The sequence below is a fragment of the Thermobia domestica genome, chromosome 8 (genome assembly GCF_964235325.1).
Source record: "Thermobia domestica chromosome 8, izTheDome1.hap1.1, whole genome shotgun sequence".
Lineage (NCBI taxonomy): Eukaryota > Metazoa > Arthropoda > Insecta > Zygentoma > Lepismatidae > Thermobia > Thermobia domestica.
The window spans coordinates 15,451,976-15,524,064 of NC_137461.1; the positions used below are offsets into that span (position 1 = coordinate 15,451,976).

Below are 72,089 nucleotides of genomic sequence, written 5' to 3' on the forward strand. Positions count from 1 at the left end.
GAATGGTACAGAGGAAATTAATATGATAGCAAGGCGTTATGAAAGATGCTGTACAGAAACTGAGACAAAATTCAAAAAGATTTTAAAACAATATAATTATCATTAAAATGCAACTGGAACATATATATATATATTGACAGTAAATGCACAAAGCAGTAGAATTCTTTTTTAGATTAGAATTATTGTAGAGATAGTGCTATTTGTTATACTGAATAATAAAATAGGATTGTAGTTGATTTTTGTTTTTATTTTACAAAAAAAATTAACATGCATTCAATATCACATATACAAACATAAATAAAACATGAATAAATTATTTTATTAACTTAATTTTTTATACAGGTTTCTTACAAGAATGGCCACATCCATTTCCACAACACTTCTGTCTGCCTTCACAATCGAAATCTGAAAAGCATAATTCCATACAAGAGTCCAAAAAATCTGGTCCTAAAACGTCTGGAGGAATTGGTGGACATCGGCCAGGTTTCTCTAAAAATAAAAACACAAATACAGACGTTTTTATTAGTAAATTACTAGCATTCTCTACATTAAAAATTGCTTCCAAAACGAATCAATGTTGTTGAATACTACGCACAAATGTAACTTAACAATCTGAAGCTTACAGTATACAAGCTTAATTATGCATTACAAATCAAGAGTACTGCATACGGAATATGGCATAAAATTGCTTCAAGATAATATCAGATCGCAGGACCGCTTTTCTGGTTGAGCACGTTAGGCACGTGCCTCGGGCGCCAAAGATTTAGGGGCGCAAAATTGGAGGGCGAAAAAAGAAAACAATTAAAATATGCTGGTGCAGAAAACGTCGTTTCCGTTCCTGGTTGAGCTTCCTGATTACAAACAAACTGGACCTTGGCGGCTAATGTAAATGCGATACGTATAATTTTGTTTTGTTAATTGAAAATATATTAATATCACTTGATAAATAAGAATACTTAAGGACTGTTGTCTGAAGATAACTGGGAGGTGAAAACAAACTATTAACTGTACTAATATTCGGAAAACTACGTGTTTTGTATTCTGCTATTAGCAGACAAAAGCCGAGAATGTGGATATGATTCCTTGTGCACTTTTTAATCATAACAATTTACGAGAAACCTATAAGTGCAATCTTCGTCCATTTGAAACTACTAGCTTGTCACTCAATATGATAAACTAAACATCAACATGATAAATGAATAAAAAAAGAAAGAAAATAACAATTATAAAATACTTTTGATGAGTTCATGTATTATTTAAAGCGCGCTCAATAAATTTCAATCTCCTGTATATGCATGGGAATATCTTGTCATGTGATTACCCTGCCAAGACTGGCAAGCTAATAACTGAAGGAGGAGGGTGCTCTAGAAATAGTAGAGGGGCGTAACAATTTGATGTGCCTAGGGCACCGGGGAGATTAAAATCGGTCCTGTCAGATCGCATATACTACACATGACAACGTATAAAATTGCAAAACTTGGAAAGACGATATGTTGCAGGTAACTGGTGAAAATTTGGAGTGATTTTGGACAATGCATGGATATACTGTATTTGTGGAAATATAATAATCGCGGGTTTATGGTTGTTACTGCCATAGACTCTAACAACAAACTTACGCTGCACAGAGTGAACGAAAATACTAAAATCAATGCAGTTACAGTCCGGAAGAACATTTTGGAGTCATTACACCACCATGATATTCCATTCCTATATAGGGTTGCCATATTTCAAAGTTGAAAATCTGGGACGCTACTAAATTACGAAAAATCTTTGAAATGCTTAAAATGAAAGGAAGTGTTACCTACTAACTAACTTTCTTCCATTAGATAGTGTTGCTCAAGTATTAAAGTAATCACATTTTAAGTCAATTTTAGTCATTTTTAGTAGACCTTCTCCCCCCTAGTTAAGCAAACGTAAGCAGATGATTTACCACCACCCCCCCTGGTAAGCAAATATTTCTCAGGATCTCTTATGTTTCGTGGCTTTCAGAATCTGTTTTAACTCATTCAATTTATGATGTTTCCTTTCACACGTTTTGTGTGTTAGTGTTGTATCATCTTTTTAGAACGGTTAATTCATTGGCAATGTGTTTTGGCAGGGTTTGTTATCTTCAAAGAACTTCTCTCATTTAATCTTTATTCCTGTTATTTTTAACAAACTAGCAACTCAATAACTCGCATTATGCTTACGTCATCATGACCTCTTTTTCAACTTTTGGATTGCCATACTCAGTAGTTGAAGGGAATAATTATATACCTAATCCTGTGAAAAACTCAAACTATATAATATTACCTTCCTTTCTTCTTGGCTGAAATCCGGGACATCTAAGAGACCCGAGAAATATTTTCGGGACGTCGGGACGCAGATCTCGATTCCGTGACTGTCCCGGATTTTCCGGGACGAATGGCAACCCTATTTCTATATGGCAGCAACACATCTCGCGTTGTCTTTCACCAGGACAAGGTGTTCAGCCACACGGAAAATTTAACAACAGAAATGGAACACACGCCGTTACGTTGTGCTACAACACAGACTTCCGCAGTGGAAACTGATGTAGGGTTTGCTCATCGAGCATAACTAATGATATTACGGGATTTATTATGCTAGTAAAAGTGTCAAATTCATAACCATAAATCTGAAACGACCTTCTATACAAAGGGTTGAGAGTCAAAGTTAACTATCCCCACCTAGAACTAAAAATATAATTATATTCTCTTAATACTTGCAAAGAAATGCAATCGTAAAAGTAAACATACACTATGTGATCAAAAGCATCCGGACACCTGGCTGAAAATGACTTACAAGTTCGAGGCGCCCTCCATTAATACTGGTGGAATTCAATATGGTGTTGGCCCACCCTTAGCCTTGATGACAGCTTCCACTCTCACAGCCATACTTTCAATCAGGCGCTGGAAGGTTTCTTGGGGACTGGCAGCCCATTCTTCACGGAGTGCTGAACTGAGGAGAGGTATCGATGTAGGTCGGTGAGGCCTGGCACGAAGTCGGAGTTCCAAAAAATCCCAAAGGTGTTCTATAGGATTCAAGTCAGGACTCTGTGCAGGCCAATCCATTATAGGGATGTTATGGTCGTGTAGCTACTCCGCCGCAGGTCGTGCAGTATGAACAGGTACTCGATCGTGTTGAAAGATGCAATCGCCATCCCCAAATTGCTCTTCAACAGTGGGAAGCAAGAAGATGCTTAAAACATTAATGTAGGCCTGCGCTGTGAGAGTGCCACGCAAAACATGAAGGGGTGCAATCTCCCTCCAAGAAAAACACGACCACACCATAACACCACCACCTCCGAATTTTACTGTTGGCACTACACACGCTGACAGATGACGTTCACCGGGCATTCGCCATACCCACACCCTGCCATCGGATCGCCACATTGTGTACCGTAATTTGTCACTCCACACAACGTTTTTCCACTGTTCAATCGTCCCATGTTTACGCTCCTTACACCAAGCGAGGCGTCGTTTGGCATTTACCTGCGTGATGTGTGGCTTATGAGCAGACGCTCGACCATGAAATCCAAGTTTTCTCACCTCACGCCTAACTGTCATAGTACTTGGAGTGGATCCTGAACCAGTTTGAATTCCTGTGTGATGGTGTGGATGGATGGATGCCTAAAACACTTTACGACCCTCTTCAACTGTCGGCGGTCTCTGTCAGTCAACAGACGAGAATGACCTGCACGCTTTTGTGCTGTACGTGTCCTTTCACTTTTCCACTTCACTACCACATCAGACACAGTGGACCTAGGGATGTTTAGGAGTGTGGAAATCTCGCGTACAGACTTCTGACACAAGTGACACCCAATCACCTGACCACGTTTGAAGTCCATGAATTCCGCCGAACGCCCCATTCTGCTTTCTCACGATGTCTAATGACTACTGAGGTCACTGATAATGAGTACCTGGCAGTAGGTGGCAGCACAATGCACCTAATATGAAAATCGTATGTTTTTGGGAGTGTTCGGATACTTTTGATTACATAGTGTATTTAATTTGATTTCCAATTTAGCACCCCTTTCAGCAGGAAGGCTATATGAGACGTGAATCTACGAAACCTACGAAAAACTGAGAAATTTCGATACGTTGATTTGGGTCTGGACCACACAGTTTTGTTTCTACTGGTGTAACCATATCGTATTGCGTTCCCATAAAGAATGCAACGTTTGAATGTCCGCCGTTTGTGTTCTAGTAAGTTGGCACCCCTGAACGTTACACGATTTTGATTGGTTGTCTTTGTAGTTAGTAGTCACGGAACGCCGAACAGCCCATGATGTTCACCTGTTTTCTGTACAGGTAGGAATGAAGCGTTTTACGACGGAACGGCGTGTTTTTCACAGTGAAAACTTAATACAAATGTGGTGAATGTTTTGCAGAGACTGTTCGCAAACTTCGTGGAATTTCTGGTGAATGTAACGCACGGAATGAATCGACTGTGATGACATTGATTGGTAAATGAGATTCCCCCTTAGGTTGTGAAAGGTTGCAGTGATATATATTTAAATACCCACTTCGTGATATATTTAATATTTCTATTAGAACAAACACTTTCCCAGATAAGTGGAAAGAAAGTTTAGTCTGTCCATTACCAAAATCTGGAAACAAGAGAGAAATAGAAATTTTCAGGCCAATTGCTATTCTGTCGCCTTTTGCAAAAATTCTTGAAAGTATATTATATGCGCGAATTTTAAGTCGTGTAAAACCTGTTCTTTCAAATTATCGACACGGCTTATTACGTAATAGGTCTACTTCGACAAACTTATCAATTTTAACAAATTTTATAGTAACAGAATTAGATAAAGGCGGTCAAGTAAATGTCGTTTATACTGATTTTAGCAAGGCATTTGACGTCGTTGATTATGATGTCTTGCTACTAAAAGTAGCATCTCTGAATTTTTCGAAACAAGCAATGGAGTATCTTTTATCATACTTGCATAACCGAAAACAATATGTTTCACATAAAGGATTTGTTACTGAAAAATTTAGTACTTTATCAGGAGTCCCTCAAGGATCTAATCTACGTCCTCTGTTGTTTCTTCTTGTTATTAATGATATTCCTCTGTGTATTAAAACTTCTCAAGTTCTTCTTTTTGCCGACGATCTCAAATTGTACTCCAAAGTAAGTTCAATTGATGACTGCGTGAAATTTCAACAGGATCTAGAGAGAGTTCAAATATGGTGTGATAAGAATAAGTTAGTCCTGAATGTGTCCAAATGTAAATCTGTACCTTTCACGAGGAAATAAAATCCAATTAACTTTACCTATACAGTAAATGGCACTTCCTTGTCTACCCCGAATACTATCAAAGATCTAGGAGTTATATTCGATAGCAAATTAACCTTTACTCAACACATTGACGCGATAACGAGTAGTGCATATAGAAACCTAGGTTTAATTTATAGGATAGGACAGGATTTCTACAAAGTATCAACATTCATTAGGTTATATTTTTCGTATTTGAGGTCAAAATTAGAATGCTGTTGTACTGTTTGGACACCAAATATCACTAAATACAGTGATGCAATAGAAAATATACAATTTAAATTCTTAAAAATGCTTGCATACAAGAAAACCGGTTTCTACCCAAAGTATGTCCCCTGTGAAGACTTACTAAAGAATTTTAATTTTCAAACATTAAAAAAAAATGTTTTTTGATTTGTTGTTCTTACATGAATTATTAAACGGTAAAGTTGATTGTTCAGAATTAGTTTCAGAAGTGTTATTACGTCGAAATATTTGCCCACGAATAGGAAAATTTTTGTCCACGAGTTTTCACGTCGAAAATGGCCTGAAACAAAGAGATGCGTTGTCGCCATTATTATTTAACTTCGTTCTGGAATACGCTATAAGGAAAATCAAAGATAGCAACCAGGGTCTAGAGTTGAACGGTATTCACCAGGTTATGGCATATGCTGATGATGTAAATTTAATAGGGGATGATAGGAGAACAATAGAAAGAAATGCAGAGATCTTATTAAACGCTTGCAGGGACATGGGTTTAGAAGTAAATGCAGAGAAAACTAAATACATGGAAGTGCGTCGGGACCGGAATACAGCAAATTATGGATGCGTTAAAATATTAAATAATACTTTTGATAAAGTGGATAGTTTCAAATATCTAGGATCAATATTAACAGATTAAAATCATATTCACGGAGAAATTAAATGTCGACTAAAAGCAGGGAATTCGTGTTACTATTCGGCTCAAAATCTCTTGTCGTCGCGAATTCTGTCGAGGAATTTGAAACTTAAACTATACAAAACGATAATCATGCCTGTTATTCTGTATGGTTGCGAAACATGGTCGCTTACTCTGAGGGAAGAACATAGACTGAAAGTATTCGAGAACATAGTCCTGAGACGAATATTCGGACCCAAGAGGAACGGGAATGGGGAATGGCGGAAACTTCAAAACGAGGAACTACATAATTTATATGGTTTATCCAACATTGTTAGGGTCGTCAAGTCTAGAAGGCTTAGGTGGGCGGGTCATGTAGCTAGAATGGAAGAAAGTAGAAACGCTTTCAAAGTCTTGACTGGAAGACCAATCGGAAAACGACCATTAGGAAGACCAAGGCGCAGATGGGAGGACAATATTAAGATGGATCTCGCAGAGATTGGAATACAAAGTAGAAACTGGATGCAGTTAGCTAAGGATAGAAGTCAGTGGAGAGCTTTTGTGAACGCGGCATTGAACCTCCGGGTTCCATAGGCCATAGAGTTAGTTAGTTAGTTAGTGTTATTACGTGTCCCAACAGGTAAGACTAGAACAGCAAATACGGGGACATTTTACTGTAGAAAAGCAAGAACTAACATATTACATAAGTCTCTTTTGTGGAGAATGTGTGCTTCATATAACGAAATGATTAGAGTTCATGTAGTAGATGTGTTAAGTATGTCAGAAAACAAGTTTAAAAGAATTGTCAGGCAATAAATTTATGTATACGTAATTAGACGACGTATATTTGTGTACGTATATAATGTATGTATAATAGTGTATGTTAATAATTAAATTATGTATACGACACTGTAACTGGGTATTAAGCCTGTTGTGTTGTCCTTATGAAATAAATAAATGAATAAATTTGAGAAAACCTGTTTGGTTTTGGATATTAAGCTCTCAGAGCATGCTTGTGTTAATCGTTCTGCGGAAAATATCGCCATCGTGAGTGATAATGTTGCTGTAAATCGGATGAAACCTGTTCGCCAACATTCACAACAATTGAATATTTTCAGACCCAGCATGCGATGAATTCTGAAAAGATAACAGTTGAAGATCGTGCAATGTTCAGTGCTGCCAACTTTCTAGAATAGAAATGGCGGGCATTTCAAAAGTTTCGTTCATTATGGGACACCCTATATTTTGAATTAAACTAGATAAATCATTTGGTACTTTACCTATTACATAAAAAGGGTACTTACTTCCAATCTCGGTCACAGTCTCGGGATATTGACATGTTCTCCCGCAACCGTTGCTGCAACATTTCTGCCTCCCAGGGCAGTCTAAGTCATCGGTACATTCATTTCTACAAGACCCGCTTCCTCCTGATATACGACGGCAGATTCCAGGCTTTGATTTTTCCACTATAAAATAAAAATAATAAAGGAAATGAAAAAACTGCTCTTAAAATATAATAAAAGCGCTAGAAAGAAGATAATAATAACACAGCGTTTGAAAGCAGAAAACAATTTGTTACTGTGATTTTTAAAAAAAGTGAAGTCCTGCCATGCCTAATACAAAATTATTTTTATGATAGTTATATGAGTTATTAATTAACATGTTCGGCTTAGCACAATTTCATAAATTATTTTCTGCTTTCAAACTCTTAGTTATTATTATTAAGAGCTTTTATTCTTTTTCTCTTTTGCCTTTTTGTACCCTATTTTGAAATCGGTTCATAATTGTTAAAAAAAGTTTTCAGTTTTTATTTGTTTTTTTATTTATAAAGTCTTTTTTTAATATACAAATTCTTTATTTTTTGCTTTTTAGTATCTGTTTTTGAAGTCAGTTATTTTCCATCTATTTTTTTTATTTTTACATTACCCAGTAGTTTACTTAGATACCTAAACTAAAAGTAAGACAAACTCCTTATAAAATAGGTCTTTCTACGAAACATACTTGATATCAAATTCCTATATTTCTTAATTATAGGCAACAGCCTTCCTTGAAAATAGCTAATTAAATTAGTGAAAGCCACAACAAAATATCACGTATAGTCTAAAATGTAGTTATCCTTTTGCTCATGAGATAGGGTTAGTGTCTCAAATAGCAAGGTTTATCAGTCGCAGCGGGTATGGCCTAACATCATTTAACAACTAATACGGTAGTTGAGGCTAGTGGATGTGCAAAATGTTGGAATTTTTAAAATCAGACTAAGATGTTGCGTCGCGAAGATGAGTGAATTTACCACAAAACTGCGCTACATTTTACAATTTTATTTCGGTAAAGATGTAAATTGTTTAAAGGAGCTATCGTCAACTCATTGTTACTATGACGTAATACAGTAGGGCACCGATAATCCGAACGTAAAAAATCTGATGCGGTCCTTAGAAGCTAGTGACAGTACACTAATTCAATTTTCTTTGTGTGAAGTCAGTGTTTTTACAAAAGCTCATTAATATGTAATTGTTTGTCATACATATTTTTATTTTTATTTACCCTTAGGCCCATACAAGTTAAGTTTTAAGTGTGAGTTACAAGAACGGTGTAATTTAGTGTACGAGCAGGTTCTTCAGAAACATTATATGTAAGTAGTCTTACGTACCGTATTATGATTACTGTATGCACTGTGTAACCACTGTATCGATAAAAGAGTATACCGTACAATATATTTGAGCCTAAATGACATTTTCGTGGTTATTTTCGAAACTCCGAATAATTTGAAAATACGAAATACCTATGGTCACAATTTGTTCGGATTTTCGACTTCTCACTGTATACTCCTTCTTCCTATCTGGAGATAAATAAGCCTGGATTTGTTTCATTACAAACTATTGAAATAAATTAGTGTTCTTCAGTGATTAATTTTCTTTTTGTCAGTAACTACATAGAAATGTTCATATAATTCTTGAGTACTTTTGAAGCATATGTTATTTCTTATTTTACTAATTTTTTCGTTTATGTTTAATATTGAAATGCCTAAATATCCGCAGAGTACTGACAACAAATCTATAGACAGTCACGATTGACCATTGTTAGAACGCTTATATCTGGTACTAAGAATGGGAGATTTGACCCAAGACCATATGAGTTCATAGCGGACGACATTGAGAGAGAGAGAGAGAGCAAGAGAGAGAGAGAGCAAGAGAGAGAGAGAGAGAGAGAGAGAGATTAAAAAAGGGATACATTCACATATGCAAGGTTAGAATTTAGGGCCGTCATTTCAGACTTCGCTTGGAGGGGGCAAGATCACCACCGACATATGACTTTCACATTTTGTACTAGTATATTAGTAGGCAATCTATGAAACTATATGTAATCCTCAAACTCTGGGGGGGGGGGGAAATTGCCCCCTCCTGCCCCTCTCTAAATGACGCCCCTGTTAGAATTGGAGAAACAAATGATCGACAAACATCCACATTCTAAGAAAAATTGTGATTTTGTGAAGAATCAAATTTTCTCAGTCAAATATATTGTAGAAGGTTAGGAAATGAAAATGTTTGTTTGTTTTCATTCCATAATTATTCCTTATATGCTAAAGGAGACGGATATTCAATAAAAATTAATTATTGTGAAATTTTGTAATATCCGTCTTGAATCGAACCCGGTATCACATGCACCAAAGATACACGTGTTGGCCGCAAAACTAGCAAGAAGAGCTTATAGAAGATCGAGACTAACGCAAAAATAAGATTTTCCATAGATTACTATGTTAGTTTTAGATCCTTCCAACTCCTATACCCTTTTATCAGCTTTCGTATTTTTACCAACCTAACAAGGAAAGGACACGAACCTGTCAACGCGACTTCCTAATCAAATCTAGTCCATTCGATAAACATAACAAAGATATGTTCATGCACAAAAAATTAGGTGCCATGGACAATGGAGTAAGACCCTGGGGCCCATTGACCCTGTTAGTATAAAGAAAATCTAGACTCGCAGTGAAACAGCTATTCCATCAACACTGTTTATTGGAAAGTCATGGTTTATAGTTCATTCTTTTCAGCATGAAACAAGCTTGCCAGGGGTTCTATCGGTATCGGGGTTGATAACGTACATAAACAGGGAAAATTGAGAGAATGTCGGGGAAATTCCTTCCAGAAATCCCTCCCATCAACTTTGGACACCTCTGGAACAGGCCCGTGTAGAAACACACAATCCAAATGTATCTCCAAAAATACTATAGGGAATAAGAAATGTGTGTACCAAGTTTTGTATTGCTAGACAGAATAGATATGAGCGGAAATCGTGTATTTGTATACAAGCTTTTCATTCATATATTCCGTGTATTTCGCTTTACATGTATTCCATGCACTTTTCTACCATGCACCTTTCACATTGGTTTTTCGACACGTTACAACGCCTGTTTGAGTATTTATAATAAATAAACATTTCTAATAAAAGTAAGAATATTCTGTATATTTCTAATTGTTATACTTCGTAAGATTTAGCATTTTTGAGATATGCGAGAACATGGTCTCCGCAAGCTGAGAGTTTTTTTTTTTTTAACTCCTCATTCTCCAAATATTAAAATCTTTCTCTCCCTGCGCAATCATGTGATCCTTCAAAAAGAGTTCATCTTAATTCGACAACTACCGGCGTCATGCTCATAGTTTCGACTCAGAAACTTAATCACAATTTTTCTCAGATTATGGATGTTGTCTGATCACTTATTAAGCCTGCATGTGTGAACGTAGCCCTGTTTGTCCCCATATCTGAATACAGAGTAGCCCAAAAGTACGTATACAGTCCCGTACTGATCAGCTCATTGCTTTTTATATCATATCATTTCTTGTTGTTATCCATCAGGTAGACTTAGTTTCTTTATTATTTATTCTTAATGCTTTTTTTTTTTTTTTACTTGTATCTTAAGCTCGGAACAGCCGAAGCAAATAAACCTATAAGGTAGAATGTCATACTTGATCAATGCAGGGATGTATACCTACTTTTGGGCCACCCTGTATCTCTCCCTCCTCTCTCTCTCTCTCTCTCTCTCTCTCTCTCTCAATGTCGCCCATTATGACAAACGTCCGACTCTTAAAAGAAGATGTAAGCCTGTACCAATGCTTATCATGACTTCCTATATGTTTGCTTTTAGTAGGCTGCGGATACTAAGTACTTCAAACAGGGAAAACAGACACAAAGGTCAGTAAAACAGTTGATTTCATCCTAGAAATTTCTATGTTCAAGATGTTTTCCCCAGTAGGTGATTAATCACAGAAAGAGTGGACGATATTCTGGCGAAAGTTGAACAAGACCGCCATGTAAACAGTCATGACATCGCCAGTGACCTAAACATCCATTAACAGTGTTCAATCATTCGGATCGGAGAAAGCGGGTTGAAAAGGGTTCTTACCCCCGGTTATATACAACCCACCTTACTTTTTTTGAATTCCTGGTTGCAGTGTATTTTAGGATAGTTTTTTTCTCAGGCGTTGGATTTTTTTTTTTTTAAATTAATGAATGCATTATTAGATTTTAATTTTGTTAGAATAGCTTATTCGATTAGTGAAAACCGCATGGAAATACGACCAACAATTATCGAGATAATGGCAAACATACGTACATACACGCAAACATACACACATACACATCAAACTAAGAACCTTCTTTTTTTCTGAAGTTGGTTAAAAATATGATTAATTCTGATGTGTTTATTGAATTTTATTTAATAATACAAGTACTGTTCCACTGGAGTAGTCGGCCTACTGTACACTAATTAAAAGTTGTAATAGCTTACGTTTATTATTATTATTATTATTATTATTATTATTATTATTATTATTATTATTATTATTATTATTATTATTATTATTATTATTATTATTATTATTATTGAATTTGCCTATCAACCATTCCAACTTCATATTATATTTATGGAACTATTCCAGGACTACGTTATACAGGTAACCGATAGTGTAGGCAGACATTTACTTGCACGACAATTTATTATTAGGATCTACGTGACTCATAGATTAAGACGTTAATCATTTACTATTAGGACTACATTCAAATTTGAAGACTTTTGCCCTGTGGAGGAATGAAGAATACTCTCCATTCCTTGTAACTGTTAAATGACAATGCATTAAAACTCCTCGTATCTTTCTATCATTGAAGATCCTGATTGGTCGGTAATGGATCAATCGCACGATTACAAACAAAGCAACAAAATACACATACATTCTTCCCGACCCGTATGGTACTTGCAGGAAATATACAGAAAAAAATATATATCATATTTAACCTAGATATTACCGCATTTATGGGTATTGCGAATCTTTTTCATACGATAGCAGTCACAAGTTTGATCGTATCAAGATGATACACGACATGAGCATTGGCTAGGTAGAGTACTTGGTTTCATTTCTTGGTTAGTCGTATCCGTCATTTTGATTCAAATTGCGGTCGTTTGAAAATATAAAATACCCGTAACTTCCTTAAGCTAGACGGAAAATAGAAAAGTGTTTCTTAATCTTCATAAGGATCTCTATAACTTTCCTTTCGATCGTTTCTTTATATACTCCATCTTATTTCTAAATGGCGGTCGTTTTAAAATTGAAAACAACCGCAACTTCTTTGCTTTGGATCGTTGACAAAAATGTGTTTTAAGAAAAAGTAGAAATTGTAAGAAAATAGTCGATGCGAGGCCAACGTGCACTGAGAAAAAAATGTATGTGGCGTACATAAAATCGTATGTTACATTTGAAAATCCTGTAATTTTTGGACTTTACGTACAGCAAACGTATAACTGCAAACGCATATTTTATAATACTTTCTGTATAACTGTTCCATCTGTACGTACTTTCTGTATGAAACAATATAGGCGGTCAGGATGTCACATGCAAATGGACGTATATAACATATAGCTGACGAAGGTAACATACATATATGTATGTAATACAAGGAAGACTATTAGATATCAGACATTCTGCAACAGCATGATGTAACATCTAAGGGCAGTGCCTATGTAGCGTACGGATAACGCATGCTCCGTACTGATTTCTGCAGTAAGCAAGAGGATTCTGTATATTTGTACGATATACCGCTGTCCGGAGAACGGATTTTTCTCAGTGTGGGAGACTGGAGCGAAGGCAAAGTCTGGGTACACATTGCGACTACAAACACATCATAAAATTGGAGAATGAGAAAAGTGTGAGACTAGTTAATTTCGTAACTTACCGGAAATTATGTTTAAAGTTCACTATAGACGAATTTTCACTAAAATCGACCTCACAAACTACCTCCTTTACTATAGTAATGATCAATTTACAGTATAATGCAGACCAGAACAAAATCAGAACCACAGAACCACACTTGCAAACATTATTCATATTCCTTGTCCACTTTTCTGACGCCTTTGTTAGCTGAATTTGCTTATGTTGTATGTAGAATCGTTCTTCCTCTCTCCTCTCCTGCTTATTCTTTTCTGTCTAAGTTAGTTATAGGGTCTGAGCTACGCCCTTATCTCTCAGAAAGGCCTTACTAGCCGAAAAGTTAAAGACAAAATATGCTAAGTTAAAAGTTATATTTCGATTCAGATGTATTATAATGGCTAAGTACGTACATTCTTCCTGTTACGTTTAGTGTTAAAAAGGAAAAGAAAGCCATACCTTTCATTTATTTTCTTGAAACAGATGAAACGTAGACTCGAGCCGCCATTGGGTTATCACAACTTTGCTGTATATTAAAGTTAAGAATGGCTAAAACCGGTTTTTATAAAAAAAAATACGGAAACCGGTTTGTAGAAAAGAACCGACATTTGGGTTTTCTACAATACCGGTCCGTTTTCATTGAAGCAAATATTTGAAAGAAAGTTGAAATCAATTTGATAGAAAACCAAGGTTGTTGGATAGAAAACAGCCTTTCAGAAAAAGCTTCAAATTTTTTTTAAACTTTCCTAAAATCGGTTTCAGTATTTTTCTAAAACCGAAAAAAGAAAAAGAACTGATTTGTGCTCATCACTAATTTAAAATATAGGTAGTAAGAAAATCTTTTCTATGATATAATTGTGCAATGAATATTCTATAATTGGTTATATGAGAAAGAATAATATGAACAGAAATACATACCTGTTCCTGTTTTACATACTGCGATAGGACAGCATCTTCTTGGTCTTAAGATACATAAAAATGGCTGTCTATGTATGCAGGTGGTTCCTGGAGGACATTCAGTGATTGAACACGGATTACGACAGCGCTCTGATAAAAAGAATGATAAATATATAAACTACAGTACAATGTTGCGCATTAATTAATGAAAATCATTTGCAATTAATCAATCAATTGGAAGTAATTGCTGTGGAAATAAATTGGAACTGAATTAATTAATTTTAAATTATATTTAATGACAATTCAATGATTGAATTTAATTGCAATTACTTTCCACACGAATCAATTTCAATTGACTGATTAATTGCAATTTATTCCCATTGATTAATGATCAATTGGAATTAATAATTGACCTTTATTTATGTTAATTTTTTAGTTGATACTAGCAATTAAACTTCATATTAGTTGGGTTAATTGTTAATTCGGTAAAAATTTGCCCAACACTGCACAGTCATCAACTTAGAATTTTCTATGCCACCGTTAGAACACAAACAACAATATATGCTAACTGTTAGGTAAAAGAGAGCTCCCTCATGGTTAAGCAGTTATCGTACCCACTTTTACCGTGGGAGACCCAGCTTCAATTAATGGTGGAAGCTCATGTGGTTCGGATCTCACATTGAGACGTAGATCCACGTCTCATATAGCCTCGCTGTTGAAAGGACACGCTAAACTGAAAATGAAATGTTAGTTAAATGATTACCTTTTGCATATACGAGGTGTGTTCAAAAATATTGAATCTGGCAAAACTACATTTATTGATTTGCAACTCCGAAACACTAATCCCCTTCAAAGTAGTCTCCTTGGTAATGCACACACACTTTTCTCAGCGCTCCCTCCATTGTTGGAAACATTTCTGGAACGCAGTTTTAGGAATGGTGAGCAACTGTACCGTTGCGTTCCGCATGATGTCTTCTTTTGACTCAAATCGGGTCCCCTTTAGTGGCATTTTCAGCTTCGGAAATAACCAAAAGTCACATGGATCCATGTCGGGTGAGTAGGGAGTCCGACGACACACAGAATTGATGAAAGCCTGAATCGAATTTCGCGGACACTCTCCTCATCCCCAAATTCTTGTTTAAAATTGAATGTACAGATCCGATTGACTGGTTTCCGCTTGAGTATCACCAAGACTTCGGCAAAATTTGTTGCAATATCGTCGCTCAAGTTTTTCTGTCATTTTACCAAAAAAAAAAAAACTGAAATTCGACGACCGTTCACTACACGTCTTTACTCGTTGGCCGACTGCAAGCGACTGACGCCTTTTGTGGGCGTGAAAAAGATTCAAGACTGCGCATGAGTGTCCCCTCTACATCTACACTGAAGAAAGTCTGCCGTACGTCATTGGTTTACGCGGGGAAAAAAATAAGGTTCGATATTTTTTGAACACACCTCGTACAATACATAAACAAATAAACAATATTTCTTTTTTGGCAAGATAAAAACTCAATTTGTAAAATGAATTGAAATGAAATCTTTCAATTCAACGTGTCACGTTAATGACCTCTTGGCTAAGGGGGACGATGATTGAAGCAAATGAATTGTGATGCAACCATTGGTGAAATGAAAAAAATTGGGAGCAAATGGGATTGTCCCGGGAGAACCCACAGACAAGATGCTGTGTACCACAAGCTTACTTGCCCTGGGATCGAACCAGTTGGGATGCGCACGAGACAAGATTTGTGCCTGTCTTGTCTCGAAAATGTGCTGTAAAAGTGATGTCTCGACTCGAAAAATATATATTCCTCTATTGGAAGAGCCGTGTCTCGACTCGAATTTTGTCAGGAAAATCCTGTCTCGTGCGCATCCCTACGAACCAGGAACCTCACACATGAGAAGTAAGAGTTCTACCACTAAGCCACTGAGTCCCCTAACTCCCAATTTGCTTTGGCAATGAACGACGTACGTTTTAGTGTTATAAAATGAGTTTCTTTTCTCGATTTTCTCAAAAACTACGCATCGTAATACGCATCCAGTCGTTTACATTGATGTCAGCTGTCGAGTGATATATGGATCAATTTTGGTCCTTATTTTAATTAAACAGAAATGAATTGGACAGTTTCTGCATAATTTCATGCAGCATTCGCTACTGTATGTATTAAACAGTTTTCAATACTACTCTTTCAAACCCGACGAATAATTTATAATCGCTCTGTGCATTAGATTACTTTTATTCTCTTAGTTTCAAGTGACGACATTTTCTTACTTATTTGTGTGACTTTCCTCACGAACCACTCTGATTATTTCAAACGAAAAAGACAAATTAAAAAAATCAAAATCAATATCCGAAATCGTATACTGTAAAAAATGGTTGTGTTAATTCAACTCAAATTTAACACAGGGCAGTGGTTCTGAAACAACTAGTGTTTTTATATATAAAAAAGAAAGAGTACAGATAAGGAATAATATAAAATCTTTACCGTACATCAATCATTTGTCTGCTAAACAAGTATAGTTATGTTAAGAATGCCAACAAATGTTAGTCGAGTTACGAAAGTTCAGGGGTCCGACCCAGTAGACCACATGTAGGTGCGCCCCTGGTGAGGGTATATAGTGGTGTTGTAGAGAACAGAGTTTGGTTCTGAGTGGGATGCAAAGAGAGCCAAGAAATCGTAGTTGGTAGTGCATGCTAAATATACTACTTTTCTGTGACAATGTTAGGGGTCGTCCACATATTACGTAACGCGGCAAAGAGGGAGGGGGTTCGGCCTTGCGTAACGAAGAGTGACAAGGGGAGAAGAGGGGCTTTAGGCCTTCGTTACATAACACATTTTTTTGCTGTAATTTTTACATTTATTCTCAGATTTATATGCAGTCTTTTAAACAAACAATTCTATTCAGTTATTTTCTTTTTAATAAATTAACTAGAAAACCCGTTTTTCATACGGAGAGAATATGTTTCATTTAGGATATAAAGTGCACCAAAAGTGTCACCAATCAACTTACGGCCTCCAAAAACTATGAATTCGACACAAATATCGCTCATTTTCGATCATTTTTATACATCTCCCCCTCCCAAGTTACGGGTCTAAATTTTAATTCAAACCCTGCATCCGTGGAAAAGGAGTCGATGTCAGTTCTTTAGATCCTGTACTACGTGCATCTTCCGGCAGTAATTCCTCCTTGTCATCATCGGTGACCTAAAAGGATAGGTGCGATCTCCTTGGGGAAACGACAATATGCAGTTTTGAAGAATTAGGGCTGGTTAATTAAGCAATCTTATGGGGTTAAAATATTATTAACGTCCTACTATTTTCTAATACTACAGCGATATTGTGTATCATTGCGTTAGATTGCGTTAACCCTTTCCACTCGAAGAGCGCCACTGTGGCGACATGCTGGTTTTCCTCAAAAAATCGAAAGGCGCCGGTACGGCGACACTAGAATTTCGAGGCTTTTTCCACTCGAATGTCGCTGCCAAGGCGCCTACTTCCAAAAGGCAATCCTCCTGCCATTTGTTGGGATTTCAGTGACCATGGTGCTGTTTCGATAGACGCTCTACATTTGAAAGAATGTAATCATTTGTGTATGTTTGTGTACCACAATGGAAGCTTCGGGAAGTGGTGTATCTTCACAGAAGAAGCGGAAGTCTGTTCTAGGGGGAAATTGAAACAATTCTGAATGAAGATGATTCTGAAAGTGACTTGTCTAATATATCGGATTGTGACAGTGATTTTGAAGTTCCCAATGATGATGAAAGTGATTTTTCGGATCAAAGTGTGTCGTGTGACGAAAGTGATCTTTCGGATAGTGAATGTAGTGGAAGTGGCGTCCCAGGTGAGCCTGAAAGTTGGATGAATGTAAAGGATGATGATGATGATGATGAGGTACGTAAAAATAATTTTACAATAACTGAGGGAATGAGAAACTACAACTTACAATGTTTTGCTACTCCCCTGGAATATTTTCGTTTGTTTTTTACAACTGTCGTTTTCCAGGGCATTGTAAAAGAAACAAACAAATACGCTGCAGGGCGTCTAGAAAAAATGAAACAGAATATGGGCACGTGATCAACGTGGGCTACTTGGAAGGATGAGACGTTTTGCTGTTGGGATGGAAAGATAAAAGAATTGTTTTGATGTTGTCAACATTACATTCAACAGATGAACAAGCTGTGGAATATGTAGTGAAGGGTGGGCAAAAGGTAACCACTGAGAAGCCATGTACGGTTTTGGACTACACAAAACATATGGGAGGTGATTGACAGAGGTGATCATTATTGCGCAACTTACTGTTTTTGTAGAAAGAGCTTGAAGTGGTGAAGAAAGATGTTTTTCTGGGCTTTGAAGGTGTCATTGGTAAATGCCTACTTATTGTATAAGTGCAATATGGTGAATAATGGGCTGCGTGCAATATCTCACCTGAAGTTTCGAAGACAAATCATAGAGGAACTTGGTGACTACCGCAGGCCTAGAAAACAGATTCATTCTGCTGCTATTGGAAGAACAATGGACACTGTTGAGAGACTGAATAAACAACCTCACTTTGTTGGATAATGGGAAGGTAACAAGAAAAGAGATTGTGCAGTGTGTAGCAACAGAAGTGTGAAAGGAGGTAGAAAAGAGACACATTTTCACTGCGAAACTTGTACAAATAAACCTGCATTACATCCTGTAGGGTGCATCAAATTGTACCATACACAGGAAAATTACAAGAGAAAGTAAACAGAGGAACACTATATATATTGTAAATAGGTAAGTTCAATAAATTGTGATTTTTGATGTATAATGTGCTATATTTTCTGCCATGTTTTTTTTTTTTTTTCGTGTTGTCGGTCAAAACGTTCACGAGCTGCTGGAGGGAATTTTTCCAGACCCTTTCGAGTGGAAAGGGTTAATTACTTCCATTTTTGTATTTTGATTTTGGGATAACGGTGCATAAAAGTACACAATCTGTCGTGTAGAAAAAGAAGAAAAAAATGAAATGAAATGAAATATTTAAGTTTAACGTCCTACGGTTATGCCGGTTAGGCTAAAGGAGACGGTGATATTGAGAAATGAGTGAAATGGTGGAATGAAGAAAGTGGGAGGAAACGGGAGAGCCCCGAGAAAACCCACGAGCACGGTGTTTGTCCACCACAAAGTCTACACGGCGCGAGCTGGGATCGAAAAAGGGAAAGAAGAAAAAAGAAATTATATGTTGTTGATTCTAAATAGAAAGAAATAAGATTTAATCTCAATAATTAAAAAAAAAAATGTTGGTTTTATAGATGTTGTCAACCTCATATAGTTGTTGTTAAAAACGTTACTATGACAACTGAAAAAAAGAAAATAATAATTAATGGAGTCTGGATAATAAAAAAAGGTTAAGTGCCTAATTTTATGTGATTTGACCGTGTTGATATATTTTAAGAATTACACGGACTGTGGCCTAAAATATAATAAAAAAACATTTGCTTGTTGTTATAATACGTACTTTGATTTATTGGCAAAAAATACTACAAATATATTCAGAATAAAAGTATTTTGTAATAAAAGTTCTGCCAATAAAAATAGTTTTTTTTTTAATTGTAATAACCCCCAAAATAAGCAAAATTGGTGAAAAAACAAAAATCCAAAAGGGTTACGTAACAAAGGGGGCAGGGGTTCGATCTTGCGTTACGAAGTATGATAAGAGGGAGGGAGGAGGTAAAAATTTGTCAAAAATAGCGTTACGTAATATGTGTGGACGGCTCTTTATATTATTTTTTTTAAATGTGTTTTACAAGTTTGAAATCTAAACAATGCTAACTACACATAAGCTGGGAAAAAATATACGTAGAAAAATACTTTACCTGACATAATGACTTCCTCTTGAGAATATGCGGAAACCACAAACAGAAGTAAAAACAACATGCTGCTCTTCATTGTTCCTTTAAAATAAACAAAATCAAATTTAGTATCAATTAATATTTCATATAAGAAAACATGTTATAATAGGAATAGCATGTTATAAGAGCTTGCACATTATTAAATAGCGTTCTCACTTTTAGTTTGGGAGATCTGTGCTCGATTTTTGATCGTAGTAATAGATGTAGTCTAGATCAGTGGTTCTCAAAATACTTCTTGTCACGACCCCCATTTCATCACGTCCTCTTGCCAGCGATCCCTTTATAATTTCTGGTTTGTAATAAGCATGTGTGGGGTTTTCAATATACCTATTGCGGAAATCTCACGATATTCATCTAGTTCTATAACACTAGTTAACAAATTTAAACTTTTTGTTTGTTACATGAGAAAAATCACCTGATTGCGCTGAATTCGAATATGCACTCGGTTTCTCTCCATTACGTACAGTTTTCCCGTAACAGAGGGATTTTCGGGAAATTCCCTCAAAAATTTCCCTTTTTCAGATATTTTATTCCCCTAGCTCCTGTCCCCTTACATATAGTAACATAGAAATTATACCTAAGTATACCTTGATTTATATTTAATAAACCCTAAAAGTTTCGTAAAAATCGCTTTGTTCTTTCTAGAGAAATAAATATATTTGTATGTATACTGTGTGCACTGTTTATTGCACCTGATAGTAATGCTTTCAGATCTCCTGAGTTGGGGTAAAAACGATTTGCTTTATTACTACAAACACAGACATAAAAATGAATATTTACAACAGTCAACAACACACTTGTATTGCTCTCTGTAAATTAGAAACGTGTATAAAAATAGAATGTACTTCCAACGTATATTTTTTTAAACGTACAGTATATGTATATCTTAATACATATATATATACAATTCTCCAAGTTCTTTCGTTTTGTTCATGAAATGGTTATCAATATTTGTTATCAAATGTAACAGAATGCAAAAGAAAGAAAGAATGGAATACAGACTCATTGTTGACAACAATGAACTAATGCAGTCTGAATTTTCCACTGCGGTATCGTTTCCCCCCTCCCCCCGCGCATTTCTTTCTTTCTTGTGTTCTTGACACCTGGTGAGGGAGTTTTGTACAGTTTTATATTGACGTGTGGTTTAACACTACTTCACTTTCAAAGTTGTCTTTGCTGCTAAGAGTGCTTTCATGTTTGATCTTAACGGCATTATATCCAACTAAGACCAGAAGTTTAGTTTGTGATCAGTACAATGGCGCCAAGAGGACGGCGTTCGTGTGTTAACTCACCAAATAATTTTTGTTATGTGTGTGGCCAGTTTGTAGTTAAAGAACAGTGTAGATCCATTACGCCATCGGTGAAACTAGCATATTATATATATTTCGGATGTCGTGTGGGAGATCAGGACAAAACTTGGGCACCCAACATAATTTGTGCGTCGTGCGACGTCACTTTACTTGCATGGGCCAAAGGGAAACGGAGGTTCATGAAATTTGCTGTACCAATGGTGTGGAGAGAACCCACCAACCATCTGGATGATTGTTATTTTTGTCTCACAGTAGTTAAGGGACATTCTAAAAAAAGCAAATACACAATAAGTTATCCCAACGTTAAATCGCAATTAGACCTATTCCGCACGTGGATGAACTTCCACTTCCCGAGCCCCCTACCAACTGGGAAGAGATATGGCCAAAAGACTCTGATGATGATCATGACCTTGATGAACCATCGACATCAACATGTACATCCAAGGATCCAACGTTCATCCCTGACTGTGTTCGCGAGCCACATTTCATCCGGTAATGTGAACTTAATGACCTAGTCCGTGATTTGCACCTGACAAAACAAGAGGCGGAACTTCTGGGATCAAGGCTCCAGCAGTGGAACTTATTGGATGCAGAAACGAATATATCAGTGTACAGGAAAAGGCATGTTCAATTTTCAAGCTATTTCTCAATGCAAGATAATGTGTGCGTATGTACGGATATAAATGGGTTGATGGCGGAGCTAGGAATTCCTTACGTTTCAGAAGAATGGAGGTTATTTATCGACGCGTCAAAGGTCAGCCTTAAAGCTGTCCTTTTACATAATGGAAATAAAAAACCTTCTATACCACTTGCGCACTCAGTGAAGATTAAGGAATCCTATGACACCATGTCAACTTTGCTAAATCTTATAAATTACAAGGACCATTGTTGGCAAATATGTTGTGATCTCAAGGTAGTTGGTATTTTATTAGGACTGCAGTGCGGTTACACGAAGTACCAATGTTTTTTATGTTTATGGGATAGCCGAGCTGATGACAAACATTATGAAGTCAAGGAATGGGAACCTAGAGTGAATTACGTACCTGGAGAATGCAACGTCAAATGCGCTCCTTTGGTAGACCCTAATAAGATATTACTACCGCCACTTCATATCAAGTTAGGACTTATGAAAAACTTTGTCAAAGCCATGGACACATCTGGTGAAGGTTTCAAGTATTTGCGAGATAAGTTCCCTAACCTGAGTGATGCTAAGATTTCAGCGGGAGTGTTTATTGGTCCCCAAATTAGGAAATTAATGCTTGATGATAGCTTTGACAGCAAGTTAAACAGTGCTGAGCTAGCTGCCTGGACAGCATTTAAGTGTGTTGTGCGCAACTTTCTGGGCAATAACAAAGCTGAGTGTTACACAGAAATCGTACAGGACATGATACAGAAATACAAAGAGTTGGGTTGTAGGATGTCTTTAAAAATCCACTTTTTGCACTCCCACCTCAGCTTCTTTCCTGCTAACCTAGGTGCTCTCAGCGACGAACAGGGGGAAAGATTCCACCAAAATATAATGGCAATGGAGAAAAGGTACCAGGGACGATGGGATCCTTCAATGATGGGGGACTATTGTTGGGGTTTTGTTAGAGAATGCAACATTTCTTACAAAAGAAGGAAGTAGTGTACGTTTCTGTAACCCAATGGAAGTTTCATATATTGTGATAGTTTTGATTGTCTTTTCATGACCTTTTGGTACATTTGTATTATTGTTTATTGTAAATTGTCACACTTGTAAATTATATTGTATTATATTTTATATATGTGTTTGTGGTAATAAAGCAAAACGTTTTACCTCAACTTAAGAGATCTGAAAGCATTACTATAAGGTGCAATAAACAGTACACACAGTATACATACAAACATATTTATTTCTCTAGAAAGAATAAAGCGATTATTACGAAACTTGGAGGGTTTGTTAAATATGAATCAAAGTATACTTAGGTATAATTTCTATGTTAGTATATGCAAGGGGACAAGATCTTGGGGTGTAAAATAAACGAAAAGGGAAATTTTTGAGGGATTTTCCCGAAAATCCCTCTGTTACGGGAAAATCGTACGTGATGGAGAAAAACCGAGTGCATATTCGAATTCAGCGCAAAAAGTTCCTTTAAGAACAGGTATTTCCTTTTATGTAACAAAACCTTTGTTAACTAGTGTAATAGTAGAATTTATTTCTTGTATATAGTGGATACAGTAACAGTAATATATTCCCTACGACGAAAGTGGTGGTTCAAGATGGATATTGAACTCCTTCATTGAGGAGGCCATCAAAGTAGCTGATCTAAGAACACAACTTCTTGACCAACTAATAGAATTATCGTCTGAAGAGGACAGAAGAATATCGTGGTCCGGTATCTGCTGCTTTAGAAGTAGTAATTCCATTTACTACTTCGTACCTGTACGAACGTTTTTTCTTGTATGGTAAGCATTAAAACAAAGACAAGAAATCGCTTACCAGTTGAAAATGATTTGCGTAACGTGCGTCACGGAATTGAACAGGATATTGCCGCACTAGTGAAATCAGACTATGCACAGGTAACTCATTAACTTTGAATTTTATTTGTGTTTCAATATTCAGGTTTTGTTGCATTTGTGATTTTCTGGTATTTCAATATGCAGTTCTCATTAGTTTCATATCGTACCTCTTTCATTTAAATTGGTTTTCAAACAATTTTGCATCTGTTGAAAATGTTTAGTAGACCTATTTTTTAGTTGTTCTTAACAGTATGTATAAAACTAAATGAATGCCTATCAGAACAAAATTTAAAATAAAAGTTAGAAATATTGTCCGGTATTAGATTCTAATTATGTTTATATCTTCCGCTTATCTTCGTGACTCCCATGAAGTCCCTTTCTCGACCCTCTGTGGGTCACAACAATAGGCTGAGAAACCCTGATCTAGATCTTATGCTAAGCTAGGTTCATGACTCATATATATCCTTAATCTCATAAAGAGATGTTAAACATGGTAAAGGATATAAGGAATTTCCAGTTCGACCCTTAGCCATGTGAGTATATGACAGAGAGCTTCATGTCCGACAATTCTCCGTTTCTTAATCTCTCTTCAATTCATCAGTACTACTACCACCATTCATTTGCATGTATTATCAACCTCGGCTTACTGAGCCTAGCTGTGGACATTAATGATTAATTCACACGTAGTATGCCGTTTCCATACCGTGCCGTGGTCCACAAAGTTTCTCTTCAAACTTTGACACTGGAAATTCATTAGATCGTCTTTTTAAAATCGCACATGACGTGGCTTTGCCTGTGCCCCGACAGGCTGTCTTGAAGAGCAACCAATCTGGTCGTGGCTAGTTGACCACGATCCTTCGGTTTTCTTCGGAACACGTGAAGCGATACGAAGTTGACCAGAACCAAGGGAAACGTGTAGAAAGCAGTAGCCGCATGGCACGGCACGGAATGATATATGTGAGTGGTTGCTGTCATGACATAGAAGGAACATGACAGGGGAATGGCATGAGCACAGCACACTACGTGTAAATTGACCTTGAAAGTGCTAAAAGTGTCGGAAACAACTTCAACAAAATTATTCGAAATTTAGAGTAGTCAACATTTGTATTGGTATTTACGTATAAACAGAATATATATTTGTCGTAAATTCAGAAATCTAACTTTTCTATTACATCCTGTTTTCACAAGTAGTATTGCATGTGAGTAAAAGGGATGCGTATTAACGTTAAAAAAAGATAAAGAATGACCTGCTGGTTAACACTATTTTGCTACATATATAATAAATAAATACATAATAAATTATTGAATGAAATTAAAAGCTGTAAACTATTATTGGTAACGAAGGACATCGTCAGAAAAGTTCGTCTTTTTAAATTATTCTTCTTTTCTCCGGAAAAACATATGACGATCTACAATCAATACTGTTTACTTGTTTACCTCTTAAACAGGAACACATTTTAACCCTTTCAGACCTGATTTTGTTTTATCATTAAAAGAAATATTTTCGTATTACAGAGAATCAAGAAGGAAATCATCAGATGGCAAGTTATCCAATTCATAGTACACTCTAGTATCTATGTAAGATACCAGATGTTCTCAACTAATGCATTCAACTGTAAAAATAAATAAATAAATAAATAAATAAATAAGATGAACTACATGTCTATTGAAATGGATATTGGGATTGAAAGGGTTAAAGGCCAATAAAACAAAAGGAATTGCGGATAGAAATGTGTTTATCCAAAAATATAAAGGATATTGAAAACAGTTTGTAATCGCTTTGTTTGGATTTGAAACGAAACAATTGACAATACAATTTGAAGATGATTTCTGAAGGCATAGAGCACTAGATTATTTTTTACAACACTGAGCCCGTTGTTCCAAAATTCTCGACAGCAAACGTTAAGTGGGGAAGCTCTTTGTCCAGTAAGCACAGAACTGCTGCTTTTCAAAGAAAATCGAGTGGATACATGCGATGAGCTCCAGATCAAATCATAATGACGGCTGGAAACAGCACGAGAGTGGTGACAACACCACCTAGATTACGTCATTCAATGTTTGCGACTCAGTGCGAAGGCTGTGTAATCTAAACGGTGTCACAAACATCTTGGCATTTGAAAGCGGGGCTCCAAGTTCCCTTTAAATGCTGCTAGCAAATGAGAGGCCAGCGGTATTGCCACGTTTATTTTGTACACATCTACGTCTATGCCCTGTCACCTGATCGCGCTGTAGTTTGTCTCCTTATCCATAGCCACACCCGTTTACCACTTGGCAACATCGCGGGAGAGCTTGCGTTTTATTCGTTCAGCTGAAATGCCAAGATGTTTGTCATAGGCTTTAGGTGGTGAGCGGAAGGGATGGCCAGTCCTCTCCTCCTTCCACTGACAGCGCTACAGCAGATAAAGAAGTGGAGCTTTTATTGGATATTGTTGACAATAACTGTATTGTCAATTGATGTTCTGTTCCAATACACAAGAGAACGGAGTAATTCAAATTAGAACAAAGGAATTACAAACGGTTATCAATACCATTTTATGTTCTCGAATAAACAAGTTTCTATCTCTAATACATACTATTGGTTTTATTAGCTTTTAAAATATGAGAGGTTTTTGGGCCATCCTGTACATGAACAATATTTTAAATAGAAATTAAAGTCTAATAGGCCTAGTTAACAATAAATTTTAGGGTTTTTGTTATTAACCATACTATGTGTGCTGTCATCTTGCTAGTATCATTATAAAGAGCTTAATAAAGGTATACCGTACTTCAGTGTGAGTTTCGACTCAATAAATGGTATGATTCTTATACAAGTCATTTTTTAGCTTTACAAATTCATTAGTTTCTCTTTATTTTCTCGAAAAGTATGCTTGAACTTTTATACTACGAATATAATTTTGTTCAGCTTATTGAGATTAAGATCTATGGGACCCAGGGGCGTCATTTCAGACTTCGCTTGGGCGGGGGGGGGGGGGGGCAAGACTACCACCGACATAAGACTTTTACGTTTTTGTACTAGTATATTAGTAGACAATAGATTAAAGTATATGTATTCCTCAAACTCTTGAGGGGGAGGGGGCAACTGCCCCCCTCCTGTCCTCCCTAAATGACGCCCCTGATCGGATCAGTAATGAATTGCGTTACCGAATTTGTGACCCAAGACCCGAAAGACAGGGGTGCCCACAAGGGGGGCTATGGCGCAAACTGCGTCATTGAAATATTGGGGGGGGTAAAATCTATATAAATATGTTTGAGGGGGTGTAAAAATTAATCGAAAAGATTTTTTTCATGGAAGAACACCTACGGATAGACAATTGAGGGGGTGCGTCATGGACAAGAGCGGTGGGTGGGCACCACTGCGAAAGACCTAGAGGGAGTCAGACTCATAACTCATCAGACTTGGTGACTTGCACAGAACCGTGATCCAAAAGACCAACGCAACCTTTGTATTTTCTATGTAAATACTAAGTTACATCGTTAGGTTCCGTTCGAAACAGTGTATGAAAAATCAGTTCCTATAGTTTTATTTTATTTTTAATACTAACTTCTAAAACATTCTAAAAGTGTTTAGGATTACCGTTTCTTTAATATATTGATTAAAAAACTGGAAGAATTCGCTTTACGGAAAAGAGAAAAGTGTATAGCGTAAAAGTGTCAGAAAAATGTAAAATAAGGGGCAAGTTTTGCCCAAAGATGTCACTACAGTCTTTATCTCTCTCTCATGTATTTTTTATCTTTCACGAAAATTCACGATTTCTCTTACATATTTCAACCTAGAAACTTCAAATTTTTAGAGAAGGAACTTCATAACCTAGCAAAGGCAACAATCCGTGCCAATTTTTTACTTAGAATTTTCTTCATTGTTGGAATGGCTTGATTGTTGAAATGGATATTCAAACCTTTAACAATATAACTTTTTCAACAATGAAGAAAATTCTAAACAAAAAATCGGCACGGATTGTTGTCTTCGATAGGTTATGAGGTTCCTTCTATAAAAATTTGAAGTCTCTAGGCTGAAATTTGTAAGAGAAATCGTGAATTTTCGTGAAAGGTAAAAAATACATACGAGAGATATGAAGAGTGTAGTGACATCTACCGGCAAAAGCTTGTCTCTTTACATCAACCTTAATACCTGACAACTTCCTCGCTTCACGAACAATTGAATACGTCAGACTCCTCAACTACACTACATGGGTTACCACTGAAACTTCCTGTTTTCATCCCAGATATCTCGGAAATTAGAATTAGTATTGCCATTTCTCGTCTCGTCTCAAAAATGACAGGAGAAATACTTTTTTTAAAAAATTCGAGACAAGACGACCGACATGACAATTTTCGTTTCGTTTTTGAAACGAGGTTCGAGACGAGGCGAAACGAGAAATTTCACAATATTTTAGTTTAAAGTCCTACGATTATGCCCTTTTTAAGGCTAAGGGGGGGGAGGTGATGATTAAGGCAAGTGAATGATGATGAAAGAATTGGTAGATTGAGAATGTGGGAGGAGACGGGAGTATCCCGAAAAAACCCAGGGGCACAATATTCTTGACCACAAACTTACTTGTTCGGTGTTCGAACCAGGGACCCCAAGCAAGAGGTAAGCGCTGTACCAGTGAACCACCATGTCTCCCTTCACGAGTCTCGTGTACAATACTAAAGATATAGGTCTACCACATTGACTTGACATCTAGTCTTCCGTTCCAGGCGGTGCTATTGGCTGAAGAAATTCCACTCCCTTTCGCCAAAGCTCTCTCGCTTAGCAATAGCTGAACCCTTATTGGCTCAACGCGTGGGTGTGAGCTTTTGTTCGCATTTTTGCCACGGCTCAAGACATTTTGGCAACGCTATAGTTCACCCACTCTTATATATCTCACACCTTGTTGCAGTGTTACATCATTCATAGTGTAAAAACATATAAATTGATAAAGTAATTATACGAACAAAATGAAGATTATTTGTCAATGTTTAAAGCTACCCAACTCAATAGACAATATACTCCAATAATAATAATAATAATAATAATAATAATAATAATAATAATAATAATAATAATAATAATAATAATAATAATAATTATTATTATTATTATTATTATTATTATTATTATTATTATTATTATTATTATTATTATTATTATTATTATTATTATTATTATTATTATTATTAGGTTCTCGACTATTTACTAGTGTTGACAATATAAATAAAAATTCTCTCAAAATTGATTTATTTGATCCGAATTTTTCTTTACTGAAAAAAAACAATATTTGGAAATGTTCTACTTAATAAATATATTAAATTCACCATGGTTTGGTATATTGTGTGTTGAATTCCTATTGTCTTTGTTTTATCTACATTGTTTATATCTGTTTATGTGTATTATTATATAATTTCTTTGTAATTTGTTCATTTTTTGATATTATGTTCATTATATTTAATTTCTTAATATTACATTATGCTCGATTTAATAGCTATTTAATCGAGGATATGTCGTAATTTTACTTTATAATTTAGTTTGTATCAAACTTATGTGCTAATTTTTTATTTGGTATTTGTTGAGATGATTTGATGTATTTTTAATTTATTTGTTTTGTTTTGTGATCTTTTATTGTATATTATTGTACATTATGACCATTTTGGCTTCGGCTGTGGTCTTTATTATCAATAAATTATTATTATTATTATTATTATTATTATTATTATTATTATTATTATTATTATTATTATTATAAAATATTATTTAGAAAATACAGCGAAAAAACATTATTATTTCTTCTCCCGTGGCAACATTACGAGCAAAGACAGTTTACATTTAAATCCTTAACAAGAACAACGATGGAAGAGAAATGAAATGAAAAGTTGATTAAATCTCAGTCTTAAGATGCGAGGCTGGAAAAAAATATCAGTTATCTGGATTCGAACATAGACCACTAAGGCAATAACTTTAACAACTTTTGTTCTTAACCAACCGATTCACGGAAAAATCCTCAGTTATTTAGGTCATAAGTATATATTCTACAGTATTCCCTGTTATTTTGCTTTGTTCTATGTTTCTCAATTTCCTTTTTCATGTTCCACCAAGCACACAGGAACAGTTTAAAAAAAAAAAAAGGCTTTTTCAGTAGGATTTGGAACCAGGATCGATTTAAATTCACAATCACAAGCCTAACTTCTCAAAAGGTTCGCCTAAACTATACCTGTTATAGTACTGTATATCAATAACTACATTCACATTTCCCGTTTTTTATAATAGAAGCTTCTTTTTTGTTGGAATCTGCTAATTTCGTGGCTGGTACCAAAGAGCAAAACTGGGAGAAAAGAAAGTAGATGCACACGAGAGCATCTCTATATTATTGGCAATATTCTTCGGTTTTTGAGGCGGTGACCATTGTAAGCAAGTGCACATACCTCAACACAAAACCAAAATATGGAATTATTCGATAGTTCCTTAGTTTTATTTATTGGGGAGGGGGCAGCACCGTGCTGTGGTTCGATCTCCGGCCAAGTAAGCTTGTGGTGGACAACAGCGTGTCTGTGGGTTTTCTAGGGGTACTCCCGCTTCACCCACTTTCTCATTCCACCAATTTTTCCATTATTATTCACTTGCCTTAATCACCGTCTCCCATAACCTAACGGGACATAATCGAGGGACGTTAAACTGAAAGATTTCATTTCATTTCAAAACAAATATAATACATAACATAATCTTCCTCAGTCAAAATCTGTGAACCCCAAGCCACGAAAGGTCCACCTGTACTATAAACATTGCAGGCTTTAATGTTGTGCCTCTGACAGTAGGTAAAACAGCTAACTTATTAGAAATTACAGGGTAATTATTTAAAATTCACGGATTTCATTTGGGTCTAGAATTTCTAACTGAAGTTCGATTTTCATGCGGTTTGTGGCAAATGATCAAGAAAGAATGGGAGATTTATGTGACTATGTGCACAGGTTTAAATTTATCCGGGGTAATATCGGCCACGCCTCAAGAAAAGTGATGGGCCTAAGGGTAGTGATGGGCAAATTCCCGGGAAGATATTTTTCGGGAATATTCCCAAAATGGGAGTTTTCCGGGAATTTATGTACAATCACAAAGAAAATTGCATTCATTTACTATATTATGATTTCAAAGTTAAATTCTTTTTTTTTTAAATCAGAGTATATTATTATTGTTGTCTCCAGAGGATTCTTTGAAATGTATATTCTGAACGGTATTATGTTATTTTATTAGTGTTTTATTACATTTACAGAGTACCCATAAATGTATATTTACTTACAATATGTTCTATGCAAGTAAATATGTGGGAGAAACGGTATTGTAAGTTCACACACTTTTATACCGCTAAAAAGTTTAAATTTATATGTAAGTGGATTTTCTAAACTTGACTCTACTACTGATATTATAAACATATTAAATTTTTAAATGTTATAAACAAATTAGATAGGGTAACTGCCAGAAGACACATGTCTCACCATTTTATCAACATTTGCACATACATATTTATGTTCACAATATTTGCAAGATACTGACTTCTCTTTAAAATTTTGCACGTAACATTGCCACACACGACCTTTCTTCCTACCAATTTCTCGAAATTTTATGCGTTAATTCACATGTAAGAGAAGTCTGAGCATCCATTCAGAAATTTGAGTCAGAGACAGGAGACAGACAGACGTATATTACCAACGGTGATTCGGGGTGTATTAATAGAACTTCATCTCTATTTTTACATAATTTCTACACTACTTTACAAACTGGTTCCTTTTCATCATTTGTAAATTAGTATTTTGCTACATTTTAGTGCAAATGAAAATTGAACTTTTAAAATAATATTATTAGTCATATAAAGTATAGTCAACGAATTTCAATTCTTTTAATCTCATAATTATTTAAAACCTAGAAGTAAATCATAATAAATGAAAGTGAAGTAATTAGTCATATAGTTCATATAATTTGGAAGATAAAGTAAAGAAACAGAAATAAATTCCTTCCCGGGAATTTATATGCCAGGGAAAAAACCCCGGGAATATTCCCATTTTCTATTTTCCTTCCCACCGGGAATTATTCCCACTGCCCATCACTACCTAAGAAGTCGGTAAAGCCACATTGTCACGTTAGAAGAACTTGTAGCTGTCATTTAAATAAATCTTGAAACCCTACCATATTTCACCGTGTACACATTGTCTTGAAAGGGTCATAAAACATTTTTTCCATCTTGCAAGGAGTTAAACGACGCGCAACTTTCTGGGACGTCTTGCTTGCTACCTGCTATCGCCCTCCCGCTGACATAAAAGAAAAATCAGTTTCGCCGCTTCCGAAACAACTGATTCTCTTGGACAGGGAGGGAAAGTGCGCTAGAGTACACGTTTTTAATGAGGAGGTTCACTGTTTGTCCACTAGAGTGCAGTGCTGCATGTGTGGAGAAACCTTTCTTGCCTTCAAGAAGTTGTAACATGTAAAGAGTAAATAGAAAGATCGGGTTGAAAGTTTTTTTTTTTTTTTTTTGACAGCTACAAGATTCATTTAACGTGACAATGTGGCTTAACTTATATCTTCCACAACAACCGCCTGCGGGTCCCGATGTTTCCCTCTCTCACTCAGAAGCGATTCTGTTTCTTCCAATTTATTTACTAGCGACCATATTATGTTCCTACCTGGGGCAGAACGTGAAGTAAACTTGTTTCTAAATGCCCTTTGCGTAGCAACAACAGATTCCGTTCTTCAAAAGCTTTTAACGATAAACTCACGTTGCTCCAAAGAGTACATTTTCCTCACTGTGTCCTGATCATACTCACACAGTAGCACAGAACTGTACAGCACAATTCCCAATACAACGGCCCAGTTTCCTGTTTCTTATTGACCTTGGCGAGGTTGCCATCTAACGATGAAACCTAAAATCTCCACACCGCACCGCACCTCGTTCCAACTGTAAGATACACCGACAAATATTTGCTATTTTTCTTGAGGCGTGGCCGATATTACCCCGCACAGATTTAAAGCAGTACACATAGTCCCATAAATCTTCCATACTTCCTTAATCATTTGCCACAAACCGCATGAAAATCGAACTTCAGTTAGAAATTCTTGACCCAAATGAAATCCGTGAGTTTTTAAAAAAATCATCCTGTATAATCTCTACAATTATGAAGCCAAGTTAAAAAAAAAAAAAAAAGTTGCGATCTTAAGTAGCTTTACTGTACAGCTTTAAAAAAATACAACTTCGTGGATGGAAGAATGTACTCACCAGAAACTGGAAACGAAGTGCAGATGATTTCCATGACGGCACTTGCTGTACTAAAGCATGGAATAGGTTAGTTGCCATTTAGAAATCCACCCCGATGTTCTAACGGTACCAAAAGGGAATTCCAGCAACTGTATTCCAGCAGTTTTCTCTTTCAATAAAGGAAAGACTGGCCTGTTGACCTACAAGAGGCCGTGCTTAAAGTCACGTATTTACAATCGTATTAATGGTTTATTTCATCTGAGATCAGAATTGATAGGATTGATTCGATGATTTTTACATGTCATGATAATTTAAGCGTCACTCAATGAAATTACATTTTTGTCATTATGTATAATTTACTCAATTGTTTGGATTGGAGTTCAGCGTTTCTTTCAGCAGCGAGGCTATATGCAAGGGAGGCCTACAGCTTAACGTGTAATCCCAACCACATGTGCTTTCACCGGGTATTGAACCCGTGTCCCGTGCTCAAGGCACGTACGCCAACTATGTAGCCAATACCACTCAAATATGTATGCTTGTGGAGTAGTCAAATAATTGTGGTCCCGCGCTCAGTTCTCGGCTGGAAGTAGTTACATTCACGGGATATTTTTGCAAAGGAACAAAAAACTGACATACAAGCGCAGTCACGGTTACACACACACTATGCAATGTTTGCAATCTTCCAGTTTAAAGTCACATAATTATGTCCTTTAGGGTAAGGGAGACGGATGATTAAGGGAAGTGAATGATAATCTAAGAAACGGAAATACCTGGACAAAAGCTGCGGACGCAATGTTCTCCACCAGAAACTTACTTGTACCGGGATCTAATCAGCGACCTTACGCACCAGAGGTAGGCGCTCTACTACTGAGGCACTGTGGCCCCCTAGTTCACGGAAAACAACAATTACATACGCACACTTGACTACATAATTTTATTAACTACAGTACTTAGGTTATAGTACGATAGTATATAATGTAACTAGATTAAATACTATGATTTGTGGGAAACCAAATCTAATTAATATATTTTGACATGTATTTCGAAGAACTGAACTCCTTTATAAAATCCAGAGGAGGGCAATTTCCCCCCATTCCCTACTCTGTGAACGGCCATGGTTACTATGCATGAGTTTGGAACGCTGCTGTAAATTTTGGTGGACGTCTCATAGAGCCTCGGCGCTTAACACTGATGCCAGACTTCAAAAAAGTGTTACTTAAAATTATGTGAGATTGTAAATTTGCTTCTGATAGTGGAGTTCTTGGTTCGATCGTAGCTTCCGCTATATAGGCTTTATGGTGAACAAACAATGTGTACGTGGGTTTCCTCAGGGCACTTCCGTTCAGACCCGTATCCAGGGGGGTCTAGGGGGCCGGCCCCCCTAAATATTTGCTGTCCCCTTAAAAGTTTTACAGTAGGCTTGCAAAAGAACTATAATATGGTGATGAACTATCATATGGCTGGATCGGCCCCCCTCTAACTTCAGCCGGCCCCCAAAGTTTTTGGGCTGGCTACGGGCCTGCTTCCGTTTCCTCTGAGTTTCGTCATTCCACCGTTGTTATCATTCATCTCAATATCACCGTACCCCTTGTCCTTTGTGTATAATCGTAGGACGATAGTCTAAAAGAAGAACAAATGAATTTTGTTTCATAGTGTGGAACTACGATAGACTTGCAAACTACGGGAATTCAATACTCAAAGTTGAAGTACATCTGTATATACACCTGTAAGTACTGGTTGAAATCATTAATAAGAGCAAAGACAGAACATGATCCTCGGACGCTGAATTCATATCAGAAAACCATTATTTGCTATGACTTATACAGGGTGTCCGGAATGGGACTGACGGTTTTTAAAAGTGTATAGTTTTAATATGGTCAGAGATACAGAGGAAAAAGAACATGCATTTTAAAGAAGAACTCAAAAAGTTTATTTGGTTTTACTTACAAGTCATTCTAACTCAGTGTAACTCCACGTGAGCTCCATTTGTAACTCTTACAGAATCTAGCCTGAAACTCAATCTGTCTCCACGTATTCTGTAACATCTGAGGTGTTACTGAAGCAATCGCATTCCTAATACGGTTCTTCAGTTCATCAAGGTTACGCACCTTTTCACCAGAATACACAAGGGGCTTAAGTTTAGAGTTGCCCCTCCAGTACAGAGTTGCCCTTGGACTTTGCAACATACAAAAAACAGTGCTTAAAGTATTAAAAATTGTTACATTTCACTTAACTTCAGTACTCCGTGGGCTTCACACAATTTTAAAAGGTTTTCTTCATTATTTTTGCGCATCAGTTACACCTGTTCGCCATATTTTACAATTACCATGATGCTGAAACCTTCCGCGAATGCTTCCGCATCCGGCAAATAGTACTAACTTCCATATATCTTTTCTCGTATTAAACATAACTCTCCTGCCGAATTTACATTCCTAAACATCAAATAAATACTTCAAATTATCATTTCTTACCTCATTTCTCCTGTAAATTTTCCTGATTTTTATAAAAAGCGGAGGGGTAACTCTAAACTTAACCCACACAAGGTCTTTCACATACCCCCACAGGAAGAAGTCCAAGGGTGTAGCTATTTGTTCCTGCAAACCTACACGCTTTGCGCCTTTTCGACTGCCGACGCCATTTCTGTTTATCGGCGATACTAGCGCCGTCACCGGCAATTGTTCAAGTATGAAAATTTGCTGAACAAACCTTTTTGAGTTTCCCATCAATATGAATGTTTTCTTGTTTTCTTCTGTGACAATGACCATATTAAAACTATAGACCTACATTTTTAAAAACCGCAGTCCCATTCCGGACACTTTGCTCTATGCCAATAAAAATTGAAAGAGGAAACGACAAATTTCAACCAATTCCGGTTTGAATAGGTGGTTTAAGTAGGAGATAGAACGTACTCTTTGGAAGCTGAATAGATTGCAAAAAACTGCATCTTGATATCTCTTACCGTTCTTACTATATGGAAATAAATATTGAAACCGAATTAGTTGTAAATATTTCTACAACTTCAGTTTTGGCAGAGTGTTTGACATGAGTATGGTACGTTGTTTTAGGACGTTGAATCGTTTGCAAAAAATCACTACTCGTTATGTGTTAACAGTTTTTGTTTTATAGCGATAAACGTTGAAACCGCAAATGGCTAATTTGAACTATTTAAAGTTTGAATACAGAGGATTAATAAAGAAGATAGAATCTATTGCATTCTAAAAAATACGTATTTAAATTATTTAATACCTTTATTATTCAGCTGAACCCAACTAGAACACAATTACTTATTTTCCATGTATTCAACAAATACACTAACAGAATTGTACATCATAATCCGTCTTGTCTTGTCTTGTTTTCACTATTAAAAGTGTTTTTGGGAAATAAGGGCACCGGGAGATAACCAACTTGTGCCATAAATGCTCAAATAATGTTGTTGTAAGTTAAATAATTTGTTTGTATAGTTTAATTTATTTGTACAAAATCGTGCAAATGGCGGAATCCGCCATTTGCATTGTTTGGCCGACCAACTGGTCGAAGTGCCTGTAATATGTCATAAAAGAAATATGTCGAATCTTGTAGTCCCTTCCTTTCCTTTCTTCTACCTCACACGAGTTTTTTTTTTCTTTGTTTCCTTAAAGGCACAGATCTTGCATCCTTGATTGCCTATATCCTGAAATTGAGATTATAATATTTAGTATTAAGTAGGTTGTTTAATTTTTAAGGTTGAATACTATATGACTGTTTTTTTTTTTTCATTTATCCATTTGCTCTTGACTAAATTCGCAGGGTTGTATAATAATATCTGATGAATTCCTTGATTGTTATTTTATCTTCCCTTTTTTTTTATAAGTTTAGATTGTTCTGAATCATGAATTGGATGAGATAGCTTAATATATCAACATCTTTTGAATATAATATCATACTAATGTTAACTGGCAGAGTTTGCATAGTTTTTACTAATTGTTCACAAAAAATATTTCTATTTTTATTAAATAGTTCGCACTGAAATATCAAATGATTGACCGAACCATGATCTTTTTCACACCAACATAGATTATTCTCTTTTTTTTTAATTTGATGTAGTTTTATTGGAGTTAATATTGTATGAAGAAACATTCGGATGAGTAGTATCGTTTTGTATCTGGACCATTTTTCTATGATATTGTATAACGGTTTATCGTTGATCTCCATTAATTCTCAATAGTGTTTTCCAGGACCAAGTCTAATTTTGTTTTTTCATAAGTCTATTTTCCTTTTTTGTTGTTGTTTAACTATATACTTGAAATTGTGAAATGGAAGTTTTATGTTGTATCTAATGCCAGTTGTAGTCGCTTTTCTTGATAGTTCATCCACTGATTCATTAAATTTTATGCCTACATGACCCTTGGTATAAAATAGATGGATTTGAAAATTCTTGTTTTTTAGAGCGAAATAGCTTGATTTAATTAACATGATATTCCATGATGTAAAAGCTGACCAAAAGTTGTAGTCCCATATTCTATCTATATTTGCACAGGTTTGATGCTATTTTCAACGTTCATAATAGTATGTGTTCAATTCGAAAGCGCTTTGTGCCAACTTCGTGCCACTGCCAACAGAATCTATTCTTAGATAGAGATGGCCACATTTTTTTGAAAAATACTTTTTCGAAAAATGAATTTTTCGAAAACGAAATATGAATTTTTTGAAAACGAAATATGAATTTTTCTAAAACGAAAAATTTTTCGAAAAACGAAAAACAAAAAACTTTCTGAAAAACGAAACACGAACAATTTTTCGAACGAAAATTGTTTTGAAAAAACGAAAAACGAAATATTTTCCAAAAAAAGAAAAGCGAAAAATTTTTCGAAAAACGACAAACGAAAAATTTATCGAAAAACAAAAAACATTTTTTTTTCGAAAAAGCGGAAAACGAAGAATAAAATTTCCGAAAATCGAAAAACAGATTTTTCGAAAAAGGCCATCCCTATTCTTAGAATGCTAAATCGATTTCAGAAAACGCATCTCAATATTTCCTACTTTTTTGTTCTGTGGAAATCACTATTGAAAACGGAAGGAGTATTAAATTTGAACGATTTCCGGTTTTGAAAGAGTGTTCAGGATAATCATAAAACGTTGCTTTGAGACACTGAATTGTTTGTAAAAACAGCTTCTGGTTATCTGTTATCGTTTCCATTTTTTGGTGATAAACGTTGAAACCAGAAATGTCTAATTTTTACCACTTCCGGTTTGAATAGAAAGTTGAAGAAATTGGAACATATTCTTGGGACGCTGAATCGATTGCAAGAACCAGCAGCTTGATATCTCTTATGGCTTTTCCTCTGTGGAAATAAATATTGAAACCAGAAGTAATATTAAATTTAAACCACATCCGTTTGTGACAAAGTGTTCAAGATAGACCTGGTATGTTGCCTTAACACGCTTATCGTTCGAAAAAAAAAAAAAAAACTTTTTGTTGTCTGTTATTGTTTTCCTTTTATGGTGATAATTCTGAAACTGAAAATAACTAATTCGAACCACGTCCGGTTTGAATAGAGACTTAACATAGATCTTTTATCTGATCTGTTTTATAATTTGCGTTTTTATGATCAATCAAGACGTTTTCAGGTAGTAAGGTTGCACTCAACTAAGACATGTTTCCTGAAAATGTCTTTTATTAGGGCAATTTGAACGATCGAAATAATCGTAAGTTTATTTTGAAACTATGTAAAGGGAAGGATGAATGACAATCTGTACATAACTTGCTGCCACAGATTCGTTAGATAGGCCTACTCAGAACACCTCACCTAGCACGTGGTAGCCTTTTACTGAGTCCAATTCTTCAGCGGTAGACTAACAGTGAGCAACTTAAAGAAAAATGGCAAAATGTCATACTAAATTCCAAATAAATACTGGATGTGGCAGTGAATTGGGCCACCAGAAACGTTATTAAGAGAAAATGATGAAATTTATTTCGGTGTAACAAATTGGAATACAAAGTAGCACGAAAGCATTTATTTATATGTGAATTTAAGTCACCAAACAGAAAATAGTGTTGCACAAAATAAAGCAAACAGTATTTCGCCAAAAAAGAAAGTTCACAAAGTGCTTTGTAAAGATAATACTTTCCTTGTATCTTTAAGTCACTTTTTTCTCTTCTCTGTGCCTCGAGTGGACCACGCAGTTAGGCGCTAGGTTAATAGGTGGCACCACAAGGCATCCTCTTGAGACAGTTAGTTCTACTAGTCACCACCTGGCGGTGTGACAATCATCTGCAAGATGTCATTTTTGTATTTTTTCTTATGTGCAACACTGTTTTCTCTTTGGTGAGTTAAATTCACAAATAAGTAAATTCTTTCAAGTCTAGTTCGTAGAGTCTAATCCAACTTATTACATCCACATAAATTTCATTATTTCCTCTTAGCAACGTTTCTTAAAGGGTTCGATACACTGCTACACCCTGCATGATAGCATTTCTCTTAGATATATATATAGTATTGATAAGTTAAAGTTTACTCTTAGAAATAAAAAAAAAATGATTTAAACTAAGCCACATTCCGTACTACTCTTCGCAAAAATGTGCAGAACTCAACGCAGCAAACAATTGTAACTTAAGTGCATTACCAATTACTGCAAACAAAAACACACACATTTTGCGGCGTTGACTCAAACCCGTACGGAATGAAACCATAAGTTAGTTTCGATGGAATAGCCATTAGTGTAAAAATTGGAATTATTCCAGAATCATGCTACCACGATAAAGAAGCTAGAATTCAAGCTTACATAAATGGTGGATTTAGTATCATTATTCTAGATGATACTGAAAATATATATATATATATATATATATATATATATATATATATATATATATATATATATATATATATATATATATATATATAATACCCAATGATTTTAAATATTATAATTGCAATCCATAACTACTGGAATCAACTACAAATATTTGTATATACTGTCTGTTAAACCATCTTGAATCAAAATAAATGTTCTCCAGTTGAATAGTTCTCACTTGAATTAGGTTTCATGGGGCCCTAAGGTATTGAAAGTAATGGGGCCCTTTACATATCTAGTTTTCTTTTCCAGCGACAAAATGTCACCGCTGGGGATTTGAATATATGCTATATCGTTATTTATGGACCTAATATATATCTGAATACGGTTACACATCAAATATGTATTTTATTAACTTACATGTTGATCAACTTACAACATTTACAACACATTCTTTAGAAACAAAATACAGACTCATAATGTAGCCTCTGGAAGCTTCTATAACATGAAATAATAAGAGCTTTCAATATATTACGTAAACTGCTAATAATTGTACAGGGATGAATCCAATTTCCGAAAGTTACTCTGTGAAATCTTCTTCTTCTTCTGTATCTTTCCCTTGTACCTGTTTAGGGTGCTGGGTCCTCGGTCCATCGTCTGTATTTTACTCTGTCTGCAGCTATTTTTTTTTATTTCTTTTAGTGTCTTATCCTTCTTATTTGCTATTTGCTTGATGTTATTCATCCACATGCTTCTTGGTTGTCCCCTCGTTCTTCGGCCTTCTGTTCTGGCTTCTAAGATTCTTCTGGGTATTCTATTTTCTTCCATTCTAATCAGTAGCGTAGCCAGGATGGGTGTTTGGGGGGGAGCAAGTGCTGTTATAGGTACTGTACATATAGAAAAATTACAAACAAAAAATATATAAACATAAAAATATATAAAATTACAAACATCACAGTACCAAAGTTCATTGTCGGACCTCTTTGGGGGGGGAGCCCTCTGGGGCCCCCTTCCCTACGCCACTGATTCTAATTACATGTTCCATCCACTTCAGTTGTTTCTTTTCGATATCGCTATTCAGGGGTGTTTGTTCCAATTCTTCTCCAATTTTTGTATTTCTAATTTTATTCCTCTTTGTCTTTCCCACAACCCGTCTTAAGTATTTCATTTCTGCTGCCTATATTTTTGATTTGTGTCTGTCTGTCATAGTCCAGCTTTCTGTTCCATATTCTATCATATAATTGGTTTGTAAGTTATGTTGTCTTATAAATCTGCAGTTTTGCTTTTCTTCCCATTTTCCTCTTATTGATGACAGTTGGGTATAACTGCTAGTATCCATTTGTTGCTTTATTTATTTTATTCAATATATCTTGATCTCTATTCCCTTCTTTGTGTATGATTGTTCCCAAGTACTCATAAGTTTCCAGCTATTCCAGTTCTGTACCCTCACATGTGATCATAGTCTTTGCATCTTCTGCGCCTTTGTTTATCCTTATCAGTTTACTTTTCTTGTGGTTTATCTTCATTCCAAGTCTCTGCAGTTCTTCACTCCATATAAAGGGTGGCACCTATGTCACGCATGGGTTGGAACATTTGTGTTTGTAAATGCAAGTAATTATTCTTGTCACAGGAAAGAGGTACATGTTTGGGAGATTTGAAAACACTGTATTTGGGAGATTTAAAAAATTATGACCTTCAAATGTTTGCCATTTGCAGCCTCACAAAGGTTTATTGGAAGAAAGTTTTTTTTTTTTTTTTTTTTTTTTTTTTTACATACCTGAAGCTTCCTTCACTTCTCTATATAATCATCACCTTCATTGAAACATTTGTCGTATCTGTCCAAGAGCTTCAAAATTTACATGTTATACTTTACTGCTGCTGCACTAATGTATACTCAATCAATAATAAGAAAGTTGTTCAACAAATTTTGCCTCCGGTTGGGAGATTGCCAATATGTGTTAAGTGCGTTAGGAATGACAATATGTAAACATATTTGTGGTCTCCAGTTCCTGTTCTGTGTTCTGGTAACATTGAATGTGTTTGTCGTTGTCGAAAATGGAGTGCTAGTGTAGAAGTGTGTGATGAAATAGATTTTTTTTTTTTTTTACGTTTATCAGATGTTTAAACATGATATATGCGACTGTTTCACAAAATGTAATTATAATGTATATTTATTTATTAATTTTGTAAGTATTAATTTTCAAGTACGGAAATGTAAATGATTTAATATAATAAAGAAGAAAGTATTGCATTCGCTGTGTTTCTTTTTTATGTTCGTTTATATGTCTTGTGCAGGAGTATATTAAGTATCCGTTTATATTACTAAATTATATATATGAGTTTAGATTGATGTCATTTTCAGTGAAAATCATATGTGGTATTAAAGTACGTGTCCAGTGGTACATTTTGGTTAATGATTCTTTTGCAGAATTGTTTTATAATTTATATATGGTAATGCTTATGTGTTGTTAGGTCTATTTAGTAAGCCTAACGCTATAGGGAAAGTTTCTGTTTAACTATCTACTGCAGGACATACAAGAAAATATAAATACGTGCTAACACCTCCAATCCTCTATTTTTAAAATTATTTATTATACGTGCATAATTATACACTTAAACGAAAGCTTGAGCTGATTGCTTGACAAATATGTTTCGTTTTTTCAGGTTACTACACTGATAAACAACCCAGTTGCAGAATAAGTGATGGTGTACATGGACATCTGGTTAAAGTAGTGTGTAGTAACCGAATTCCTGACTGTGGAAGGTGTGACACCTATCAACATCTGTCGTCGCATGAATGCTGTGTATTGGGAAACATGTGTGGACGTTCAACAATGAGGAGGTGAGTTCGGCCTACGTGTACATAGAACCCAACCACATTCTGTACTCATGATAAGAAACGAATTGGACGGTCAACGACCGTATCCACCAGAGAAACTGGAACAGGTTTGTCCATTAGTTCGCGGTGATTCGGTCAGTAAGCAGAGGGTGATTGGAAACATTATCGGCGTATCACTTGGAATCAGATCATACAAGACGAGTTTGGATTTAACAAATTGTGTTCAAGATGAGTTTCGCGTCAGTTTACGGTGGAAGTATGTGTGTGAGCAAAATTAGGTTCTTTTCAACACCGAAAGACAAGCTTTCGTCACGTGTCTCGGTATTGTGGACGAGTCCTGTGTGAATCACTTCGAACCCGAAACTAAACGGCAGACAGTGAAGTAGAGAAATAAATCTGATTTTTTGGTATGTGGTGCTACTGTCAAATTCTAGCGGTACGTTCAAGACACTGTGAAGTTGCATACACGTCTGCGTAGAATTCGTTCTCACAAAAATGCCACCCTTCAAGACAGCAATGTAAGGTCGCACAGAACCCGGGAGACCGCCGAAAGCACTAATTCAGAGATATTTTGTCTCACCCTCTTATAGCCCTAACCTACTTCCCTGTCACTATTGTCTGTCCCCAAATCTTAAGGAACACATGAAAGGCCAGCATTTCGCATCCGATATAGAAGTCTTCAAGACAGGGCATTCTTGGTGCCGTCAGCAACCGGACTCATTCTTCGCTGATGACATGAAAACACTAGTGCACCGTTAGCGCAGGTGTATTGACACAGGTGGGGATTATATTAAAAAGCGAAAGACTCCTCGAAAAGCAGAAGGTTTAAGCTTTCATTTGGGAGCAAAATTATTCTCATACAGTCTATCTATATATCTATCGATGTAGGTTGGGAGGCAAAAATTATTTGAAAGACCCTCGTAGTTCTTATCAATTTAATCATTTTTGGAAATATAACTTTAGTTTACACCTTACTTCGTTTCGCACTCTCTGCCACAAACGATAACAGAGATGTTATTAAACCAATAAGAAATAGATAAAACACTCCTTGTAGATGGTATAAAGATAACTTTATGAAGTCAGTAGAGGTGACCTTATTAAGTATATCATTATACGGGAGCACATATCCGACGCTTTTAAATAGATCACTAGTCCATTTTGTTTTGAGTCCAGATTCAATAGAAGATTGTACAAATTTATCGAGGACAAAAGTCAGTTTAGAATTCTTTTGTAGAACTATACCGGTGTTAAACTGGAGGAAACACTCCTTCATAGGATGAATCAAATCAATAGACACTTTTTGAAATAAGTCTATTCCAAGAACGTGACCACTGTCTAACGTGTCCATTGCAAAAGCACATTTTCTTTGAAGCAACAAGTCCTCAATGACAGACATTTGATCTATATTCTGATAACGGCCACATAAGACATGGGCAAAACTCTCTTTCCAGGAGCATATAACTTCTTTCATGTAATTCCCATTGGCTGTCCATGAGAGACCACTATTCACCATGTCCTTAATGCTAAGAATGGCTCTCGAGTATGCTGGTAGAGTAAGATGAGATACCAAGTTGCTTGTGTAGCAAGTCCAGATAAGAAGTACAAACACTTCCAACCAAATCACCAGATGTCGCAATGGTTGTGTTTTGTTGACGTATTTCGGAACATCTTGTTGCAAAAAGATACCAATGATGCAAAGACACGAATTTCCAAAAGAAGTTGGAATTTGACGAATATTATAAGTTGGAATTTGTGTCACAATGGCTTTCGATATCAAAGACATAACAAAACAGAGACACAATATTGTAATTAACAAGCAAATCCACAATAGTGGTGGAAAGGGAAGACACAAAGAAAGATATTTGGGTAAAGGTTCGGGATTCTTCGTAACCAAAGTCGAACACACAATTTCATATGGTATCGAATAATCAACATACAGGGACCGAAAAGTGTCTATATAAAACCCACCAGTCCCTATGTCAACATCACCTCCCAACACACGTTTAAGAACTCCTGTCGCAGTTAAGTTTGGAAATATTTTGCCCCAGAAATCTGGAATTATTTGGTAGTCCAAAGTAAAGTTCTTGACACTTGCTACCTCTTTCAGCATTCGTATCTCGATGCCATCAAATTTTGAATGTTCAGACGTGCCCTGTACTATCGTAAATGGAAAATAAGAAAATGTACCAATTATTATAGTTTTACCATTGAAATAATTTTCATAATCTGAAGCTTTATGGTGAACAGAATTTTCTGTAGTATTCCAATTAGCTGAACTGTCACGTTCCTTAATGATTTGGTCTATTATTGCATTAAACATTTTGATTGTTTGCTTAGCATAATAACCAAGTAGATGCCCTTTTTAAGATTGACATCACTCCTGGAAAGCAAAGTAAAAAATATTAGAAATCTTATTAAAGGCAACCTTACAGACAATTAAATTAACTAGTAATGAACTTCCATCTACGAAGAAAGCAATAAATAATTGGATAGTAGCAAGACAGACTAGACAAACTTTGAATACTACTGTATATATGAAATTACTGGTAATGACGTGAATTTTTACCTGAAATAGACCAGATGTCCAATTAATTAAAGAGACACAAAACACACTGCAGCTTGTATACTTTCCCAGATGAAATTCACATTATTATGAGTCATTTTGTATGTGTAACTCAATTTCGTAATAGGGGACGCGGTGGTAGAGCGTTCATCTCTGGTGCATGGGGTCTCTGGTTCGATTCCAGCTCGCGCCAAGTGAACTTTGTGGCGAACAAACACTGTGTGCGTGGGTTTCCTCGGGATTCTTCCGTTTCCATCCACTTTCTTCATTCCACCATTTCATTCATTTCTCATCATCACCGTCTCCTTTAGCCTAGCCGGCATAATCGTGGGACGTAAAACTTAAAGATTTCATTTCATTTTTTCAATTTCGTAATAAAAAAGTAGTTGGTCTAGCCTACTTCACTACTATTCAATTTACGTTAGTATATATTATAGTGACACACACATATCATACAATATAATTTATTGGGTTATTACAAATAATTGTCCCTACTTCATAAATTCACTGTGTATATGTAAATTCAGACATATTGTCACAAAACTTCGCAGACGTATTGAAAAACTCACATTGTTTCGTAAATAACTTCACTATTCGTGTGAAATTACTAAGATCCTCTTAACAATTTCTAATAGTCAAAAGAATGCTGAAGGAGTAAGTTGCGGCGGTCCCTACGAAATCAACAATTTCCAAAATTTTATCTTTTAAGGCCGAAAAGTTGTCAAGACTAGAACAACGATACCGAAATAAAATTTGATTTCATAAAATAGTAACTAAATAAACGGATGGAATTATTAAATCAGTGGTTCCCTCTAACTGGAAATGATAAATGGTTAATCCTCTACATACATTTTGATCAATGATATAACAGTACACTAATGAAAAACTTGAAATTACTTATATCAGTGGGGGGGGGGGTCTCCTCTCGCTCCGCCCTTCTTTTGCCAAGCAAAACTTGAATGAATACTAATTACTACACTCCGTGTCACCCGAATTGGCGTATGGTGTCAGCCAATAAGCTCACAGTTCGCTGTTAACAAACCTTTAGTGACGAATCAAATCATTCATAATTGTCCACAAATACGGACAAAATCAATAATTGTGAATGATTAGATTCATCCCTGAAGGCTTAGTAACAGCGCACTGCGAGCTGACGCTATACGCCAATTCAGGTGACGCGGTGTAGTTTAACACTTACAGTGCTAACCTTTAGGTCGCAGGCCATCCAAAGAACGCTGGCCATTTTTGCTACATTTTTAAAAAATCATATCAAAATCTAGAAATGTGTAATACATGTATCATAGACTGTTGGAAAGTATGAATCCTCCTCTTTATTCTCATTTACACTACGTTACATTACAAGGACATTCCTTCCTTGGAAGTTTCATCATAAATCAGATTTTTTTTTTTTTTTTTTTTTTTAATGACAAGATAGGTGTCATACAAAATGAAAACACCTGTCTGACCATAGAACGATTATGAGCATTTTACCACCATCTAGTGACGGAATGAGAAACTATCATTTATATTACTCAGGACTGCTAGCTCCGTAACTGTACGGAAAATGACCTTGGAAATAAATTTTGAAATAGACTCCGTATATTTACGTGATCTGCATTTTAGAGAAGATCGAGCATTCTATATATACCCGAGACTATAACTGTAAATGTTAAAACTATATTTTCCAGAACTATAACTTCAACAGGTTACTAGTTAGTGTTTCTTTCAGACATGTTTTTTTTGGGGGGCACTGCCCCATGGAGCTCTGAGGGTGCCCCCACTGAGGAGACCAAAATAATACGTCTTTAATATAATAATAAATTGAATAGTACCAGGCGTACGCCCCCCGGAATAGTAAGTATGCCCCACCCGGAACATTTTTTCTGAAAGAACGACGGTTACTAGCTTTATGCGATTGAAGAGACAGGATTATCAAAACAAGTCCTAAGTAACGAAGCACGATATTCTAACTTTGAAACTACAAAGTTGTAGGTTTGAATCCAGCCATCTTTTAAGAACGGATGTGATTTTTCAGGGATTATACTCAGTCTGAAGAATTCGAATATCAGGGTAATTACATTCAGAAATTAAAGCAGAAATATATTTATATTGCCTTGTATCCTATATCTGACATAATGGCGTATGTATTTAATTATATTTTTTATTTCTATATAATTCCTCTCTGCATTTAACTTGTGAATTTATTTCGACTAAATATAATATCTTAAATACAGAGCCCGCCAGAAAAATGTATACACTCTTTATAAAGAAAAACTATGTATCATTTTCTTAATTACATTTAATTATTGTTCAAACATGTATTACAAACCTTCAAGTAAGCATATGCTTACATTAGATGTTCAAAATGTTGGCCCTTGGCGGCTAAACACCTAACAAAACGACCAGCGGTCACTGGAGCTACAGCGGTCAATGTATCAATGGAGATCGATGCACATGTGTCGGTAGTCTTCTGGCGAAGGTTCTAGAACGTTCACGGCTTGCTTCGATAAACTTCATCTTTTACAGTTCCCCACAAGAAGTCCATGTGGATAAGATATGGGGAACGGGGAGGGAACTCAATGGACCCTTTTCGTTCAATCCAATGTCCCTGCAGATTGTCATCTAGGAAAGCTCGTACTTCCAGGTGGTAGTGGGGTGGGTCCCCATCCTGTTGGAAAAAGACCTCGTCGTCTCCATAAAACGCACGTACACTTGATAACGTAACATTTTCAGGCACGCTTCTCCAGTGACAGTACTATACTACAACATACTTAAATTTCAGAATGCCAGTATTCTGAAACAGGATGACAAAGAGTGGATACATTTTTGTGGCGGACTCCGACATTTCAATTAGCATTTGGAACACTGAAAAATATTTTTTTATATGAGCTAAACTACCTACAAAACTAGTCTCTAAAAGCCTGATGGTGTCAAATTGCTTTAAAAATGTCAACTAATGTTTTACTACGGAAATTGTAGTATTTAAAGTACCTTGTAACATACCTGCTTTCGTCGCTACATATCTTGATAATGCTGTTTCGCATGTGTCATGTTAACGGTGTATTAAGGTTAATCATGCAACCTGCTTGTTATGAGACGCACATGAACACGAAATATCAATATTAGTTAAATATTTATACTTCATCAACATAATAATCACATTCCGTATTCTTTGGCTATTGTTGTCTGTAGGTGATATTGCGTATAAGAATTATTATCTCTGTTTGTGTTACTGCAATATAAATATTCAATGGGTCACTCACTGTGTTCTATCTGATTATATTTTATTGACAGAAAAGTGTTGTTAAAGAAAAATATTGAAACGCATGACAAGCGACATTTGGAATACAGAATTTAATTTTCATATACAATTTCTACTTCCCTTGACACTACATGGTAGGCAACCTTCTCCTAGCTAATCATGCCATATAATAAATGTGGATATATGTTTAAGAATATTAAACGTAATTGTAGATAGTGGTACAGTATGAATTGCCCCGAACTTTGGATTATATATAATCCATAATGACTTCTACTGACTGAATATTACGTTAAACTATGGGTTTTTTTTGAACAATATAATAATGAAATTATACTTCAACACAATGCTTAATTTGAATTTCCTCTTTTTTTTCTTTTAGGCATAAACTTGAGTTGTATACCACCACTCTCTATCAGAAATTATCCTTTAAATAACGCAGAAGTGTCTTAAAAGCAGCAAAAAATAGCGCTTCTATATCATGTTCCATCTACCTTTATTATTTTGGTAGGAGGGAAGATAAACGGGCCCTCCGATTTTCGGTTAAAAATTGATCACAACGTCTTCCTTAGGTCCCAAATAGTGTTTCCTGAAAATTTCAGACCGCCGAAACTTCAAAAAGGTGCCCAAAATTACGACACAATTTACCATATATGGGCAGGGAAGATAAACGGGCCCTCGGATTTTCGGTTCAAAATTGATCACAACGTCTTCCTTATGTCCCAAATAGTGTTTCCTAAAAATTTCAGACCGCGGAAACTTTAAAAAGGTGCCCAAAATTACTATATAATTTACCATATATGGGCAGGGAAGATAAACGGGCCCTCCGATTTTCGGTTCAAAATTGATCACAACGTCTTCCTTAGGTCCCAAATAGTGTTTCCTGAAAATTTCAGACCGCGGAAACTTCAAAAAGGTGCCCAAAATTACGACACAATTTACCATATATGGGCAGGGAAGATAAACGGGCCCTCCGATTTTCGGTTCAAAATTGATCACAACGTCTTCCTTAGGTCCCAAATAGTGTTTCCTGAAAATTTCAGACCGCGGAAACTTCAAAAAAGTGCCCAAAATTACTATATAATTTACCATATATGGGCAGGGAAGATAAACGGGCCCTCGGATTTTCGGTTCAAAATTGATCAGAACGTCTTCCTTAGGTCCCAAATAGTGTTTCCTGAAAATTTCAGACCGCGGAAACTTCAAAAAGGTGCCCAAAATTACGACACAATTTACCATATATGGGCAGGGAAGATAAACGGGCCCTCCGATTTTCGGTTCAAAATTGATCACAACGTCTTCCTTAGGTCCCAAATAGTGTTTCCTGAAAATTTCAGACCGCGGAAATTTCAAAAAAGTGCCGAAAATTACGACACAATTTACCATATATGGGCAGGGAAGATAAACGGGCCCTCCGATTTTCGGTTCAAAATTGATCACAACGTCTTCCTTATGTCCCAAATAGTGTTTCCTGAAAATTTCAGACCGCGCAAAATTCAAAAAGGTGCCCAAAATTAGGATAGAATTTACCATATATGGGCAAGGAAGCTAAACGGGCCCTCAGAATTTAGGTTCAAAATTGATCAGTACGTCTTCCTCAGGTCCCAAATAGTGTTTCCTGAAAATTTCAGACCGCGAAAACTTAAAAAAGGTGACCAAAATTACGACAGAATTTACCATATATCGGCAGGGAAGATAAACGGGCCCTCGGATTTTCGGTTCAAAATTGATCACAACGTCTTCCATAGGTCCCAAATGGGGTTTCCTAAAAATTTCAGACTGCGGAAACTTGTAAAAGGTGCCCAAAATTAGGATAGAATTTACCATATATGAGCAGGGAAGATAAACGGGCCCTCGGATTTTGGGTAATTTCAAGAGGTACCCAAAATTATTATACAATGTACCCTCTATACTCGTATAGACAGGTTAGATAAAAGGGTTCGCAGCTTTTGGGTTCAAATTTGATCTCAATGTGGTGTTGAAGTGCCAAATAGTGTTTGTAGAAAATTTCAGAACGCTGAAACCCCATTTGAGACCTAAGGAGAACATTGTGATCAGTTTCGAACCAAAAATCCGAGGGTCCGTTTATCTACACAACCCATATAGTAAATTCGGTCGTCATTGTGGGCACCTTTTTGAAGTTTCCGCGGTGTGAAATTTTCTGGAGATACTATTTAGGACCTAAGAATGACGTCGTGATCAATTTCGAACCTAAAATTTGAGGGCCCGTTTATCTTTGCCCATATCTGCTAAATTCTGTCGTAACCTTGTTCACCTTTTTGAAGTTTGCGCGGTCTTAAAATTTTAGGAAACACACTTTGGGACCTAAGGAAGACGTTGTGATCAATTTTGAACCTAAAACCTGAGGGCCCGTTTATCTTCCTTGCCCATATACGGTAAATTCTATCCTAATTTTGGGCACCTTTTTGAAGTTTACGCGGTCTAAAATTTTTAGAAAACCCCATTTGGAACCTAAGGAAGACGCTCTGATCAATTCTGAACCAAAAGTCCGAGGGCCCGTTTATCATCCCTGCCCATATATGGTAAACTGTCGTAATTTTGGGCACCTTTTTGAAGTTTCTGCGGTCTGAATGTTTCAGGAAACACTATTTGGGACCTAAGGAAGACGTACTGATCAATTTTGAACCTAAATTCTGAGGGTCCGTTTACCTTCCTTGCCCATATATGGTAAATTATATCCTAATCTTGGGCACCGTTTTGAAGTTTCCGCGGTCTGAAATTTTCAGTAAACACTATTTGGGACGTAAGGAAGACGTTGTGATCAATTTTGAACCGAAAATCCGAAGGCCCGTTTATCTTCCCTGCCCATATATGGTAAATTCTGTCGTAATTTTGGGCACCCTATTGAAGTTTCCGCGGTCTGAAATTTTCAGGAAACACTACTTGGGACCTAAGGAAGACGTTGTGATCAATTTTGAACCGAAAATCGGAGGGCCCGTTTATCTTCCCTGCCCATATGTGGTAAATTATATAGTAATTTTGGGCACCTTTTTAAAGTTTCCGCGGTCTGAAATTTTCAGGAAACACTATTTGGGACCTAAGGAAGACGTTCTGATCAATTTTAAATCGAAAATCGGAGGGCCCGTTTATCTTCCCTGCCCATATATGGTAAATTCTATAGTAATTTTGGGCACTTTTTGAAGTTTCCGCGGTCTGAAATTTTCAGAAAACACTATTTGGGACCTAAGGAAGACGTTGTGATCAATTTTTAACCAAAAATCGGAGGGCCCGTTTATCTTCCCTGCCCATATATGTCGTAATTTTGGGCACCCTTGTGTCGTAATTTTGGGCACCCTATTGAAGTTTCCGCGGTCTGAAATTTTCAGGAAACACTATTTGGGACCTAAGGAAGACGTTGTGATCAATTTTGAACCGAAAATCGGAGGGCCCGTTTATCTTCCCTGCCCATATATGGTAAATTATATAGTAATTTTGGGCACCTTTTTAAAGTTTCCGCGGTCTGAAATTTTCAGGAAACATTATTTGGGACATAAGGAAGACGTTGTGATCAATTTTGAACCGAAAATCGGAGGGCCCGTTTATCTTCCCTGCCCATATATGGTAAATTATATAGTAATTTTGGGCACTTTTTTGAAGTTTCCGCGGTCTGAAATTTTCAGGAAACACTATTTGGGACCTAAGGAAGACGTTGTGATCAATTTTGAACCGAAAATCGGAGGGCCCGTTTATCTTCCCTGCCCATATATGGTAAATTATATAGTAATTTTGGGCTCTTTTTTGAAGTTTCCGCGGTCTGAAATTTTCAGGAAACACTATTTGGGACATAAGGAATACGTTGTGATCAATTTTGAACCGAAAATCGGAGGGCCCGTTTATCTTCCCTGCCCATATATGGTAAATTGTGTCGTAATTTTGGGCACCTTTTCGAAGTTTCCGCGGTCTGAAATTTTCAGGAAACACTATTTGGGACATAAGGAAGACGTTGTGATCAATTTTGAACCGAAAATCCGAGAGCCCGTTTATCTTCCCTGCCCATATATGGTAAATTATATAGTAATTTTGGGCACTTTTTTGAAGTTTCCGCGGTCTGAAATTTTCAGGAAACACTATTTGGGACCTAAGGAAGACGTTGTGATCAATTTTTAACCGAAAATCGGACTGCCCGTTTATCTTCCCTGCCCATATGTGGTAAATTCTGTCGTAATTTTGGGCACCTTTTTGAAGTTTCGGCGGTCTGAAATTTTCAGGAAACACTATTTGGGACCTAAGGAAGACGTTGTGATCAATTTTGAACCGAAAATCCGAGGGCCCGTTTATCTTCCCTCCTACCATTATTTTTATTTTACGACCTTGGACGTCCCTCGGAGGGACTTTTTCTTTTAAGGGACGTTAGGCTGTTTCAATCTTGGTAAAAGCGTGTAGGAGTAAAACGTTTGTTGACATTAGGTCTCAAATTCTTATTCCATTAGACCCAAAATCATTTACCTGAGGGTGGCTGACCTTGGGTTTATGTAGTAAGGGAGTACCTGATATATATGAATCTTAGTCCAATCTTGAGCATGCAAATGGCGCCACCTTCCGCATGTTTAACAACTTAAAATACCCATATTATTTTGCTTTTCTGCGATAATTGTTTGCAACTTCTTTGGGGTGGCTCTTGAAAATGCTATTTATCGGGTTTGCTAGTTTGCTATCGAGTGATTAGTAGTTCAGGCAGCGTGATTTTTGGTTAATGAAAAAGAAGTATGTGCTCTTCGTAATTATGTATGGGCACGGGCCTTTTCATATCACTCCAGCATGACTTCAACGTTTTTCGGGATGTCACAACCTTTTTCAATCACATCTAAGTACATCAGCTGGAGACCCACATAACAGGTGCTGTAATTTCCCTCCATCACGCACTTTAGGAAAAAAAAAAAACGCTAAAAATATCATCAGAGCGTAGAAATATTGTGAATAGGTAGGTCTCTTATGGCAGTTTCATTTGATTGTGCAATCTGGTATAACTATTTGACAGGTTGTCAGTGTCTTGAAACGCTTTTCGCAGATTTACTTCGGCTTTTTCGAACTTCCGAGGGAACTGTAATCCTTCACGTTGAAGTTAGTCTAAGCCTCGGGCAGGTTCATACAATAGGCAACTTAATACTTGACACTGTCGACCTTGCTCCACTTGTACAGCTTGGCGGTAAGTTCAAACGACTGCAGAGTTATCAGAAGACGGACAGTAGATAAAGAAATACTAAACAGCATAAAATGTTCTTGTTATAAAAGTTTCTTTTATTAATAAGGAGTTTGCTGTTCACACTAGTGATGAGCAAATGCAAGACCAAGACCAAGGCCAAGACCACCCGGGTCTTGGTCTTGGTCTTGCATGCAAGAGTCTTGCAAGTCTTGCTTTTAACAAATCTCATGCTTTTCATAGTTAAATGTTACTCTGGAGATAAAAGATAATAAATTCTACAATGCGCCAATAGTAAAGGAAATACAATGTATGTTTCTAAATGTAATATTGTTTACCTTCGTTTACGTATGATGATAGTGTACAACCTAGGCGATGACCTTTATTTTTTTTTCTAATGGGTGCCGTTTAGAATTTTAGATACTGTCAAGAGGAGGAAGAGAAACTGGTTGGGATATTGGCTGAGGAGGAACTGTATTATGAGGGACGTGCTATAGAGTATGGGGAAGGAAAACGAGGGAGGGAGCGAAGGAGACTGTAGTTGAAGGAAAGTATTAAAATAGAAAATTGCTGGGTCAAGACAATGAGATCGAAGCTTCTCAGTTGCAACAAGTAACCTGCCAATAATGGCAGAATAGCTATGATGATGATAATGATGATATGTTTTGCAATAATTCAAGTGAAAAATGAAAGTGACTCAATTGTCTATGTCTTTTGTAGTTAAATGTATATTATTTAAATAAAGAATACAAATTTATTACGAAATGGAAAAGTAATAAATTTTTCAGTTCACAATTATTCAAGGTGGTCTCTTCCGGTCACACAGTATACGTCAAGTACATATTCGAATACTTCTAGTATTGTAACAAGTTACAGTGTCATGTGTACACTACGTGAAAAAGTTTCATTTGTATGACGTGATGTTTTCTCCATTAATAATGAAACTGGAAGTCATGACAGACTTCCACCATTTCTGGTTTTAGTAAAGAGATTTAAGTGGAAATGGAATATGCTTAATTGATTACATATTCCATTTTCACTCTAATGCTTAATTATTGGAATTTTTAATTGATTCTATATACCATTTTCACTCTAATGCTTAATTATGAAGATTTTAATTGATTTCATATTACTCACTCTTATGCTTAATTATTGCGGTGCTTATTTGATTGCATATTCCGTTTTCAATGTAATGCTTAATTGATTGCTTTTTCTTGTTCACCTCAACCATAGGTTGGTGGGCAACATGGAAATTCTAAAACTTTTTTCTCGCTTGGGAGAGCTGTTTTATATTTTGATAAGGCCTCTTCTTCGTAATTGCATCTAGATATTCTATCCTTGGTCTTCCTCTTCCTGGTTTTCCTTCTGCCTTCCTTCTATCAGCACGGTTATCCATCGAAATAAAATGGCCAAGCATGCTGTTTCTAATTTTTCCTATTATCTTCATGATCTGTCGTCCTTTATTAGCTTCCTTTAGTACGTCTTCATTCATTTTCCTTTCGGTTCTTGTATTTTCAATACCTCCAGCTTGAATATTTCTGTTTTTCACAATGTCCATGTCTCTGATCCGTAAAGCGCCACACTCCTACCACTGTCTTAACAAATTGTTTACGAACGTCCAGCGACACATTTCTTGATGTTAGTAGTCCTCTTTTCCTATAGAATCCTTGTTTAGCCTGTGCTATTCTGGAACTTGTATCTTTTTCACTTCTTCCATCCGAGGGTATTAGACTTCCTAAACAGGGGAACGTCTTAACGTCTTCGATTTTCTCTTCATCTAGCCATACGTTTGCCCCTTCTTGCCCTGCTCTTGCGCACTTTATCATTTTGGTTTTCTTCTTATTTATCTTCATTTTGCATGTTTTCCCAGTTGGTCGTTCAAGTTTGAAAGTGCTTCCTGCAAATACTCATCGTTCTTCGCTATCAATGCTATGTCATCAGCAAACGTTATTGTGCTGAAAACCTGACCATTTACTTTTACGCATTTCTCGTTTTCCTCAAAGAATTCTTTCATAGCCTCTTGTATATAGACGTTGAACAGGAGAGGTGAAAGTCCACATCCTTGCCTCACTCCTTTACTTATTCTTGCTTACTTCTGATCTCATCCTATAACAGCTGTCTGATTCCTATAAGTTCGTATATCATTATTCTGTCTATGTAATCCACTTTTAGATTCTTCTTTGCTCTGAATATGATATTCCAATCTACGTTGTCAAAAGCTTTCCCTATATCTACAAATGATATCACAATTTGTTTATTTTGATGTGCGAAAATGATCAATTTCTGCTGTTCCATGATCAACCGTAGTCTCAGTATTGCTTCTCTTGTTCCCCTTTTTCTCCTTAATCCAAACTGGTCCTCCGATACCCGTTCTTCGATTTTCCTTTCTATTCGTTGTGCGATAATTTTGCGCAGTATTTTTGATGCATGGGAAACCAAACTTAATGTTCTGTGTTCTTCGCATTTCCATGTGCCTTTCCTCTTTGGGAAGGTACCAATATGCTTTTCTCGAAGTCTCTTGATATTTTTCCTGAGATGTACATTTCATTAATAAGATTAGTTTCTTCTTTGTTGCTATTCCGAGATTCTTAATCACTTCCGTTGGTATTTGATCCATTCCTGGGGCATTACCATGTTGCATTTTCTCCAAAGTATTGTCAAATTCGCACTGTAAAATTGATGGTCCTAATACATTTTCATCGACGTCTTCTTCCTTCTCTATCTCTTCTTCTTTCACTCTGTCTCCCTTGTAGAGTTCTTCAATGTATTCCTTCCATCTTCTTGTTATCTGCTCCTCTTCTATTAGCGTTGTTACGTCCTTGTCTATGATAATGCCTGTGCGTTCCTTTTTCTCACTGAACTGTTTTCTAACCTTTCCCTATGACATTTCTGAGTTGCCTTTGAGTATATTTTCCTCGATTTCTTTGCACGAGTAGTTTACCCAGTTTTCTGTGGTCTTCTATAATTCTCTGTTGGTGTGATCTCTGCACCTTCTGTATTCCCCTTGGATGTTTAATTGATTGCATACTGTATATTTACTCTAACCCGTAATTATTGGAACACTTAATTGATTTTATATTTCGTTTTCACTCTAAAACTTAATTAGTGGGATGCTTAATTGATTGCATATTCCATTTTCAATGTACTGCTTAATTGATTGCTTCTCCTTGTTCACCTCAACCCAACCATAGGTTGGCGGGCAACATGGAAATTTTAAAACTTTTCTCTTTCTGGGAGAGCTGTTTTATACTTTGATAATGCCTGTTCTTCGTAACTACGTCTAGATATTTTATCCTTGGTCTTCCTCTTCCTGGTTTTCCGTTTGCCTTTCCTTCTATCAACACGGTGATTCCATTTTTAATTTAATGCTTAATTATTAGGACGCTCAATTGATTGCATATTCGATTTTTACTCTAATGCTTAATTATTGAAACGCTTAATTGATTATATATATTTCATTTCCACTCTAATGCTTAATTTTTGGGATGCTTAATTGATTCCCAATTCCATTTCCTGTCCAATGATTAATAAGTGGATAGAGAGTTGAAAGAGAAGAGAGTGCTTTTTTTAAGAACAACAAATTAATTTAAAAAAACATTTATTATATTCTTTGTCTTATTATCTTAATATTACAACAACAACAACTACTACTTCTACTACTACTAATAATAATAATAATATTTATTATTATTATTTTATTATTTAACTAGAATAGGCTACATTCGGCAATCAATCAATAATATAGCCGATATAGAGCGAAATAGGCAAAATAAATTTTACTATACGAAGAAATGAAATATTTTAACGCTCCACGATTATGTCCTTCAGGCTAAGGGAGACGGATGACTAACGCAAGTGAATGATGATGGAACGACAATGTGGGAGGAAACGGAAGTATCCCGACACGATGTTGTCCATCGGAAACTTACTTGGGCGGGTATCGTAACCAGGGACCCCACTTATCACAGCTAATTGCTCTACCTTTAAGCCACCGTGTCCCGTTTTGCTAAAATTGAAGCATAACCCCTTCCACTCGTTCAGTTTTGTTGTATTTCTTAACACTGAAAAATGCCTAACATCCGGTTTCTAGTAATGACAAGAAGAAGTGAAAGAAAGAATGCATATAAACAGAAAGTAAAACGTGTTTAACCAGCACTCCATCACAGATTATAAGCAATTGGCTGGACTTCTTCAGTTGATTAACGATGGCGTTCGTTTTCTCGTTTTCTCCTCATCTTTCAATAAATCTCAGTCTGTGTGTAATTGCAGTCAAGGTCGTATGACTTCATATTTACAAGGAAAAACGTTTTACTTCAGCTGACTCACTCAGCATGGATTCTTTCCATAGAGTCATTATGAGGCAGTGGATAACAGGTATATATTCAGAGTCAGTAGTCTCTCGCAAAAGGAATAACTGAAATGTAATAATTCATCTTGATCTTTCTAAGACGTGACTTTTGCCTTCTTACTGTTCTGGGATTTCATGCATTTTTTCCATCGTACGATGTAAACAACTGGGGTTTGCTTTCTAAGCATATAGTAAGTTTATCATATGAAAAAGTAGACTTGTAGACGTGGAAAATCCCTATTACAGACAAGTTGGGATTCAATAACAAGTAAAACACGTGACTCATGTAAACTTATGCTTGGACGACGCCAGCTGAGCAATCGGGTATGTACCAGCAGGTATGTACCCCCCTCCTCTCTGAGCTCCTCCGTGGCTAAATGGTTAGCGTACGTGCCTTTGGTGTGGGAGACATGGGTTCGATTCCCGGCGGAAGCTGAGAAGGTTCAGATTCGACGTTAATCAGTAGGTCCACGTCTCATATAGCCTCGCTGCTGAACGGGACAAACTCAAAATCAAGTCAACGCCCTCCTCTCTATGGAATGCTACAGAACATTATTTAATGACGGAAAAAAAATGAAATTTCCATGAAATATTTACATGATTTTTCATTAATAATACTAAACTAAACAAATTACGTATTTTACGAATCTTTATTGGTTAACTTTTAAAAAACATTGGAAGTTACAGCTATATTATCGGAATACCACGGTTGTCTTCTGTAATGAAATATCAATATAAAACAATATTTTTCTTGGAGTTACCTATATTTTAATTTTTTTTCTTAAGCTAGACTAAAATAACACGTGGTTATAGTCATGAGATGAGCTATAACTCTATGGCCTATGGAATCCGGAGGATTCGCGATGTCGCGTTCACAAAAGCTCTCCATCGACTTCTATCCTTAGCCAACCGGGTCCAGTTTCTACTTTGTATTCCTAATGGTCGTTTTCTAGTTGTAATTCCAGTTCTAATTAGAATTCGAGTTAGAACTTTGAAAGCGTTCCTATTTTCTTCCATTCTGGCTACATGACCTACCCACCCGAGACTCCTAGATTTGATAACGTTAACAATGTTCGATGAACGATATAAATTATGTAGTTCCCGGTTATGAAGCTATCGCCATTTCTCATTTCCGTTTCTCTTTGGTCCGAATATTCGTCTCAGGTTCTTCCCCATGCCATAAGCGTCGGTGGACCACCGATGGGCAACTAGCGACATATTGCTAAAAATTGGCGGCCCCGCAGCGACGATCCGCGCTGGCCTCACTTTCGTTTAAAATTATACCACCATCGTCCCACTAGCAGCAGAGACGTGATGGATCGCTTATGAACCACAAAATTATTCCCCCAAAATATCCCTTAAAAACCCTTTTTCTAAAAGTAAAAGAAAATAAAAACCAGGCTGGGCGCGAACTACGAACCTTATGATTACTAGCAGCGTGTTCTTCCGACTTCGCCACGGAGGTGATAAAAATACAGCTCTTGTAGAGGAACAAATTGTTGAGTGTGTTCCTTTAACCAGGTATATTCGACGATAAGCGTTTGGGATCAGATAAAATGCATTCGAAATATAATTTCATATCAAAATAACACGCATCTATTTATTTATTTCATAGTTATTCCATATTCACTTTCTAATGATCGGCGAGGTTTCCGATCTAAATTCATATATTTATGCGGACTCATTTCAAGATTTTTCACTTTATGATGTAGAGACAGGAGTTATTCTTGACCCCGGAGCTCACTTTAGGAACAATATTCAATAGCCAGGAAGAAATAATATATAACAACCGCATGCACATGACTGGCGATAGTTCGTGTTGGTCCCTTCGCGATTCTCCGGGACGAATAGAAGGAACGCGGACCAAAATGAAGTCCTCGCTGTTACGCAGTCTTCAACATCCCGACTCTAGATATCTATTTCGACTCGACGAAACCCTGTTCCTAGTGGCACACTAGCGGCAATCCTTCGACGCGTTGCTATATTGACGATCGACATTTCCCGGCAACTGGGCCACTAGGTGTTGGCGGCGTTTACGACATAGGGTTGTTCTCAAATACTTTCAGTCTACATTCTTCCTTCAGAATAAGCGACCATGTTTCGCAACCAATCACAACAAAAGGTATGATTATCGTTTTATATGTCTTAAGCTTCACATTTCTCGATAGGATTCGCGACGGCAAAAGATTTTGAATTGAATAATAACACGAATTCCCTGCTTTTAGTCGACATTAAATTTCTTCGTGAATATGGTTTTAGTCTGTTAATATTGATCCTAGTAGTTAATTTGAAGGTATCCACTTTATCGAAAGTATAATTTGATATTTTAACGCATCCATAACATGCAGGATTAAGATCCCCACGAACTTCCATATATTCAGTTTTCTCTACATTTACTTCTAAACCCACAAAGATTCTATATAAATTACATATTACCCTCTTCTCCTAATAGTTGATATGGCGTCTTCCTAATATTTATTATTATTATTATTATTATTATTATTATTATTATTATTATTATTATTATTATTATTATTATTATTATTATTATTATTATTATTATTATTATTATTATTAAGTATTCTGCCTTTTGGCAGGTCCTGGGACTAGTGAGGTTTTCTCTTCTTTTTTCTTTTCTTTTCTTCTTAATTTTCGGTTTGGATCTGGAAATGTTTCTTCCATCTTTCTCGATTTTCAGCTTCCTATTTTAGCTCCCAATATTTTCTTCTATTTTTCAAATCCTCGATCACTTGTGTTCTTCTCCTTCCTATTCCTTGCTTTCCTAATATGTGTACTACTGTCCTTTTCATGAAGTCCATCCACCCTGCACAAAGCTTTTGGAAATAGGATTATTTGTTCTGTCTGTTTACTATACGATCGTGTTACTTGACGATGTTATTGGAGGACTTGTGCAAAAATGATAGCTGAGGTTTTGGTCCATTTTCGCAATTGCAGTATCTGTTCCTTGGGAATTTGTCTTATATCCATTGGTAATTTATATTAGAAACATCCAGAAATACATCAGCAATACAAGTATAGCTTTCATCTGTTAAATTGATATACTTAACCCTTTCCACTCGAAACGGTCTGGAAAAATTCCCTCCAGCAGCTCGTGAACGTTTTGCCCAATAACCTGGAAAAGAACAATGTCAAAAATATAGCAAATTATACATCAAAAATCACAATTTATTGAACTTACATATTTACAATATATATAGTATTGTCCTCTGTTTACTTTCTCTTGTAATTTTCCTGTGTATTGTACAATTTGAAGCACCCTACAGGATGTAATGCAGGTTTATTTGTACAAGTTTCGCAGTGAAAATGTGTCTCTTTTCTACCTCCTTTCACACTTCTGTTGCTACACACTGCACAATCTCTTTCCTTGTTACCTTCCCATTGTCCAACAAAGTGAGGTTGTTTATTCAGTCTTTCAACAGAGTCCATTGTTCTTCCAATAGCAGCAGAATGAGTCCGTTTTCTAGGCTTGCGGTTGTCACCAAGTTCCTCTATGATTTGTCTTCGAAGCTTCAGGTGATATATTGCACGCAGCCCATTATTCACCATATTGCACTTATACAATATGTAGGCATTTACCAATGACACCTCCAAAGCCCAGGAAAACATCTTTCTCCACCACTTCAAGCTCTTTCTACAAAAACAGTAAGTTGCGCAATACTGATCACTTCTGTCAACACCTCCCAAATCCCAACAGATGGCAGCAGGATTGCCTTTTGGAAGTAGGCGCCTTGGCAGCGACATTCGAGCGGAAAAAGCCTCGAAATTCTAGTGTCGCCGTACCGGCGGCTTTCGATTTTTTGAGGAAAACCAGCATGTCGCCAGAGTGGCGCCCTTCGAGTGGAAAGGGTTAAGGGTATGGGAAATTCTTTCCCCATCAACCGTTCTAGATCCGTAAACTGCTTCTCCTTAGTCCAATGGCAGTCGGTGGCCATCTCCATGTGCTCTGTCAGCCTGCTGTAGTAGAATGCCCTGAGGCATTAAATTAATGATCGCAGGGCGAAATGTATCTTGGGTTCAAAATGAAATGAAATGAAATCTTTAAGTTTTACGTCCCACGGTTATGCCGGTGAGGCTAAAGGAGACGGTGATGATGAGAGATGAGTGAAATGGTGGAATGAAGAAAGTGGGAGGAAACGGGAGAACCCCGAGAAAACCCACGAGCACGGTGTTTGTTCACCACAAAGTTCACTTGGCGGGGGCTGGGATCGAACCCGGGACCCCAAGCACCAGAGGTTAACGCTCTACCACTGAGCCACCGCGCCCCCCTATCTTGGGTTCAAGGGCCACTGAAATGCATCATCGTTTCTACCTTCCTGTGCTCCGAGTTGAAACGACCCGTCTTTCTTATGGATCCTGGAACCCATGAAAAATGGGCTCGTCCAAGAATGTTGGAAAGGAAAATGGAAAATATATGTAAAATAATAGTTGTTTTAATTATTTAGGCTCGTATTGTTTAATCACAATATTGATCTGTAAATCTATTTATTCCGTTTTGGTAATATTATCTTAGTAGGTTTAAAGGAAAAAAAGAAGAAATTGTAAAATGAATGTTTAAATTGCTCAAAGGGTAAAACTGCTGAAGCAAGTGATTGGGGGCGTCGCTTCTCGCGCGAGGAAAGCTACGTGTCAGCGAGCTTCCCGTTGTTCGCTGACTGTTGCCTTATGATCCGTCAGGAAAGGATTGGATTGACTTACTCTGTCTCTCCGTTGTTGTTTAAATGTGCCTCGTTGGTAGTGATTCTAACGAGTGTTTGGTTGTTAGTGCCAGTAAAGACAAAAGGGAAGTTTTACAAGTGTTCGTAATTACGAGATGAAATGCTTGGTTCTTGTGCTTAAAAGTCGTGAAGTTAATTTGTTAAAAAAGGCATTCTCAAAGATTGAGAAAAAAGCCGGACCATGGAGCCTTTTCGGGGGCCTATTTTATGCCCGCTGAAAGTGAATTTAGAAATGAAATCTTTAAGTTTTACGTCCCACGGTTATGCCGGTTAGGCTAAAGGAGACGGTGGTTATGAGAGATGAGTGAAATGGTGGAATGAAGAAAGTGGGAGGAAACGGGAGAACCCCGAGAAAACCCACGAGCACGGTGTTTGTCCACCAGAAAGTTCACTTGGCGGGGGCTGGGAAAGTGAATTTAGAGTATCTAATCGTAGATATTCTAGTTGTTAACGTCTTTTTGAATTATTTTTATATTTGTAGCGTGGTTCAGTGAAGTATTTATACGCACAGTGAGAATTTTTCATTTATGAGCTCCTTTTTTGGTTTGTTCTATTTTTTTTTTTTTTTTTTTTTTTTGCCAGTTTAAAGTGGGTTCACTTTGCCTTGTTGGATGTTTTTAGACAAACCAACTTCTTATATAATAATTCTTTCTCTTGTGCTTAGAAATCTGTTACTTGTGGTTATTTTTCTTCTGCGTAAACTTGGTCAAATTGCGGGGAAACTCCCATTTGGCATTGAGCAACCAAATTAACTCGTAATAATGGTTAGAAAGTCCAGACGAAGGAGCCCATTTGAATGTGTAACTGCTACTTTATAAAGGTAATAAAGCCTACGTTATTTGATTGAGGTGAGTTAAAACTTTTCATTTATAGATAAAGTAGTAGTGTCACGTTTGATTATGTGTATGTGGGATTGCCTTTTCGCCTCTCAATATTGTGGTTAGGAACCCATTTTTTTCTTCCGCTCCATATTATTATCGTCCTAATCGAAATTTTCGTGAATTTAAAATTTGACGGGATTTACGTGAATCAATTTTTGGCGTGAATTACTTCGAATCTTGATCGAGGAAAGTTTAACGATCCAATATTTCTACAGAATCTGTTTCGGGTGTAATTTTTTTCCACGTAATATTATGTTTTATAATCAGAGTTATTTGGACTAGTAAAGTTGCGCTTATTGAATATTCTTTTCTTCAGCAGTTAAATCCTAGATTAGTAAATGTATTGAATTGAGATCGAGTACTACTCATTTTTGTCTTTTGAGAAATAAGTAGAGAAGTTTCTATACAAAAACATTAATTCAGATTATATCATACTGACTTTGAACTATTACGTAATTAATCAAAATAGTAAAATTTTTGGAATTTGACTGAATTGCAGTTTATTCTTGTAACTTTAAATTTATCAACTACCTGGATTTCGACGTTATATTAATTCTTGATTATCTAAAAAGCGTATGCAGGGTAGCAAATATTCTTTGATAAAGGAAGTCAAGATTTCTAGTAATTCAGTAGGATATTTATCATTGTTAAAGATTAAAACTTCTTGTATTTATCTCAAAAGAAATTTGGATTATTAAAAATTAAAATCTTTGGATTTTTTTATTTATAAATAGTTACCATTTAACTATATTGTTCTTAATGTGTATCTGTATTATTTTAACGTAATAGTACACATACACTGCCACGCATTTGTTTCAATAAAGCTGTTTTTGAATATTTGAATTTTGGGTATTTATTTTATAATTATTTATTTGTTTCCTATTTTCTGTGTGAACAATTAGAAATATTGGATCGAAAATTCGACTTAGGGAATTGAACGAGACGATCTGATCCGTCCTGCTAGTCCCTTCTGCTAGGCTTGACTAACGTAGTTCAACTTGACAGTTTTTGAAATAATTTATTATCATTGTTATTATTATTATTTTCTGAAAAACTCTCATTTCGAATTATATCCGGTTTGGCCGGGTGGAAAGGGGCGTTACAGAGTCCGAGTCTGGTAGGAATCTATAGGCCTATATATAAAAATGAGTCACTATATTCGTGACTTAATAACTCTTCACCCACCCGACCAATCTCGATCAAATTTTCAACATAGGTTTGAGCCTGGAATGGCTTCTATCATTTCACTTTGAGGGTGCAACTTAGGGGAAGGAGATGGGAGGATATACAAGGAATATTAAATTTTCGAAAATGACCGATATTAGTGTCGGATCTATAGTTTTCGGGGTCACTGAGATGAACAGTGACATTTCCGATGCAGTTTAAATACACATTCAACCCAGAATAGTAATATTTATTTTTTATTTATTTAGATTACTTTTTTATTATGTGATCTTGAATTATACTTTCTTTGTTTCTACCAATTTGAGAGCGCTTCAAACGTACATATTATTATTTTTTTGTTATTTTAACCCAGCAAAGCGGGTAATTGACACTGCTTTAAAATATAAGAAAAATGTTAGTTAAGCAACTGAAAAAAGGTGGTCTGATGTATCAGGATGTGGAAGAAGTGGCGACTCTAGCTCGGATTCCTGGGGAAGCTACTTAAAGTTATTTTAGTTTCATTCATGATCAGGCCGGGGCTTTTGTAACATTGATGTACAGATGATCAGAAAAATGGAAACCCCTGTAGTTTGCAACATGTCAGATGTATGGGTTGGCAGTGGTGTCGTGGCGCCCGCAGCGCCGGACCGCTGGTGGTGGTGTGTTAGGTCGGTCTCCATACTACGTCAGGCGCAGTGGAACAGCAAGGTCAAATGGCTGCAGCAGACGGAGGTAGTGTAAAATGGGAGACCTCTCAGATTTTCAAAGAGGGCAAATTGTTGGTGCGCGGTTATGTGGAGTGAGTGTGACGGCAGTGGCTACTGTGTTAGGTGTGTCGCGCGGGACAGTGTCGAAGGTGATGACGGCCTACACAACACACGGGAAAACCACATCGGGGAAGCGGAACAGTGGGCGGAAGAAAATCATGAGTAACAGGCCACGCCGGGTATTAAAGCGCATTGTCACGCAGAACCGTCGTGCCACTGCGGAGCAAGTGACGGAGGAACTCAATCAGCACCGCCCCCACCCTATTCCGACAATCACAGTCCGCCGCGAATTACATGACATGAACTTACGGGGTCGTGTTACACGGGCCAAACCGCTCATCAGGGACCATAACGCCTTCGCTCGCCGAAATGGTGCCGCGACCATGCAACTTGGACCGTTGAGGACTGGAAACGTGTGATATGGTCGGATGGGTGATCCTTCACCCTATTCCCAACCACGGGCCGTGTTTATGTGTGGAGAACGCTCAAAGAAGCTTATGATCTGCAGTGTCTCCCAACTGTGAAACATGGCGGCGGCTCGGTGATGCTGTGGGCCGCCATATCATGGTTTTCATCCGTCACACTTAACGGACGAATCACTGCCAATGATTATGTCGCAATTTTAGGAGACCACTTGCATCCTATGGTCCGGATGTTGTTCCCGGACAATGACGCCATGTTCCAGGATGATAATGCACCCATTCACACAGCTGGCGTTGTTGCAGCGTGGTTTGAGGAACATCGGGATGAAGTTCAACACCTCCCCTGGCCCGCCCAATCCCCAGATCTCAACATAATTGAACATCTGTGGTCCGTCTTGGAAACACGACTCCGGCGACGATTTCCACCTCCATCCTTTCTCACAGAACTGGCCGATGCCCTGCACAAAGAATGGTTTTAAATATCCACTTGCTACCATTCACGACCTCTATGCCTCCATCCCACGTCGCATCAAGGCTGTTCTGAAGGCGAAAGGTGGCCCGACACCATATTAATCTGGTAAGGTGCAATTTCGTTCAGGTGTTTCCATTTTTCTGATCACAATCTGTATGTGCCGCTGCAGGGTGGGGCAATCGACCATTCGCCATCTTGGGATACGCCTAGATTAGGAGGATTAGGAATGTCCATGAAATGAGACAAGCCAAGAAATATTTGTACAAGACTCGTCTCGAAAATTTTGTAAAATAACTCGTATCATGTGCTCTTTCGAAGAATTTTTCTAATATCGTCTCGATTATCAGTTTAATTTCTCATCTCGTCTCGTTTAGTACAGACTTAATGACTTGCGTTTTCTAATCATTTACAAAGTATGTGGTATAGCAACATTTAAATCACGGGCGTCTCTGGCGGGGGACAGGGAGACGCGTCCCCCCAATATTTTGTAGTACAAAATATTCAATACTTTATTCTAATTAATTGTATTTACTAACGACAGAATAACATATAAATAATAATTTTATATATTTGGAATATAATATTCAGGCTGTGAAACTATTATTACATAGTTCTTTATGTGTCTCCGGGGTTCTGTGGAGGTAAGCAGAAAGGTAACAAATTGAATCGAAGATAATAAACTGTTGGGCTAGGTACTGGCAAATAAATCAATGTCTTTGATGCCCCAACCCCCAAATTTTACATGCCAGCGACGCCAGTGATTTAAATCATATTTGTTATTGGAGCACATTGTGCATTAACTTGCGTATCTTCTAGTGTTGGTAAATGCTCCTCATTTTGTTCGTACAATCATTTAATTTATAATGTTTATGCTATGAATGAAGTAACGTTGAAACATTTTGGACGGTTTCAGATCTAAGATTTTGGAAAATAAGTGTTGCCAACGAGACTCATCTCGTGTCGGATTGGAGAAAGTAATTCCCGTCTCAAAACTGAGACGAGAATCGCGACGAAATGAGATGCTAATTACTAGAGGCAATACATCGTGTATTAGAGTCACATTGAATAGAAAGTTTTGATTATTGGTTTACGAAGGTCAGTCAAAAATTATCACGATTGTGACATAACTCTTCCTAATTTACATTGTTCATGCTGACCTCCGTCCTCGTGTATTTTATTGTTATGCTGTTATAGTCATGCTACAAAAGTTAGATCCTAATTCCTCCATTTGTCTTCCTTTTCTTGCAGATAGATCATGGCCACTCCATTCGAAACTTGCACCAAAGTGGAACAACGAACAGTGATCCGGTTTTTGTGCTTGGAAGGTGTTTCAGGAGCCGCAGTCCATGAAAGACTTTCGGCACAGTACAGGAACAGTGTCTTGTCGCAACAGATGTCTACGAATGAATTAAAAAGTTTCAAAATGGTCGCACAAATGTTAAGCACAAGGAAGGAACCGGCCACAAATGATGACAATCCTTTCCCTAGTTAGTAATTTTTATTTCCTCCAATTTAAAAGAACATAAAATTTAAAGACTTCACTCTTCCATTTCCTTCCAGTCTAACTTTCTGAACTCCTGCTAAGTCCATCCTATATTTCTCTAACTCACTCGTTACAGATTTTAACACGCCTGTCCTGTAAATACTTCTAATATTCCACGTTCTAAATCTCATGTTCATTTTCCTTCGCTGAGGTCGTGTCAAGTTATCAGTCCTGGTCTGAGCCTTCTGTGAATGTTTCTGAACTAGTGCTTTTCTTTTCAGGGCGATGTTGTTAGCCTAATGCCAAACCACGAAACTAGAGGACCAACTCTTGTCGTCTGTCCCCGACTGTTTATTTAATATATTCGCAACTAACCTCTATATCTAGAAGCCTTCTCCTTGATCCACAGCCTGAGGATGCACCATGCAATGGTGACAAGAACCCACATTACACGACACAGATTATCACTCCCGGTAAAAATGTAGCCATCTTTTCAGTTTGTCAAAATGTCAACCGGCTTTCCTTTTTTCCCAATGCCGGTTTAGTCACAATAAACTTACATTATGAGAATATAAAGGCAATTAATAATATTTCTTTCTTTCTTTCATCTCATCGGGTCAGTTAAGTGTCAAGTAGCTATTAACCCTAATCCTCTACAATAAAAGAACTGTTTCTTAAAGTGCGAGACGAATAGAAAATTTCCAGCGTTCTGAGAGATACATACAATTGATCGATAAATTATCTTCCTTTATAATTACAACATAATCCGTCTATTGTCGCTAATATTACGTATTCTTCCATTAAACATATCCCTCAGAAACGAATATATTATTTGAACCACTAAACTGAGATAGCAAATGTGTTCCTTTAAGGTAGTTGAGTAGAAAACAGGAATATTTGGGCAACTCTATATGACCAATGGAGAAGGCGAAGTCTCTCATTGATTAGAATAAGGGCATAACTGTGTCTCTTATTTCCTTCTTTCACTCACTGCAGGACACCACTATAACTGAGACTTGTGTAAGTATATAGCCGCGAGGACTCTCTGCTATCATTATGATACTCCAGTTTGTCTGTCAGGTTTGTTCCATGGAATGCAGTCAAGAGCATTTGTGGTGTGAGCTTTGAACAACAGCATTACGAGGCTTATGCCTAGACTTAATCCTTTTTCACGAGACTTGTGTGTGTAGAACTCGGGTGATAGTTTGTAAATTGTGTGTGGCAATGTCGAGTGATGACGAACTTGGCTCAGCAAAATCTAAACGAAGAAACGCGGCGAGAAATACTGCGAAATATGTAAAAGAAATACGAAAAACAACAAGGATGAAGGGTAAAGGTAAAGGTAAGATTATTCCTGCTAAGACGTATCAAATTAAAACTGTCACAAGAAATGTTGCGGCACGTTTACCCAAGAAGAGAAGGATAACGTTCTACTTTCTTTCGTTGCCTGTGGTAACTTTACCATTTACAGCCAGATCTTAGTAACTGTAACCTGGAGGTTATGACAACTCGCACGAACTACCAGTTCATTATAGCGCCTCTTGTGAAATAAATAAATAAATCTGGTCCTCCGAATGCGCGACTTATGGACAGTGAAGTCATTTCGAAGCAAAGTGTGAAAATGGGCAACATATATGTTTGGAAGTTCTACGTTCTTGCTGCTATTTCAAATAAGATATAATTTTAAGTCGAATTTTGAAGTATATATATTGGTCTTTAGTTATCGGCGGTTTAGTAATTTTCAGAAGTGTGGTTATTCATAAGTTTTTTTTGTGTGCAATTGAAAGTCAATTACTTACAGTGCAGTATAATTTCCATAAGTGAGGTGAATGCAGTCTGGTATAATTACTATTTTAGGTGAGTGTTAAAGTTTGTATTGTATGAGTATTATCTCACCATCTCATATACGTTGTGTAAAACGATTGTTTTTACGCTTTATTAGAATTATATTCAACGCCAATGTTCTTTTTGAGTTAATAATTGTACAATTATTAGTAGAATTGTTCTTGTTTTTGGAAATGGCCCATTTAACTCTCTCTCACTTTGACTTTGCATTACTTAATTGGTTAATTGAAGAGGTTTACGCAATTCCCAATATATTTTTCTCTTAAGCATTAGAGTTTAATGTCTAGTACAGGGATGTGAAACTTGAAAGAGTGGGTGAGAAAATTACAGAGCACCAATTGGCGTCGCGGGCCACAATGTTGGTATATCATTTTTATGACAATTTAATAGTATTGCATTCAATGATGGAACAAGTACATTGCAATTTATACTACAACAACGCAAAACAACTGTTATAACCAAAATACTTACTCACTAAAGAGGAGCAGAATAGTATGTTTACTTACAACAAGTTTATTGAGGAAACTTGACCCCTCATATCCTAAACCAGTCTCTCAGTGTTTAGGGGTACACTAGATGATTCAACGTGAAGGTGTAGTTGGAGCAAGAACGAACGCACAGCTACCATAAACTCAACACGAGAGAACACTAGAAGGCTCATCCATATCTAACTTGCTGCGAAAAACTCTAAAGTCCTGGCCCTGCCTATTTCTTTTCTTTTTCTTCAAAGCCAAATGGAACCTATATAACTTTTCGATTGTTTGAAAATCCAAATTAACCGAAGTGGTGTATTGTTGTCAAACTATGTGGCTACGATATATAGAAGAAAGCATCTATGTTTTCCTACGCCGAACGAGCAATAAAACTTGATGTCCCAAACGGATCTGTCACGACGACAGCCACAGACAAAAAAACAAATATGGCATTGACGCCGCAAGCGCGAATGTATAGTAACTTGAATTTCCTTTACACTTGTATTTTTTCTCATTGCCTTTATTCCTTCACAACAACCATTCTATTCTAGTGATAGTGTAGGTTTCCAGTGTTCTCCTAAGATTAAATTTTCAAGTTCTATTCCTTTATTAGCTACTTTAAAAAACTACTGAAGATGACAACACAGATGTAACTGTACCAAAATTTTACTTAAAATATTTTTCGTCTAAACGCAAATCCTGCGTTAGTGCATTATGTGACGTTCATCTGAATTCGTACACTTTGTGTGGTGTATGTTTCTCGTTGATTGTGCTGCCGCCTAGTGGTGCTAAGAGACAAGATAGAAGAAGAAAAAGAGGAAAGTAATGAGAGACAACAGCTAGTTTTTCGTTATAAGTGTTGGTGTGTGTTGATGTTAATGACTCAGCAATTTTTTGTTGATCACGTCATGATCTTGTTCCCAGACGTTATTTTAAGAGGAATATTAGTTACCATGTGATTTGGAAATCCGTCATTATCTTCTAATATGTATAAACTATTAGTGAAAACGGTAATACTAATCTGAACATTCTGGCGATTCTTACGTAACTCGTTATTAATGTAATTCGACCCCAAGTAAGATTGTATAATGACGAGTTTGAGTGATCGAGATTAAGAGGAAAAAAAGGACTTGGCGGGTGGTACCCGAAGGCAATGGACATATAGTCAGCGACTAACACAAAATTTTGTCGAAATAAGTCAATTCTTTATCAGAAACAAGAACATAATGCTGTCACTGCGTTCATTTGGAATGACTGTCTGTTAAATTCTCAATATCGGAAGAAAGGACGATTTTAGTGAGTAGATTCGACGGATATGTAGTGTCCCAACTAAAAATGTGATCACACCAATCTACAAGCCATGGCGGACAGAAAATATTGAAGTGAGTAATTAAAAGCATATTTACGAATTCGTTACACAAATGGGGCGACTATTGTAAATAAAAGTTTGTTTATCTCAGGTACGTTTGTTTATTTCCAATAAATGGCACAATAAGATGTAATTTTGTCAGTTTTTCTTTCACTGATTGCATGACGTAACGAGAACGTGATCGTTGGATAACTTGTGTTCGATTCATGAAAGTAGGTGATGCTCTCGTCTATTTTCGCAATACGCCTTATGTCTTCACCCAGGTGATCCGTCCGAATCTGGACCGTAACGGTGAGGTGTGTTGCGTCTTCCTCAAACAATCGTCGCGGGAACAAACTTTCCGAACCCACAAATAAAATGGTGTAAAGCTGTATTATTTGAGGGCGAGAAATAGGGAGTTCTCCGCGGAGGCCGGTTGAGGACGGTGTGCACCAT

The 72,089-nt window shown here is 36.6% G+C and overlaps 2 protein-coding genes across 2 annotated transcripts; both read right to left on the reverse strand.

Annotated features, from left to right (window-relative positions):
- Positions 1-226: 226 nt before the first annotated feature.
- Positions 227-33,250, reverse strand: LOC145692706 (antileukoproteinase-like). Its single transcript, XM_081768116.1, has 5 exons — positions 33,120-33,250; positions 20,057-20,134; positions 14,245-14,373; positions 7,438-7,599; positions 227-489 (listed from the first exon to the last, which is right to left on the reverse strand). The coding sequence occupies exons 1-5, from the start codon at positions 33,151-33,153 to the stop codon at positions 335-337; spliced, it is 558 nt and encodes a 185-aa protein (XP_081624242.1). The 5' UTR covers positions 33,154-33,250; the 3' UTR covers positions 227-334.
- A 7,010-nt stretch (positions 33,251-40,260) lies between these two features.
- On the reverse strand, positions 40,261-45,031 carry LOC145691788 (ionotropic receptor 21a-like). Its single transcript, XM_081767098.1, has 2 exons — positions 43,709-45,031; positions 40,261-40,287 (listed from the first exon to the last, which is right to left on the reverse strand). The coding sequence occupies exons 1-2, from the start codon at positions 45,029-45,031 to the stop codon at positions 40,261-40,263; spliced, it is 1,350 nt and encodes a 449-aa protein (XP_081623224.1).
- Positions 45,032-72,089: the final 27,058 nt, after the last annotated feature.

Bases quoted from the DNA above. Each gene is read 5' to 3' on its own strand.
- LOC145691788 (XM_081767098.1), bottom strand. From the start codon at position 45,031: ATGTTTAATGCAATAATAGACCAAATCATTAAGGAACGTGACAGTTCA. The intron at 40,288-43,708 runs GTGGCAGAGAGT...TCAACATGTAAG, and splicing joins TAACATCTCTGTTATCGTTT to TTAATAAAATACATATTTGA.
- LOC145692706 (XM_081768116.1), bottom strand. From the start codon at position 33,153: ATGGAAATCATCTGCACTTCGTTTCCAGTTTCTG. The intron at 20,135-33,119 runs GTGAGTACATTC...TTTATTTTAAAG, and splicing joins CACTTCGTTTCCAGTTTCTG to GAACAATGAAGAGCAGCATG. The intron at 490-7,437 runs GTAAGTACCCTT...TTTTATTTTTAG, and splicing joins GACTGTGACCGAGATTGGAA to AGAAACCTGGCCGATGTCCA.